The sequence below is a fragment of the Parasteatoda tepidariorum genome, chromosome X2 (assembly GCF_043381705.1).
Source record: "Parasteatoda tepidariorum isolate YZ-2023 chromosome X2, CAS_Ptep_4.0, whole genome shotgun sequence".
Classification (NCBI taxonomy): Eukaryota; Metazoa; Arthropoda; class Arachnida; order Araneae; family Theridiidae; genus Parasteatoda; species Parasteatoda tepidariorum.
Window position 1 is genome coordinate 31,748,371 of NC_092215.1, and position 72,089 is coordinate 31,820,459.

General features: G+C 28.5%; 2 protein-coding genes across 4 annotated transcripts; both read left to right on the plus strand.

Moving 5' to 3' along the window:
• The first annotated feature begins 1,828 nt into the window (after positions 1 to 1,828).
• LOC107440908 (uncharacterized) lies at positions 1,829 to 6,104 on the plus strand. Its single transcript, XM_016053992.3, has 2 exons — positions 1,829 to 2,186; positions 3,989 to 6,104. Exons 1-2 carry the CDS (start codon positions 2,072 to 2,074, stop codon positions 5,023 to 5,025), a joined length of 1,152 nt encoding a protein of 383 aa, XP_015909478.1. The 5' UTR covers positions 1,829 to 2,071; the 3' UTR covers positions 5,026 to 6,104.
• A 6,519-nt stretch (positions 6,105 to 12,623) lies between these two features.
• LOC107440907 (uncharacterized) lies at positions 12,624 to 58,428 on the plus strand. Of its 3 annotated transcripts, none has more exons than XM_016053990.4 (14): positions 12,624 to 12,802; positions 17,734 to 17,989; positions 20,623 to 20,772; positions 24,864 to 24,947; positions 26,190 to 26,321; positions 29,874 to 29,944; positions 34,902 to 34,950; positions 36,661 to 36,744; positions 38,350 to 38,850; positions 40,518 to 40,676; positions 42,462 to 42,590; positions 43,654 to 43,716; positions 49,672 to 49,839; positions 58,095 to 58,428. In XM_016053990.4, exons 2-14 carry the CDS (start codon positions 17,771 to 17,773, stop codon positions 58,260 to 58,262), a joined length of 1,977 nt encoding a protein of 658 aa, XP_015909476.1. In that variant the 5' UTR covers positions 12,624 to 12,802; positions 17,734 to 17,770; the 3' UTR covers positions 58,263 to 58,428. The 3 variants fall into 3 exon arrangements, with proteins under 3 accessions (XP_015909476.1, XP_015909477.1, XP_071044545.1); XM_016053991.3 differs by having other exon boundaries at positions 12,648 to 12,802; positions 20,636 to 20,772; XM_071188444.1 differs by lacking the exon at positions 12,624 to 12,802 and adding an exon at positions 14,403 to 14,460.
• The last annotated feature ends 13,661 nt before the right edge of the window (positions 58,429 to 72,089 follow it).

Genomic DNA, 72,089 nt, shown 5'->3' on the forward strand with positions numbered 1-72,089 from the left:
TTTTACTGTGTATAGCTTTTGAAAAACTTTTTTTTACAGTTCATTACTTGTATAATAAATTACCTTATTCAAAATTTCGATTTATCTATTGACTTGTTGAAAACAATTTCAAAAATATGCTGATTTTTTCACCGCTAGAGTCATTTTATCTAATCCCATGAAATTCTATAAAGAAAATATTATGCGCAAGCGGAATTACTAAATCACATCTTACATCAAAGATATACAAACCATTTAAAAAAATTAGAAAAAAATGGTATTAAACCTAGAGTGCCAGCGGTATATCATTCTGGTTAACATTATAATATATATGATGACTACTAGGTAAGGTATGTGACAACTGCGCCACTAATATGACTCTTTGTTAAACTGATGACACTGATTAATTTTTAAAGTCAGTTCACCGTGTCAGATGTCTATATCATAATAAAATATACGACTATAAAGTAAAATATATGCTGAGTGTGGAACTGTTTGTCCTCCAAAAGGCACACACTTCTTCATGTTTTAAAACTCTCTACACTTCTATACAAACTTTGTTTTTGTATTTAACAGCAAGACTAAATGTGCAAGACTTAATAAAGCAAATAAGGACGTAAAAAAAGACGTAAACCTTTTTAAAAAAATTAAATGAAGGATGTGTCACTAAAATCACATTACATTCTAATTATTTTTCTTAATTAGTTCTAGTTGGTCTTTTTAGAATGAAGTTATGATTATTTCTTTCATAAACTTTTCTTTTAAAATTATACGTTGCTTCTAGTAAAAAAAAAAAATTAAAAAAAAAAAACGTGCCTGAAGTAAATTTTCCTATTCAAATAGTTCTAGGAGTTCTAATAGTTCCTATTCAAATAGTTCTATTGGAATTATCACATGACTGATTTTTTTTCATTTTTTTTTTCACTGATGTCAACTCGACAAGAATATGTGCTTCTGACACTATGGAAAGTAATGATCCTGTATTGGTGAGATTTATTTTATTATTTGGTATAGCTGATGAAAATTTAGTAATACGTGATATAATTATTTCAAAGGCTCAAATTAAAAGCTCTTGTTTAATCTTATTTAATAAAAACGCTTGTTTACTAAAACCAAAACACTCGTTATAAATTTCAGTCAGCAATATTAATTTTAAAAAAAAGTTATATTGAAACTAATTCATAATTTTAAAATGCCTTTGATGTCTTTTGTCTGAACTCCAAAACACTGAAAAATTATTTTCTAAAGAAATCGATACTTTTTATATTAGATAAGCATTTTTTGTATAATTTAATTCAAAAAATAAATTATCTAAGTTATAATTTCTATGAGAAAACACTAATATTTTAAAAATCAACTGCAAAAAAAAAAAAAAAAAAAAAAAAAAAAAAAAAAAAAAAANTCTCAAAAAAAAAAAAAAAAAATATCAATTACAAATTTTCTCTTAACTAGCTTTTTCATAAACGTTTTTTTTTCTTCAAAATATAAAATTTCAAAATTATTATCATCACATTATCACACAAAATTATCTGAAAAATTAGTTCTGGGGAAAATTAAAGATAATCAAACTTTCTCAGTATATTGAAATGTTTTTTTAATAGTAATAGAAAAATTACATTACTTATTTCATATTCTAAACAGTATTTATCCCCATTAAATATTAAATGCAGTCTTATGTACTCACATATTGCATAGAAATCTAAAGTAGTGAACTCTAAACCTTTCTACCGCGTTATGAAATTTACACGAGATGACGCTTCAACAGCTATAATGATTTCTGAATTCTTATCTCTCAGCTACCTTGGTTGAAATTGGAATAATAGTTTTTTTTTAAAGAAACAAAAGTTTCTATACTTAGTTGGCAACGCTAAGTAATGTAGTCTTTTCGCGTCACTGTGGCATTGACTGTGGTAATCGATAATGGCTTAATGGGAATAACATAACCTTTATTTAGGTTACATTTGTTATTTCATTATCTATGTTAAAATTATCAATATTTTTTCTTTAAACATGTTTCATAGGTTTCTATTAATGCTAATTTTATAAATTATTTGCATGAAACCTTCGTCATCAATCCTATAAAGTTGTCAAAATGCGTTTTGTAAACAGCAAAGGCGTTGAAACGAATTGTAGTTCATCTTACACTATTTGGAGCACTGGAAGTTTGCAAGCGCCTACTATTTTGAAAACAATTCAAAATCCTAATGGTATGTTGCAAGTTATTATACTTAAAAATCTTGATGTAGTGTTATCTTTTGTTACGCAAGATTATTCATGTCACTGCGATATCTCCCAATTTTATCCCCAATATATCTGTATGTGTTTATTTTCATTTTTATTAAAAATTTAAATTTTGGTTAACATGCCCTAACATGTTAAGGTTTTTTTATCAATATTTTGGTGCATTATTATTTAAGGAAATGCCAATTTTTAATACAAGGAAGTTAGAACAAAATCTCACCATCGCTTTCGCAATCTCGTGTCTTACAGCCTTTGTTGTTTTGTTCATTTATTTGTTTCAAATATATCCCCTAGCTATAAACTATCTTTACGTTAATTTTTAGATTATATTCTACCTGTATGATATAGTATGAAATTTGCCAATGGCTATTATTAAGTTTGAATTAGGTTTTACTAATTTGCTTTTAGGTTAACTTATAGATAAGCCTGTTGGAACTAATTTAAGGCGACATGTATTGTTTTCAGCATTATTAGTTAGGGATGATGTTATATTTGTTTTTATTTGTAGTTTGAACTCCTTTTTAGTGACCTGATTGGATTTTCACTGATGTTTAGTGGCAATATTTTTGTTTATTATTTTCAATGGTTCAAAGGGTTTTTTTGGTAAAGCCTTTACTGTTTCTTGCAATTGTTATCAGGAAATAGTACCAACATTCCTTAATCATACCCTGATAGTAGATAGATGTTTGTCTAGATAAATCCTCATTATAGTTTTGCTACAAACATTGATGCTTTAAGTAGTGTTTTGTGATACTTAAAATTTTTATGCATTTTATGGTAGAATGAAATATTTTAAGGTTAGTATCAGTATTTCCCTATAGCTAGAAATGTTTCGGATAAAAATAATTAATATAAAAATAATTTATATCTCAGTTTCTCTGCATAGCAAAACATTTCTAGAGTAAAAAATAGTTGATGTCAACAGTTTTAAATTATTGACATTAGGCCTTATCCTAAGATTCATTTTTATTTTAATTTACTTTTTTGTATTTTGAGTGGCAAAGATCAGAACTGCCTTTATATATTTTGATTACATTTATTTATTCTTTTTCTATAGTCCCTTAGGGAAAGTTAGTTTCTTAGGATCCTTAAATTTCACCTATTTTACTGAAATAAATGACAAAATTAAAAAAAAAAAATTTCATTCTTTTTTTTAAAAATAGATAATTTATTTTTATAACTTTTTCAATTTGTTTCTGCATTGTTTACTTTTTTTAATATTTAAGATTTGTGGTCTTTTTCTTTTGTTCACAGCATGTTAAAATGTTGTCTGGCTGCTACACCCTTTTCCGCTCTTCATTTATGATAAAATAGAAAACAATGTTTTGGCCTTTCAGTGCTAAATAAAGGCTATTTTATTATTATTATTTTGTATATCCTGGGTTCTTTGAGTTTTAGAAATAAGTGGATTACATATAATTTAAACCAGTTTTGAATAATTTATAATATGATGTATTAAGAGTACATTAGAAAATTGATATTGTAGGTGTGTCAAGCAGAAACATTCTTATTCCTACATCTGCTTTTAATTTTTGTCTACGTGGATGCAAGTTAGTGGAAAACTCACTAATCAGTTTCTTATTTGCATCCATGTATTTTTCTTACGCGGTAAGAAGGGTGGCTTAAAGCTTCTATATTATAATAGCTAGTAATTGGTTTAACATGATTTTATTAAATGTTTATATTCCATATTTTAAATATTCTAAGTTAGGGTGTTATTTAATATTGAAATTTTTTTTTTTAATATTTCCGTTTGTTTATTTTGCAGGAGCTGAAGTGTCCTGCCTTACTGATGAATTATCTAGCCTATATTCACTTGATTCTGTATCCCCATCTCAAAAAAGAAAGATATTAGATTGTGAAAAAGGAGAGTATGATGAAAGATATTGTAAAATGCAGAGGAAGAAGTTGCTACAAAGAGTCGCAGCTAAAGCTAATTTAGTTATAGATGATGAAGCCTCAGATGATGAAGAAGATGAGATTTATGAACAAATGGATTGGATTGAGAGAGAAAGTGATGGTGGAAATATGTTTACTTGGGATAGCAGTGATGAAGAAGAGGATGATGACTCTTTTGAAGAAATAATCCCTAATTCCCCTGTTCTATTTGTACCCCGCTCGAAATGGAAAGAAGAAAGACGCAGATTACTTCGAATTTCTATGGCTAAAATTCGCAGAGTGGAAGATCCCGAATCTTACCTCCGACGTTCCGTCCTCATTAACAACACCGTGAAAAGACTCCAGAAAGATGTAGCAATGAGTGTGGCATGTCATTCTGATGCTTCTACTTCATCAGTTCATGTTAATTTTGCTTATCAGAATGAAGGCCACAACAGTTGGCAGTCTGAAAGTGCCAATTCCAATCTTTTGAAGCCCCAAATTCGAGATCCATCGTTTGGTGTAGACTATTCTGCTTCGTTGCTAAATGGTGAAACGGTGGTTCGGTACGATGATCAATCAGCTCACCCAGACTTGTCTTCTAATCCTGTCCAATTTCATCTTGCTTTTGCTTCGTCTTTCTTTTCTGACAAAGATTTTGATGTTTCCCGTCATGAAATAACGCACAGCACAACTTTTAATAGGAATCTTACTGAAGAGCAGAAGTTGTTGAATGATTCAATATCGCCATTTGTTTTAAAACAACCATCTCCTATGCATCTATTTTCATCCCAACCTTGTGGTTTGCAATATAGAAGCCATGTCCAAGATGAAGATTCTGCTGATGAATATAGTGAATCTTCTAGTACGTCCTCCATATTAGATTCTGTTGTGTATCACAGTCTTGTTGCCTCTTTGGAAACATAGCTCATTACTTTAAATATATTGAACTAATTTTAACATTTAAAGATTTTTTTTACTTCCATACAGAATTCTGTTGTATATTACAGTCTTGTTGCTTTTTTGAAAACACAACTCATTTTTTATTATATTTTACATTTAAAAGTTTTCTTATCCTATACAATATAATCATTTTTAATACTTAAGTTTTTATTATTTTACACGTTTAACTGTAACTTGTGATATATGAAGGACTGGTGTGTCGATTTGTGAACCTATCCATTTGTAGGGGAAAATGTTTTTATTTTAATTTAAAACTATGTCAAACAAGTTGTGCAATGTAAGAGCTTGTAAGTACTCATTTTCAATTTAGGGTTTAATATATTTTATATTGATACTGCCACAAAAGTATTTGCTATTGATTGTAAATATATACAGTTGGGGTTTTTTAATGAACACTAAAATAATGTAAATTTGTGAATAAAATTTTGTTATTTTAAATCCATGTATATCTGAACAAAAGTTGAATGCATATAAGAGGCATTTTCATATATGATGTAAATAAGATAACTATTTTAAGTGTATATATATTAAATTTTTTAATTAACTGTATTTTAGGGCTAGATAATTTTATTTAAGATTTTTTTTCTTCTATTAAACCAAGAACTAAATTTATATGAGTTTTAAAGGTAAATATTACTTTTCTCGTACTAGCAATCTTGAATCTTTTGGCATTAACACAATTTTACTAAATTTTAATCTTATTCATAAAGTATTTTACTTAATTTTTTTCACATTAGTTTAATGTGAGTGTTAATTAATGCAATACTGTTAGAGTATTAATTAATGCAGGCAATACTTTGAGTGTTAATTAATGCAATACTGTTTGAGTGTTAATTAATGCAATAATGTATTCTTACGCCTTGTAATATAGTTGGTCTCGTTAATTTATTTACAATTTTATTACATTTATTTGCTTTGGTTCAGAGTAACACAATTTGCTTGAGAAAAGTGCTTTTGTCAGGCTAGTGAGAATGACTGGTTAAAGCTGAGACAAGCTACGTAATTAACTGAAAATTGTGTAATACATCATATTTACCTCAGTTGTAGGGATTTAAAATTTTATTATATCTAAATATAAAAAATGAATTTTAATTATTTAAACTAATTGGTAACATGTATTTTCAATTTCTTGCACAATATTAATTTATATATATATATATATATTTTTTATATTAGATTTTACTTTGAGCAAATCAGTATGTGACTAATAATTTTTCATTAGTTATTCAAAATTATTAAATGTAAAAATGTGTACTATGCATTTAATTAGAGGTGTTTATTTTTATTAAGAGACAGATTTTACTATTTTTGTTGGCCAGAAACCTATTATTGCAGAAGCTGTTTTAACCAGTTTTTTCCACCTCTGGCAAAAACTTGCCTACTCTGCTTTATTTGCATCAATAGTTATAATTCTTAAATCTAATTTTAAAAAAATAATATTAAGTATATATTTTTTTATTAATGATGTTTGATTTAATGATTTATTAATTATGAGATTTAAAATGAATTCTTAAATAATCAAATGAATTATATATATATTTATGCTTTAAATTATTTTTCTTTAATTAAGCCTAATGCTGTTTTATGTTATAATTTTACCTTGCATTGTTATTTCAATGAATTATTATAATTACATTTATTTTTGATAGAATTATTTTCAAAGTTTTTAGTATACTATTATTAAACATTGACAGATGGTTTGGGTATTGTTTAAGTTCAATGTTGCATAAAAAGTATGCAAAATATTTTGCAGGCATTAAATGTCATGGTGCTATTATTTACTTATTGTAATATTTAAACTCTACAGTAAAAGTATGTCATTAAGTAACACATGCCATTGATTACAAGACTATTAAGTTATAAGTGTAAGAGGGAGTAAGTATGTTAAAATGAATAAAATTGTAAATTTACATATAAACAGACTTGTGTTGTTTTGTTAATCTTGTGTTGAATTTTTTTTAATAAAATATACAATGAAACCAAGTATTCAAATGCTTCCTGTAACAGAATTTCGTTTAGTATTTAATTTAGTTCATTATTTCACATTTTACTAAAAGTGTGAGTAGAAAAAAATAATCTTTATTTATCCGCAGATCATGTAAAAGCATAAAGATCTGTACTTCTGCATTGAAGGTCATGCCCTTCAAAGCTTTTGCCTAACAAGCTATAAATATTGAACAAAGCATTCAAAATTTGAATATTGTAGTACTGCAGATTGTTCTGCATAAATATTTTAACTTATTGTATACAGAGTAAATTATTACTTTCAAATATTCTAGAATTCTTAAAACTGCCTCCTTCGTGAAGAATTGTATTGTCCTTCAAGAGACTAAATTTTTAATTTAATATTTTAGTGATAAAACCTGTTTTTGTCTTGAACTTTAAACTATATGGTATTTAGTACTGTTTTTAAGAAGGCCTATTATTAACAAGAGAGGAATTATTTCTTTTTTATGGAATATTAGTTTTATTTTAAATGCACCTATGTAAAGAAAATCTTTCCTAGTAGTTTCTTATAGATTAAACAGTCTTAAAAAATGTAATTTTTGTAGTAATATGATGACAAAAATTAATCCCAGAATACAAGCTTATAAAGAACTCTACTAAAATACATGTTAGTAAAAACAGGATACATAATGCTCTTTTTCTATTTCCTGACTACTTTCCACTTACCACACTCCCTGGAGCCACTTGCACAAGTCCATCAACTCACCAAAAATTCTAACTCATGCTTAGCTAGTGGATGCAATTAAGAAAGAAAACTGAAGAGTGTCCGAAATTTAGTTTCTGGCTGTTTTTAAGAGCTTAAATTAGCAAATTAAGTTTGATTCGGATCATTTCGTTGCTAGTTTAAGAACAATGCTTTTTATTGCTTTATGTGCCAAATGCCAATCTTAATGATCTGATTTATTCTGTTTTTTGTGCTTGCTTCTACCATTTTTTATACTGAATTATAACAGATATCTACTTAAAAAACTCATGTTAAGTTAAAGGATTGATAATATGAAAAATATCCACTTTTCTGTGATATTTGCAATCATTTCCTTCGCCTATGTTAGGCAAATATTTGATATCTGTTCTACCTTAATTGAAATATTTTTAAGCAATTGGTTTTGCCTTCAATAAATAGTTAAAGCATTTATATATTGCATTACCAGTAAAATATGCTAATTTTTCCTATTGTAGTAGGTGCCATTTTCAAAGGTGTTTCTCAGTCAGTGGTGCTTAATATCTTTTTCTTTGTAATTTATGACTTGTAAAGAATAATATACTTATTTAGTTAATTTTTAATATTCTGTTTGTTCGAACTGATTTTATTGAAATACCCTATCACTCTTAGAAGTCCTTCAGTGTAATAAGGTATTTAAGTAACACTCAGTTGGTTCAACTATCGCTAATGTATATCCAAAAGATGGGCTTGAAGGGCATATTTTAATGCAGTTTTATCTATTTACTGTATGTAGGCAATTCTATGGTGCCAAATAGTGGTATTACAATACATAATCGTATTTCTATTAATATAAAGATATATATTTTGTTAGTAATGACTTAATTTATTAAATTCTTTTTGTTTTTATTCTCTTGTAGCCTTAGTTCACACAATCAGGAAGGGTGTAGGAATTATTGTTTTACAAAAATGTAGTCTCAAATTTTTGTAGAATTTTTATTGAAACGTCAAGAATGTTTTTTTTTTCTCTTCTTAAATTGAGTGTAGTGACTTAACTCAATATTTCTTGTAACAAGGCTTCCAGGGGGAACATGGAAAACCTGGAATTGTCAGGAAATTTTATTTTGACTCTGAAAAGCTGGGAAAGTTGCAATTTTTTACAAAAACCTGGAAAATTTCTACATCATCCCTGGAAAATGACCAGTCTGAATAGTCAGTAACAGAAATCAGTTATTGAGATTCAAATTAAATTTTAGTATCTATTACAATTATTTGTTAAAAAAAAGTTTGATTTTAGTGAAGCTTCCATGCTCATTCAATGATATTTTTTTGCTCCCAATTTAATATTTGACATTTAAATATAAAAATATTTAGTTTTCTGATGAAAAATTGCATGGTATAAATAAAATGTGGTCTGGATTTTAATTGAAATTTTCCTGATATACCCGGAAAAGTTAGGGAATTTCTTTCAAATTAACTTCAGAATTTTCTTTCTGAGATAGAGTGGAACCCTGTTGTAATTTAGCAGTAAATTCTGACTGTTGCTTTCAAATTTATCTTTTTTATGTGATTATTACATATTCTGAACCATCACTAGCAAGATGATATTTCAGCTCTAATCTATGTTTCAGACAAATCTGAAATAATTTCATTTTTAATGGGGTGAAATACCTGTATCAATTGCTATAGAGGGCATTTTATGAAACATTTTATTCAGTGAATTTTTGTTTCATATAAAATATTATGTTAAAAAAGTTTATTGTGTTATCTTCTTGTGTAACATAAAAAAGTTTACCGAGATTTTTTTTTGATACCTGTCTTATCTGATTTGTAGTTCTTTTTGTTTGACAACAGAAAGGAGATACAGCTGTACTAATTTTAAAATAAGAAAACAATATGCGTGAAAGCGAAGCGAACTCCTTTATTTAAAACTAAAAGCTTATGTTTTCAAATGTACTGAATTTTTAAACATGAAGAGTGGTGATTCGCGTCCCATTCTTCAATTTGGGTTGGAATAGGCATGTATGTGAATTTCAAAAGCATATTTGAATGTGTATTTATGTACAGAGTAAAAATATGTATGATGTTTATGGACTTCAAAACAATTGAATTTTAAATTTAAATCATTATGGTAAATTAATAGGAAAAATTTCTGAATCATTGGATTTATTTTTACCTTTTGCTTCATTACTTTCTAGTTCAGTGATAGAATGTTACAAAATGAGTATAAGCAGGTGAGTAATGGTTCTTTCATTCTAATTGTCAAATTATTGATAATAAGATTGTGTTTTAGCCATCCTTTAGATAGCATTATTCTTCCTGAGCGTTTTACATCATTGTAAATTTCGTTTACAAACATTATTGCCAATTTAATCTGTTTTGTTAGACTTTCTGTACTCCTTTTGTGTAGTTGAAAGGAGTTTAAAAGTCCAATGAAGACTTTCAACACTATACAGGAACTCAGAGAATGAAGAAGACTGGCACAATTGTCCCGTGGGGAATTTAAATTTAGTTACAAAAATTGTAGTATTTTTTTTAAAAGTTTTCAGAGTAAAAACGAGTGAAAGTTTAAGCAATTGAAAGTTATTTAATTTGTTTAAGAAAACACTTGTTCTTAAAATCAAAGTGAAAACATGTTTCATTTTTTTTAAAGGTTATTTGCAAAAATTAAAAATATTATTTTTGTTTTTAAGGAGGAACCCAACCCTCAATAAATTTTATCCTGTGCACGTAAAATTTGCGTCCTGCCTCATACGAAAGAAGCAATTTCTTACCTAAACCATGAAAACATCCAAATCTGGTCGCCCTGGGGCCAAAAATGACCAACTACGAAACATGAAAAGTGGTGATATTTAAGTAGCTTGCATTTGTATTTGATCCCTCTCCATCGATAGAATTACCCACAGGATGGGACTAGGATTTTATTTCGAAAGCTTTCTAAAAAATTTCCGCCATAAAGGTAGAAGTATGTATGAGAAAAAAATTATCTTGTCATAAAATTAATATTTTTTTTAAAAAAAATATGCATATTTCCCTTTACAAGTTAAAATGCAATTATAATTTCTGCACTATTTTGTACCAGTCAAAAATAGAGAATAAAAATGAAATTTATTTTGGATACATCTCCACAGTTTAGAGAGTTAGAGTGGTAACTGCACGAGAATGTGTTGCTTGTTACGCAATGCGTCCAAAAAAATAAATAAAAGGTTCATCCTGAATAATTTTTGATCGGATCTTCTTGTTCTTAATGGTTCGAGAGGGTGACCACAAATATGCTAATTAATTAGAGTAAAAGATATTTTCAGATTCATATATTCAAAGAAATCAAACAAAAAAAAAGCGTACTTTCTCTGAATAAACGAATCTTATTTCAACAGATTCGGATTTGTGATCTCCGAAATATAAGGGGTAGTCGCAATAATTTCGTCAGGAGAGCGATTCAAAGTTTGGACCCCTTAATATTAACTTTACTTTTTGCGTATTTCGCCATGTTTTGAAAATTTTTTAAGCGAATTGAAAAATGTTTGAGCGCAATATGAAAGTCGTTTATCCATGCAAAAAATAAATTTTTGTAAACATTTATTTTATTAAATAGTAGTTGAAAAATTTTGAATTGTAAAATATACAATTATTTTTTATTAATTTAGAGTATGTCAATTAACAAATTATCATTTAGGTTTAAATTTTGAAGTTGTTATATTGTTGACATATAAAATTATTTTCTTCAAATGAAGATTTTTATATTGGCGATCGAAATGGGCTGCAGGTGGCGTAGAGTAGAACTCTTTTCCTATGGCAACATTAGCGGAAATTTTTAAAAATATTAAAAAAAGGGAAAATATCGTAGTACATTCCTATATAACTGAAAAGAGGAGGAGAGGGAAGGGAGAAGGGCTAAAGGCATGAAACCGGTCTCTCCCCAGATGGCGTATTCGAGTGTTGCGATCGCGAATCTTGAAATGACAGGTCTTTAAATGATGATTCTTATTGGCTATCGAAATGGGCTACAGGTGGCGTAGACAGAACTCTCTACCTATGGCAACACTTCGCATGCTTTCACCATTAGCAAGTAGAGAGTCATAGAAAAAGGAAGTACGTTAGTTTCTGTCTTGAATCTTATATAGATCAAAATCTTTCAATTTGGGAAATTATATCGAATTTAAAACTACATTAAACATAGTTCTAAAAGAAAGCATCATGGTAATTCTAAAAAAATATTTTTAATAATTAAAAAAAAACTACTCAAGAGAGTCTCAAAACACAATGACCCCGTTGTGAGCCAAATGGCTTCAAAATATATCAAAAACGGTATCCTGAAAGTATAGGCAGTAAAAGGTTTGCAGCGCACCCTGGTGTAGATTACACCATCCACTAAAAGAGGTACAATCATGGATTCAAATGGATTAATGAGGGGACTTGAAATCCCTACCTATGCCCAATTCAAATGATTAAAGTTCACAAATAAACGTTATTTTTCTTCTATATTTCCAACAACGCAAAAGAAAGGTACAAATCACAAATTCTTTAAAAGCAGGAAATGCTGCTTTTTGAGAAGTTCTATTTATTCATTTTTAATCCAATTTTCCTTTGTAAAAAAAAGAATCTTAAAAATTGAATAATTGCGAAAGAATAATCAGATTTTTTATTTACTTTCGTACGTTCTACTCAACTAGAGCATTTGAAATTTGACAGCTAAGTCATCCGCCATTTTAATCGATTATAAAAAAAAATTCCCACTGCTACGTTTAAACCGGAGTCATGGAAGTGATTCGTAATTTAATTGGTTCAATGCATATGCTAACTCGCCATTTAGAGGAAGTAGGTTCGGCTTTCTAATGGCTTGCAGCCTAGCTCAAAAGAAATATTATACAGATTCGCTCAAACTCTCTGATTCTGTTACAAACAGATCGACACGATCAGAGATCAGTTGTTTGTTTTGATCGTGTGGACATCTCAGATTGGTTCAGTGTCCTAAGCTGAAAAGCTGTTTCATAGATGATTGTTACGTTAAAATTATGTTCTGATTTATTCAAGCAAAACAAAAAAAAATATATGATTTAGTTTCCCAGAACCGTAATTAGCCTTTTTAATATTGTGATTTTATTAATATGTTTGTTGCTATTAAAAACTTGATTAATGTTCAATAAAAGTTCCGTGACATACATAATTCTCCTACGACTATTTTTGTAACCATAATTTCTATTAGAGTTAATTAAAAACTTTTCTTTAATATCAGCATTTCTAAAACTTTTTTTTCCTTCCAAAACTCCGAGAACTATATCTTAATTTACTTTTGATATCGCTCTCATGAACTTCTTGTGTAACTAATATTCCCAAAATTTTTTAAATTTATGTCTGTATTATATAATATTAATATATGGTGCTTTGAGAAACCGTGTAGCAGCGTGTCAATGTAATTTTTAATTTTCAAAATAGCAGTGATATGAAACAGTTTCGTTTTTCTTAGGTATTAAATGGTCCATCCAAGAATTTCATTCAATTTGTCATAATTTTGCTGAATTAAATGGTTCATCCAAGAATTTCATTCAACTTGCCATAATTTTGCCCAACTTTGCTGTTAAAGAAACATCATATGAATTTTGAAAACTAAAACGAATTTAATTTTCAAAATTGCTGGCCTTTTGATATGAAACAGTTTCGTTTTTCTTAGGAATTAATAGTCGATCAAAGAATTTCATTAAATTTGCCATAAATTTGCTCACCTTTGCTGTTAAATAAATATCAATTGAATTTTCAAAATTAAAATGAATTTAGTTTTCAAAATTGAAGGGCTTTTGATATGAAACAGTTTAGTTTTTTTTAGGAATTAAATGGCCCCTCCAAGAATTTCATTCAATTTGCCATAATTTTTCTCACCTTTGCTGTTAAATAATCCAATTTGCTTAAATATATACTCATTATCAATTCTGTATAAATTAAAATATTATTTTTACTCCTAATTTTTTTTATTTTATTGCATTTTATGAGAGATGTTAACATTTATGCTCTTTTTGGTTTTATTGTAACATCATTATGTTAAGTTATTTTCTGGAAAAAGCATGTCTGTAGGGAGATAAGATAATTACTGTAAGTAAAGGTATTCTATTCTAAGAAATAAAAGAGTAAGTTGAGATTTATCAAACATATGTTCTTTAACAAAACAACTTCACCAAGAGAAAGTAAATAATTAAATTGGCATTTTCTTTAGTATAGTGGTATCTTTATTTCATTGCATTTAGTAAGAGATGTTGACATTCAATCTCTTTTTACTCTCTTTATAATATCATTGAAGTAACAAGTTATTTTTAAGGCAAAACATTTTTATTGGCTGAGAAGAAGATAGTTTTTGTGAATAAAAACATACTTTTCTGAAGAATAATAGTCTGAGTTCAGATTTTATGAAACATATGTTCTTTAACATAATAATAGCTCAAAAAATAGGTCACAGACTTTGCTTTCTTTTAAGAATCGAGAATAGTTGTTTGTTTTATAAACTGTTTAGCAAGTGTGGTTAGTTATTATTACCTTAGTTTTTAAATATGTTATTTCATTAATATATTTATATTTAGTTAAAAGAATTCAGAAATTTATTACTTTCAAGAAAAATATTTGAAGTAATGTTTCGTGCATATATTTGAGGCAATAATTTACTTTATTTTCTGTTGTAGTTGCATAACCTTAATTTTAAATATTTTACTGGAATGCAACCAAGTGGGCTTATATTTTTGAAAGTTGGTATTCTTAATTTATGGCATTTTTATCTTCTATTTTACCAATTTGTAATCTATTTTTTCCCATGTAATTACTTTTAAACTGTGTACATTTCATTACATTATAATTAATCTTACAAATTTGTCGTAGGAAAAAGGGTCAAAATTTAAGGGGACGATTTATGAGAAATTTTGGAAATTTCACATGGACACAAATACAAAAACAAAAGATTCAGTAATATATGCATTTGAGAAACTAGGGAACAAATTATGTAATTAAAACATAAAAAAGCTGAAATTAATATAATTCTATAACCAAACTTTTATTTTGAAAGAGTTTCAAATTAACTTATATTTCTCTAAAACTTTGCATATGATTTCATGTTTTGTGTTATTCTGTAATACCAATAGCACGAAATTTGTTAATTTGATTACTGTCTATTTACTGATCGTGTTGATTGAAAACTAGCATATTGATAAAAAATGTGTGTCATTATAATTTTATATACAAAAATTTTAAATTGCAGTTGTTTTTTACTAGAAATAGGGAATTCCATCATTATGCTAGTAACATTTGTAAGCTATTCAACATTTAAAACTTTAGATGAGAAAGTCAAGCAGTTTTAATATTTTTACTTTAAATAACTCAGAGTAATATTTATACTAATCTTAAATTTTTTTTTAATTTTAAATTTTTTTTTAAATAAATGTTAAATTTCTGTGTAAAAACTGCAATGAATACAAATATAACACCAACAATTACTCCAATTTTTTTTTAAATGGCTTGAATTTTATTAGACTGAGCTATATGTATTTAAAGTCTGCCAATAATATGTTTGTAATGATGAAATTGCCTGAATAAGTTTTCTTTTTGTTGTTCTTAGGTTTGAATACCTCACATAACTCTAATTTTTTTAGATTAATTTTGGCTATAAATATCTTAGTTATAATTCAGTTTTTTTTTTACTATTAATGGAACATACAGTAATTTATTTTTAAAATTTTATTACTGCTAGGAAGAAACTAATTAACTAGAGTTTAAGAAATAATAAAAATATGTAATAAAAAACAATAAATAAATTTATTTACAACAAATTTATTATACTTCATGAAGCAAAATTTATTTACAACATGTTTGATAAAGTTTGCATATGCTCACAATGATTTGCACTTTATAAAATCCTCAGTCGAAGATGGATCATGGGTTAAAGTCCCCTTACCATCAGGATAACTGTGGGAGGTTTTTGTGGTTTTCCTCTCCATGTTACTCAAATGCGGTCTAGTTCCATCAAAAAGTCCTCCACAAAGGCAAATTTCTCCCTATATTAGGAGATTCTTTGTCTTCTGGATTGGGTTCAAAATTACATTGCTACAGAGTTGAACATCGGTAGTCGTGTACTCAAATTTGGGTTGGCTGTTCAACGCTGGTTATAAAATCAAATAAATTATCTCTAAGATACATCACTCAAAGTAAAACTTATCAGACTATTAATGGAAAAATTTGGCTTACCAAACATACTTATAGCTAAATTTAAGCATAAAATAGTTTAAAAAAATTCTGCTCAGAAATGCATGCTTTATTAATCTTAATTTTACATAATAATATTTGTAAGGAAAAATAAAATTTATCTATTGTTGAAACTTCTAAATATCCAATCAGATTATTCTATCATCTCAGATTCCTGGTTGGAAGACGAGTAGCATTCTAAAAAAAAAAAAAAGCGGAAAAAAACAACTGTTAAAAGAATAATTAAATATTTTTTCTCTCCTTTTTAAAATTTTAGATATGTTTTCACCCCTTATGAATATATTTTAGTGAATAAAATTGTATTTGAGCCCAAAATAAAAACCTTTACTGCAAACCTAAGTTTCAGCAATTGTATGGCCGAAGCACTTCATGCAAGCTGCACCTTTTGATAAATTGTTTTTGGTGTCAGTTTTCAAAGAGTGAACTTATGATTCATTCCTTAATGTTAATCTTTAAGGAACTAAAAGAAAAAAAACTTTACTTTTTTGTTTCATCTCTATTTTATTTTGCAATTTTATTTATTTTAAAAAAGAAGAAGAAAATAACATCGTCTTGCCAGCAGTTTATTATTATTGAAATCTGAGATAATAAATAATCTACAGATGGTGTAATAATCTACATTGCTTGCTGTCATGCTGGAGGTTTTCTGCTACCAGGGCTACAATATTTATTGACTTTTGCAGATTCTTTTCTGAATACCATACATTTTGCATGTTATTTAAATACTAACTTTTTATTAATAAAATTGCTATGTACAAAAATTTGCCCTCAAAACATTCACACTGATTCATGCATAAAATTACCTTCTGAATCTGAATGTTACTCCTGTTCTCTAAATCACCCATCATTTTCTGAACTCCCCTCCCCCTGTTTATTACTTTTTATTAATTTTATGGCCATAAGATTAAGGGTTATCTGGATAAAAGAACAAGAGCTGAACTGGAACAAGAAAGTGGGGAAGTATGTGGTTCAGATGGGATGATTCAGTGGAATCTGATTTTCTTGCAATTAGTGAAAAGAATTTGAGATCAAAGGTAAATAGGAAGTTGTTATGGAGAAATCTTTNCAGCGGGCGCACCTAGACCGATCGACGGGCGCCATGGTGCCCGCGGGCATAGGGTTGGGGACCCCTGCTTTAGAGGAAGGCATTGGCCCATAATGGGCTGTCTGGTGAGGAGGAAAAGAAAATAGTTTTTTAACTGTTAAATTTCTTCTAAGGATCTAGAGGAGAGAAAAGTTTTAAATTAAGACCTGTTTTTGTAAGGGGAGATGTTTGATACAAGAGGAAAGTAAGCACCAGATGTAATAACTTTTTTTTTATAAATTCTATAGTAATATGTTTTTATTTTTAAATTAAATAGCTGAAATTCAAGACCATAAAATTTTTCAAAAGTGATAAACATAGAAGATGAGGTCCCTAAAAAATGGTGTTTGAGAAGAATTTGGGTATATTTGGATTCAGGAATACGTAAGGAGCAATAGGAATGGTGTTTAATTAAGCTTGAACATATCAGGAATATGACTCTTAAATGATATTCACTTATTAATTGTTAAATGAAGTAAAATTGTGACATAGTTGCAAATAACTTAGTATTTTCAAAAATCAGCGCTCTGTTTGAGAAAGTATGTCATGACTTTTCCATCTGCTCAAAGTAATGTTTTGATTCTGATTAAGCTATTTAGTGCATTATTTTTTTTATGTTTTCTCTGCTGTACTGTTTATCTTTATTGATTATCTTAAAGATTTACAATTATTTATTTTTTAGATATCAATCAAACAATGCAAGTTTAATATTTTGGAATATGGATTTTAAAAATGACAAGCATGATGAAACTACAGAAAGTGAGACAAACTTTTTAAATGGAAATGTAAAGCCCTCCACTGTAATTGAACTTAATGATCCGAATTCAGATTTTGAATCAGATGTGCCTATATTCTTAAAGTTAATTCAAGATGTTTATAATCGAAGACTTTCAGCTATTGAAACTAACAAGAATTTGAATGAAACTGAAAAAGCACAGGTACAATTTTAACATTATTTTCTTTTTTACTTTTTTCTGTATGCTATTTCATTTACTATTGTGTAGTGACTTTATTAATAATCACCTTAAAAATCAACTGAACAAACATCAGCAATCATTCTAGTTTGTTTAATGTAATATTACACAGGGTGCGTACAGACTCCTTATACTCCTTGGAAATAAAAAAGTTTCCAAGGAGTACTTGGAACTACTTAGATTTCCCAATTTGTCCCTAGAAACTCCTTAGATTATTGCGTAGCATCGCTGAACTTACTAAGTCCGCTGATGAATTTGCTGTCCAACTAAATTATATGGCTTAGCTAATCAAATATGACTTAGCTGTCAATAATCTAATAGTTTAAGAAAAACTTCAGAAGAAAAAGAAATTGATTTGCAAAAAGAAAGTTAGAAGAAAAAAATAGCAGCAAATAATTTAAATTTTACATGTTACAAGCAAACTTAATAATTTACTGTGATTTTTATTTATTTATTAATTTTTTTTGTATAAAATGCCTTAGATTTTTTTGCGTATTCAAATTTTAAAATGTAAGATTGGTAGGTTCTTATATTAATCTTTAATATCTATACTTTAACAAGAATTATTAAAATATTTGAAACTGGAAAATGTATTTATGTGTAAAAGTGATAACTTTATTTATTTTTCTTGATGAAGTTTGACAAAGTCAAAATTTATTTCAAAAGGGCTAGAAAAAAATATGCAAAATAAACATTTTTCCAAGGTTCATAAAATAACTGCTTTTTAATAAAAAAAACTAAAAAAAACTGTCTAGTTATCTTTCACACAGTTTTTAAATTTCTGATAAGTCCTTAAAATTTCAGACTCCTTGGATACTCCTTAGATTTCTTCTTCTGATCTCTGTATGAACCCTGATTATGCTTAGTTTATATGTATTTTAAAAAGGCTATAAAAATTGGTAGTATGCAATAGTTATAAATAAATTTTTCAGTTAAAAAAAGAAAGTTAATCTATAAACGAGCACATGCTCTAATCCACTATACTTACTCATAAAAAATCCATACTTGTTGATCAACTTCTAAATGTTGAACCTATAGTTTGGTAGAAAATTTTTAAGCTAGAAGACCAGCTGAAAAATTAAAGCATCTCTGCCAATTAAAAAAATTGCTTAATACTTTTTCTTTGACAATCGGAAAGAATAATTTGTAGTTTTGGATTAGTTCAGTCTAAATTGCAAAATCGATAATTACCTAAAAATGAAAAATATTTACTTTTTTGTTCTAATATTTTAATAATGGGTTTATTTTGTATTGTTTGTCGAACTTTTATTGATTGAAAAATATTCTTGAAATTAGTGGTAGATTTTTTTATTATTATTTTTTTCGGTTGCAGTTTTGAGAGTGCAAAAACAATGTGTATTTAATACTTGAGAACATTCTTTTAATGATTGCTATTTATTAATTTGATGAACAACTTCTTAAATACAATGGGTTTATCTAATTATATTATTAACACAGATAAAATTATTTCTTTATGTTTTAATGTTTTAAATGTTTAATGTTTTAGTGTCCTAAAAATAAGAAACAATATGGTTAATTTTAAGGATAATTTTTCTATCAAAAACATCATGATATGAAGTGACTTTCTACCAGAGTGGTTTTGGGTTAAAAGCTTAATATATGCAGCACAGAACTTTATTTTTTTTCATGACAGATCATTGAATAAGATAGTTTTTAATGAAAAAATATGTTCTCTAAAAGCTGGATGCTGTTCTTATGTTTTCTTAAGCTGATATTTCAAAAATCTCTGAATCATCTCCTTCTATCTATTTCCACTAAACTCTTCTGTTGTAAAAGTAATAGGCTTTTATGAAACTTCATATTTATATTGTTTCATAAAAGCCTATTACTTTTACAACAGAAGAGTTTAGTGGAAATAGATAGAAGGACATGATTTAGAGATTTTTGAAATATCAGCTTAAGAAAACATAAGAACAGCATCCAGCTTTTAGAGAAAATATTTTTTCATTAAAAACTATCTTATTCAATGATCTGTCAAGAAAAAAAAATGCCTTTTATGAAACTTCATATTTATATTGTGTCCCGCAGTAGACTGATCGTTAAGACACGGTTCCCAGCTGATCACCGAAGTCAAGCATCACTGGCTGCGGTCAGTGTGCGGGTGGGTGACCACTTGGATCAGTCTGCGTAGGGACCGAGGATGTGCGGTATTGGTCCTCATTAAACTGTGCTACCGTAAAGTGCTCGACTTCGCGCGCAGGTCGTTGGGCTACCGAAGCGGGGGTGCCATCCCCTCTGCAGAGGATCAGAATTGTGATGGCATGTCTTCGGATCATCCTCCGGGATATTTCCCAGACCGTCGCCAATAGCCCATTGTGCAGCTCTAGTGCGACGTAAATTAACAACAACAACATATTTATATTGTTAAAAATCTCAGTCATGTTATTTTTTGTTTCATTTTTAGCTGAGGACAAGTTTCATAAAATTTGAATTTAATTTGGGGCATTGTCTTAAACAGAATATGATTCTTATAAAATAAATTATATTTTGTCAGAATTTATTTGCAAGAGTTTAAATTAAGTGATTGATGTAAAAAAAACTAACCACTAACATCTCCCATTATTTTTGTACTAAAGGAGAAAATTATAGCTTTAGAATCATATGTTAAACATCTCTACGAACAAAATGATACTTTTGCATCAACCATGATTGAGTTAGAAAAGGAAGCCCAACAGAGAGTTAAACAAATGGAAAAAAGATTAAAGAATAGTGCTAAAACAACAATGGTGAGTCAAGATTTTTTGAAATATTCATCTAATGACTTAGAAAAATAACTACTGTATATCTCGGTGTATAATTCAACCCCTTATTTTCGATTATGAGATCGAAAATTACTGATACGTCAGATGAAGTCTACTGCTGCAATAACCAAATATGAAAATTTCTATTTTATTGTAAAATCTTTAAAAAAAGTGTAGAATTTCAAATTTTTTGGATGGGGATGAAGATGATTTTTTGTGGGACTCAGCAGATGAGGATGAAGTAGAGTGGGTTCCATATGATGACACTGCTACCATTATTGAATCCAACACATGATGTTTTGGAATTTTTACATTTGTAGCTTTATGTTATGTTTAAAAATTTTTCACTGTGTTATATTATTTGAAATAATCTTGAATAAATTATTTTGTCTTCTCTTATTCTTACTTATTTTCTTGATGTAATTTAAAGTATTATTTAAAAAAAAAGTATTTTCTGTAAAGAAAATATGATGAGAGAAAATGTAAAATTAATCACATATATCATATAAAAAATAATTTTTACAAGGGGGAAATTGATATAGTTATTCATATCTATCTCATTGTTAATAATGCATCACTATTTTATGACCACCAAATGTTCAATTTTATTACCAATGTATAAGTTGACCCTATAATTTTCGCAAAATTTTAGGAGTTTGCAAAGGAGTACACCAAGTTATGTGGTATATGTTTTTCCTTTTCCTGAAAACTTATATCTTTTCTTACATTATAACTCACGAAAAACATATATTAAATTTACAATTAACTGATGAATTTTAGACGTTAACAATTAACATCTGAATTTTGTTAAAGTTTTACTATGATAAAGTATAGTTTTTTATTATTAAATTTTTTTGAACCTTGATATAGTTGTTGAAACCTGAAACTTATGTAGCTTTTTCATTTTAAAACCTCATTAATTCAATGGTAGTTTCTTAATCTATTTTGATTTTTCTTTGATTGATTTTTAATTATTCTACTTTATATAATCTTACTTCTTACTATAATTTTTTATACAAATTTGTTTAGCAATGATTAGTAATTAATTCATTTTAGAAATTCTTTCAGTTATTTTCATACTTCTCAATATCAATGCAATATTTTTAGGACTGGAACATTTTTAAATTTAATTACTGTCTATAAGAGTTGTTACAATATTCTATCATGTATGTTGAATGTATCTTTTATGAACTTCTATCATATAAGTATAGTTTACAAATTCGTATTGAATTTGGAAATTGATTGAATAAAAATTATAAATTGTTTATTAAAATTTCATAGATGGTCTTTTATTTTAAAAATAAGAGCTCCTGTAAAAAATGAAACATATATCAGCAAATGCCTAACATTTCAAACATTATAATGCTCTCAAGATTTAAAATTAAATTTTTTTTAAATTTCAGTAGAGCAAAGCAGATTTTTTGTTGCATTATTTTAAATCAATACAAGATTTTTTTAGATTTATTTCAAATAAAGATTCATATGTGTTGTATGTTAGGCAACTGTTTATCAATTGCTGCAACTTTTCCATACAGTGATAAATGATTTTTCAAATTTTGAAATATTATTTTAATACCTGATTTTACATTACTTTCAAAAGTAAAAAAAGGAAGTTTTTCTTCTGCACAGAATGCTTTTGACCTTTATATAAATAAAAAGTTATTTATGCTTTTAAATTGCTATGCAAATTTTCATGCAACTATTTGAATGTGACTTTTAAAGAGTGAACATCATGATAGGATTTTATTAATGATAATTGATAATACTATATCTAACTATTTCTCTTTAATATTTTATTACCTGAAGCAAATTAAAAATTGGTAATATTATTTGTAACTAAATATATACCATCATGGAATACATATTTTTTATAGTTATACTTAAACCTAAGTGAAAGTGTTTTTTTAGCTCTATCAATGAAAAAAGTTTCAAAGAGGTAAAAATTTTTAAATAAAATATTTGATCATTACCCTTAAAAAATATTTCATGAAATTTTGCAACAGAACAAAAGCTGCATAAGATAAGTTTATATAGCTGCATCATGTGTTAATTATAGAGACTTTGTCATAACTACTTACTATCCTGAAATTTGCCAGTTTTTCTTGGTTTAATAAAAAATTCTCTTAGTTTTTGTAAATCTTAGAATATTCCCTAAAATTAGGAGAGTTCCTAAAGAAATACCTACAAGAATAGTTTTTAACATAATTTATTGCTCGCTTGAACATTTAAATAAACATTACTGCTAAGTAATAAATAATTCCTCATTTAAAGTAATCAGTTTGAAGCTTTTATTTTCTTAAATTTCATTTTTTATTATTTTGAACTTTTCTATTTTTGAATTAATTAATAAATATATTTAACTAACTAAAATAAATTTAATATCTATTAGTATTCAAAAGTATAATTATCATAATAAAACATTTTAAAGTTCATTTTATATGAACCATAAATGGAAAATATTGCTGTCAATTTAACTCTAGATTGATAAACATGCATGAAAGATTCATTATTGATAGATATATCTAAGGATCTGGGGAAGTACTTTCTCTTTCATTTTAAAAATTATTAATGTTTATGTATTTTGTTTGGTCTATATCAATTAATCTATGGTTGAATTAGTTATTATTAGCATAATCTCTCTCGATTATATATATATATATATACACCGAAGAGCCATTACATTATGACCACCCTCCATCCGCCTAGGTTTTAATGGTTTCTTGCCCAGGAACAATGTTTTCATGGGGCACGTTAGGACCCATAATCCTCATAGAACTATCCCTGACGTCTGTAAGCTACTTGAACATAGTTGCAGACCAGGTTCACCCATTCATGGCAACAGTTTTTCCTGCGGGGGATGGTGTTTACCAACAGGATAATGCACCATGTCATAAGGGTCGAATCGTCATGGATTGGTTCGAGGAACATTCCAGTGACTTTCAAGTCATGTCTTGGCCCCCAAATTCACCTGACCTTAATCCAATAGAGCATTTGTGGTCCTACTTGGAAAACCAAATTCGTGCTGCCACGCTACCCCCTCGCAATGTGAGGGAATTGCAGGACCAGTTGGTGAGCGCTTGGTACCAGATACCTCAGACTACCTATCAGCACCTTGTGGAATCAATGCCACGGCGGGTGCTAGCAGTTTTGAGGGCTAAAGGTGGTCCTACATGTTATTAGCAGGGTGGTCATAATGTAATGGCTCTTCGGTGTGTATATATATATATATATTTATTTATTTTTTTTCCTATTGACTAAAATTTCTTTTATCCCTATTTTTGATATTAGGCAAAAGTTAGCATAAAACTTTTATTTCATAGTACCTGCTGATTTTTTTTCTTTTTGCAGCCAGCTGTGTTACATATAGTATTTCAACTTTTATTAAAATTAAACAAACTAACATGACATTTTGTTTGTTATTTGAAAAATGAATACATAGAAATTTTATTTAAATTACACTGATAGTTTTTTTTAGTTTACAATTTTATTTACCATTTTTAAGTAAAGGTTTTATTATTTTTTTTGTTTCGTGGAAAAAGATCTACGTATTTGAGAAACATTGATGTTACTCTATTTCCATTTATATTTATAAGTATTCAGTCATAAATGACAGATATATAATTTTTCTGGTGTATCTATTTTGGGTGCTCGTCATACACTTTTCTTGTAGAAGGACACAATTTTGGCCTTGGCCTCCATTTTTTATATTAAAGCTGTAACATACTATCTTCTAAAGGTGTACAAAATATCAGCAGTGATAGTTAAATTTAGGCATGTGAATTTTTTGAAATTTGTTCACAAAATTTGTTATATTTAATGCAAAAGAAAGGATGCTTGTAACTCACTTAAAATTTTAAGTTGCTTTTATCCTTTTGTACATTCATCTAACTAAAAAATATTAATGCAGAACATTAGGCCTATCGCTTTAATATTTTTTAAATTCGGACTTTGTTTCTCTGCTTATTCTAGTTTCTAAAATTATATTAATTGCCTTTTATCTTGCAGCTCTACTTTTACATTCTATAACGACTATAAGTTCTGTAATAAATTTTGTTAAACTTATATTTTATATCTAGGAAGCTGTGATTAATATGCATGAATATGAAAAAGAAATAAAGAGGTTGGTTGAAGAGCGCATCTACATTGAATCCGTTTATAAGGTGCACTTCTTTCTATATTAAAAATGTTTATAAAAATTCTTTATTATTAATAAATCAAATCTTAAAATGTTATTAATGTCACAATTGTCATTGTCTGCTTAAAATAAATGTCTGATACTCACAAGAAGATTTGATCCTTTCCTTTTTTTGTAAAAAGCAGCCAATAGTAATTGTTTTATTTCGATTCTTATGAAACAAATTTTGTATTAAAAAATAATTAAAATTTTTATTTTATTTTGAAATTTATTTCTGGCAGCAAACAGGGCCTGATTTTATTTCTTAAGATCAGTAATAAAGTTTGCAAGTGCTAAACTAGATTACTTAAAGCATTTTTTAAAGTTCACAATACATTTTGCAATGTAAAATCAGACCATACGAGATTACTAGTAATTTTTGCTTCTCGTTCTGATAGCGATTTGCTACTTGCTAGTTGGTGAAATAGCACCCTGGTCAGCAGTGATGCATTATTTCTTTAAAGGGAAATTTTTTTTTCTTCATAAGAACATCTAAATTTATTTTAAATGAGGGTATGACCTTACCTTCCTTTCTATTGTACATCAATGCTTGCCAATAGAAATAAGAATAATAGAGAAAAATGCATTATCATTAACAACTAGAATACATAAATAAGTAATAGGTCTCTGAAGGTTAATCTAGTTCAGACTTTTAGGTTGAACATTTCTATGTAAAAGAAGACTAGGCTTAGAATCAAAACTTTTACAGTTAGTTTTTTTTAGAACTTTATTATTGCCTAAAATTTTCTTGTAAATCAGAAATTCTATTTTAAGATGTAATTTATGTTAATAGTTATTAGTGAATTATAATAAATTGTAGTGGCTAGTTTCTGAAATTTGTATTTCAATTTTCTTGTGAATAAATGAATAAATTGATAAAGCATTTTATTGTATTCATGGTTGAAATCTTTTATTTTTTCTTGTGAAGTAAATAAATTTAATAATTTAATAGCAATTATAAATTAATTTCATAAAACTTCATGATGCTCAGATTTTTTAAAAATAATCTTACATTTGTAACTTATCCCAGTTTTATGTAGTTATTATAAAATTAATGTTCACATTCTTGTAAAATATATTGTCACTTCTAGCAATGTGTAACAAATTAAAAAAAGTAACATTTGATCGAAGTAGCTTGTAACATTTGTGTTATTTTTTTTGATATATTGAATTTTGTTTTCTTATTATGTAATTATTTTGATATTTATTTGAATAAGTTTTTTTATAGGATTCTCAGCAGCATCTCACAGCTCTAAAAGTTGAAAATGGCTTTTTACGAGATCAAAATTCTAATCTAAATCACGATGTCCAAGCTTTATTGCATGTTATTCATCATGCTCGTTCAACTGGACATTGGGAAGTAAGATTAATCTTTGCCTCTTCTGTTTATTTCTTCATCAATAAAATGTCCTTTATTTGAACATTTGTTAGAATAATACTGAGAATTAGAGATACTTTCAAATTGTTGTTAATTATTTTTAAAGTTCATAAATGTTTCAAAACATTTTTTTGTTCTGTCAATATTTGTCTTATTTTTTAAATCTATTTCTTTTTTTGAAAAGGCAAAATTATAAACATAATATCTTTGTCTGAATGCATTATTTAATTTGTTTATATAACATCAGTTAACATTCAATTAGTTAACTTTCTCTTTATGTTGCACCTTTTATGAGACATCAAAAATGGGAAATATTTGAAAGCACAATATATTGTCAATATACAGTAACATAGAGAATAAATTTTAAGTAGATCATCTTAGAGAATAATTTTTATGTTTTCCATTATGGCAATTTTATTATTAAATGCAATTATAGAAATGAAATAGGAATATTTTTTATTTCTTGTCAAATGGAATATTTTTCGCTGTTCGCCATTTGTTAGACATTCATCATTCTTTTTACACTCATAAAAAATGGTCAATAGTGTTCAATCCTTGTTTCTATTCCTTTAAGACAGTGAACTATTCTGTAGAGATGTAATTGTTGATATTTTATTGGTTTGGCACAATAAAACTCAAGTAATTTTTAAGGATTTTGAAATATAGAAAGATTTATATGCTATCAATAGATACAGAAACCCATCATTTGTAAATTAATGTTATTATCTGAATTCATTTTGTGCATACCTATTCTAACCATTTTGTGCATACCTTATTACTACACTTGCAAATCTAACTTACTTGAAAATCTAAAAATATTTTTTTACATAGTAGAAATTTTCTTTAATTGAGTGAATCAATTTTTATATAATGTAAGAGATTCCTTTAAATTTTTATAGTGATAGTTTCAAGTTTTATTTTTTGATTTTCATATTTAAAATCATAATCAAAATATTTCTATATTTAAAATTATTTAATCAATGTATTTTCAATGATGAAAATTCCAATTTTCCGTTATCTATTCCTCAAATTTCTGATACTGTGTTTTGTAATAATATCATGTGAAGAAATAGGAATTAAAAAATCACGAAGGAATTCATAATATTAGCTGCTGAATTTCGATACAAAACCACATGGACTTATGAGAAATTGGTGCAAAATTGAACCAATGTTGTCAAAAACAGATAGTTTATTAATCATATGTGTAATTAGAGATTCATGTGTCATAATAGTTTCATGTAAAAATATTGGGATCTTAAAATTAAGTAAAATCGATTTGTGTCAGGTGGTATTGTATTAAAAACTGGTTCTAAAAACAATGTGAATTCACAGAAAAATCGGCGTGAAACGAATGTGTGCGTCAATGAGTTGTTTTAATGGGTGATTCGAAATTCATCTGCATAATCAATGCTGTAAAACTACATGAATTTACAATGAAATCTGCCCCAAACCAAGCAAATGGGATCAAAAATCAAGATGTGATTACTCTTATGCGCAATTTGAGATTCATGAGTAAGTAATAATAATATCGTTTTTTCAAAATACCAGGATTTTAAAAATTGGGTAGAAATCCATGGTATAACCACCATTAAAAAAGTGGTTAAAAAAACAATGAATTCACTGCACAATTTGAATGAGTGCATCAAAAAGTTATCATCGATTGCTTGATTTGAAATGAATTTGTTGTAATAATATTCAATTAAAAACATCCGAATTTCAGAAAACAAAAATTTCTATAAAACCACATGGATTTATGATGCAGTTTGCACAAAATTGAGCCCGTTACCATGAGCATTTAATATTATATTAAAAAGGGAAAACTTTGGGCAATTCAATTTTATTTTAAAAGAAAAATCGAAAACACATGTTTAATTCACAGAAATTGCATAACTTTTAAATGAGGTTCGTGATTTCAGAATTTTTCTTCAAAAGTTGTTTGATACCACGGACGCGAAAAATCTGACGAAGTTGCATCCCAATTTATAAAGTTACCTAACCTAAAAGACCTTATGTCAAATTTATGTAATATAAATTTATATAATAATAAATATACTATAATTGTGAAAATATAATACTTTGAATTTACGCTGAGTTTCATCATTTTGAAATTTCTTTCAAGAAAATTCATAACATTTTATTATGTTGTAATAAGTATTTCATTCATTTGTAATATTCATTTCAAATGTAAATATTTGAATTTTATGCATGAATATATTCAACAAAACTTCAAATTTAGAAGGAAAAAAACTGGAAATGTGAGAGGTGCTTTATTTTTACTTGTTATCAGAAATTTTTGCTGGTTACCAGCATATTTCAAACTTTTAGAGCCCTTTTGATGAAAATAAAAATTTGGTAAACTGCCACATTAGTCAGTTCATCATTTTTCCAGGGTGAGGAATTTGACAGGTTCCACTGTATGTAATAATTACTTGAACTGGAAGAATTTTGTTTGTAACCAGAGGTATAAATTTGATTATGTGTTGATTTCAAATTTGAAAATAGTTTTTTACAGTCAGCTTTACATTTGCAGATTTAGCTTAGTTATTCAATGAGTTGTGTAATAAAATATTAAGTAATTTAGCTATTCTGCCTTAGAAGAGCAAGAAAAATTACTCTGCATTAGAATCTCTAGTCTACGCTCAATGCAATGACTCTTCCATTATCACCGTCAATACTTACGTATTTGCTATACCATATATGCAATGTCATTTTTAGCATATTAAAATGTATGAGCTTTTCAATATACTGCAGATATATTGTTGTCTAATTTTTTCAGTTCTAAAATTATCACTTACACAAATGTTAAATATTTTGTACTTCCAAAACAATGAATGATTCTAATGAATTATTTGATTTAAAGTATGAAGGTTCAAAGAAAATTTTTACTCCTTTATTTCTTTTCATGTTATTGCACAATAAACTTGAAATATTTTTGAAGAAAAAAAAAAGAAAGATAATATAAACCTAAATTCTTATTCTAGGTGGTTTACTTTCAAGTAGGTGTGGAACTGTTAATCAACTTTCATTCATGTTTTCTTTAAATTTGCTTTTATTCAGTAATTTCAGTTCATTTAAGAATTATCAACAGCAGTTTTTTTCTCCATTAAATCTAAATACATGCAGAAGTTTTTCCCTTTATTTGGCTCATTTTACTCATTCCTTTTAATTCTTACCTCTAATACTTCAATTTTAGCTTAAATATCACATTAATTCTCTGGATGTCTTTACCAAAGATAAGTGTGTAATATTGTAGATATAAGTTAATAGAATAATTTAATCTTAAGTTAATAGAATAATTTATGAATAGGTAAATAGAATAATTAGTTTTTAATTTACACTTTTAAGTGTTTTCAAGATCTCTTTTTGAAAAAAATGGCTTAAATTGTTTCATCTTTTTAAAAAGTTCAAAATAAGAATTTTATTTTATTACATATATAAGTTGGTATTTATATGTCAGAAATTTTAACAACAAACTGCTAATTAAATTTTATTACATAAAAACAAATACATTATAAACAACACAATATATTTTAGATGGACTGTGTGACATTTTGTGAAGTTACTCCTGAACAAGTTTTTGGGCCTGTGCAATCTATTTCACATAAGTAAGTTCAACATTGATTTTACTTTAAAAATATTCCAAAAGTGTGTAAAATAACAATTTATTTAATAACTTTTTAATTTCTTATTGGTTTGCATATTATTTTTAAAACTACATAGTATTGCTAGTGCATATATGTATGTTGTTGGTTTTGGTGTTAATGTTTCCATTACAATTAATAATTTTACTCTAGTGGTGCTTCTCAGATGCTATTGCAATGACACTATTCCTGAGAAGTTGGTTTAAACAAATTTTAAAATAAAAATTTTAGGATAAAACTGTAAAATAATAAGTCAAAATGGAAAAGCGCTAAAAGCAGCTAAAACCAAATTTGTCTTACATAAACAATTTAAATAAAAAGTTAGAAACCAAAAATAAGCAAAACAAAATTTTAAAGATATTTTTGGTTTCTAACTTTTTATTTAAATTGTTTACTCATCCTGAGTATTCGTATGGGTTTATTGCCTCGGATTAATATAAACAATTGTTTGCAGATAACCGAGTGAGGAGTTCCTGATATAGAAACTTTAAAGCAGATTTTTAAAAGAATATTTAAACTTATTTATATTACTCATTAAGTTCATTTCAATCTTCTGCATTATTTTAATTTTCTGAATTATTCACCATTTAAGGATTAATTTGATTGTTATGTTTGTTTAAAAATACTTATATAAATATGTTTTTGCTTAAAAATACTTTTTAAAAAAATTCTTTTAGAGATTAATTCAAATAAAACTATTTCTTTCTGACCAATAATTCATGTTGATTGCACTACATGTTATTTCTTGTCAATTTCACTTGCATCATTTTCTACAAATGTTTTCAAAATGAGCTGATGTGCTGTACTGATGTGACATCCCATAATACACTATAATGAGGATCTTTACAGAAATTTTTAGTTTCTGGTTACTGCAGTGAAGATTTTCCAAGCTAAATGGTGGGTCCCTATTTAATTTTAGTATAAAGAATGTTCAAAAACATTTATAAAGCACAACGGTGTATTATTATGTATAAGCAAATAAACAACCCAAACGTGGGAAAGTGTATAGTGAAATCTGGGTAAATCGGACACTCTTGGAATCAAAAAAATTGGTCCACTTTCGAAAATTGTTCATTTACAGGAAGGATTCACAAAAAATGAAAGCTTATGCGATAAATTGCTTTTAGATTAAGTGCAATGATATAAACATAATGTAACTATTTACATTGCTATTTTTTCAAACTTAACAAAATTATATTATTTTGAGTCCAAAAAGATAAATGCCTTTGTTTTAAATGTAGCCAGTTGAAAACAAAAATGTGATAGAAGTTTGTTTTAGTCGGCTGTGATTTACCACATCTTTATGGCACATCTTCAAATCATTTAGCTCTTTTACACCAATTTCTTCATTTTTGGAGGAATAAAAATACCTTAGTTTCTCAATACAAGTTTGGGCATCTCATAAAGTTTTCTTGTTTGGTTCTTTTTTAGAAACCATCAGTTTCATCTTCATCACTCTCCATTTCAATGAATTGGTTTACCCCCCCCCCCTTAAAATATCCTCATCCCTTGATAGGAAAAGAGGAAATACCTTCTTGAAAGTAAACCTCCTTTGATACATAGAAAAAAAAATGTGATACGTACCTGTAAAATATGAGGTCCTATGGGGTTGTTGCATTCACAATGATCATTTGTCTAGAATGTTGGATTTTTAGGATTGCTTAGATTATGTTGGATTTTTAGGATTGCTTAGATTGCTAGATTTCTTTTCTCTTTTTTGTAACCATGCTGTGTTAAGTACAGAGGTCAAGTGATTAGAAGTCGAAAGGAATTTTCAGTGAGGAAGGAAAATTGAGAGCATTTAAACATGAGCAGTATCATTATCTCTAATTTTTTGGCATAGGTAAAGGAAGAGGAGAGGAGAATAACTGATTTTTTAGTAGTATGGTTATTTCCAGTTATAGATAAGGCAATAGAGACAGTATTTTTAGTTATAGATAAGGCAGAAAATTAACATACTTTAAAAAATGGCGGTAAGATGCGTTTTTCCTTCTTCTTTTTTTTTTACATTTAAAGTAGAAATAATTATTTTTAAAATTTAGAAAAGTGGTGTCCAGTTTGGAGAGTTAGAAAATAACGTTTCTGGGCACAAATGACTGTCCATGTCCGATTACGGGAGTGTCTGCTTTGTGGAAAAGATACATAATGGTTCATTCATTGAAGATTAATGAAAGGTATCCGTTTGGAAAGAGTGTCCCTAATTCGAGGTTTCAATGTATATATATTTCAAAAATTCTATCAAAAATATTAATTTTAGGATAGTTTTTAATTTTTAATTTATATAACAAATTTAAAGAATCCTATGCATTCATTTTTCAACTTTTATTTAAAAAAAAAGTTTCCTAAGTTTGTGAATTTTATATTAACTGTTTCTTATTCAAGGGTGAATGGTGTATGAGTCTATGCTATAATTTAAGGTGTGCATTTCAAGGTTCCTATCATTATTCATTTTTTTTTGTACAAATAATCTTTCTCAGAGTATTCAATTGTGTAATTACAATAACCAACAATTGTTAATGCATCAAATTAATTCCTAATGTGTGTATGAGTCTCAATGTCTTCTATACTTTACCATTCAACTTCACATTCAATGTAATGCAACTATCTAGGGTTAACTAACTTAAAGCTGCACCTTATTTAAGTTTAATTATATATGTTTAATTAATAAGATCTTTAATTTAGTATAGTATTAACATGTTAATTTTTCTTTTGCGAAATTTCTCTTACAAGAAAATGGAACCACTTGTGAAAAAAAAAATCTTTATATCAAATAAAACTTTTTTGTAAATATTTTAATTCCAAATTCAAATATGTTATTTAATTTGAAGCTGTTTGAATGACTGTTCAGTTATTTAGTATTAAAAAACATTTCGTGATGTATATAATAAAAAGTTTAGAGCCATTTACAGTCTTTGTGGCACAATGGTAAGGTTCACATATTCAGCTAATATATAGGTTTGATGTGTAAAAAGATCACGAATTCAAAACTAAAAATCAACATTAATTTTATAACCCTTTTTTTGTTTATTATTTTTAAATTTTTCGTCAATCTTTGCTGTTTTTTTTCTTCATTAAGTGGCCATAGTATTAAAAAAACATCAAAATTTTTTTAATGTTTTTAAATTTATACATTTTTATAACCTTTTTTTTCATTCAAGTCTATTTCTAGTTCTTCCCCTAATAATATCAGAAAACTGATAGAAATATGACAAAAGAATTTAAAAAAAAAATGAAAAACTCTTCTGCAAAAGATACATAAGTTTTCTCATTGTTTTGCCGGAACAACATGGTTGCTGCTATCTTATTGATGCATTAAGCGTTTTTTTGGGATAATTTAAGAATCATTTAAGTGGCCATGAAATAAATAACATATTGAGTCTCAAAATCTAAAATCTATTAAAAAATTTTGTTGTTCAAAATCAAAATTATATGTTACACTTGGCATAATTTTTTTTCAAAGTGGTAAAAATTTTAATGTGCTTTCAGAAACATCTTAGTACCCTTCCATTTATATTGTATTGCTTATAAATTGTGTTCAATGCATTTCTTTAGTTTTTTTTAAATATTTTTGTTTAATTCTCTCTATTTTTTTTTATTCAATAACTATTAGAAAATTTATAGAGTATATAAAAATTCCTTTCCTAAATATCCTGTAATTCTTAACAAAGGAACAAACCAAAGGAATAAATTGCAATTAAAAATATTAACTTTTAATTTTTGTCTTCTTGAACTTAAAAAAAAGCATGTTGTAATGTTATTGTTGTACTAAATTAAGGGCTTCCTTAATTATAGTAAATATTAATTTTAATAAAGTAATTTGATATTTTTTTAGAGCATAAAACTGAATGTGTTAAAAAAACTTAGGTACTACTTAGGTACTAATAATTACTTTTGCCAACTTAATAGCTTACAATCTGAATCTTGTCACATTTGATATTTGAGGTTTATGCAAAAAATGTTTTGTTGTTTTCATGAGAACTGTTAATATGATATTTTATAAATTTGGTAGTCCTGCCTTATTTGCTCTAACTCTTTTTTTTAAAAAGTTGAGTTTTGAGTTTATTGCATAGTTTTTATTCAAAAAATAGTTTCACATATATAAAAATTAGCGTGTTTCAAGCAAATGTAATTTTAATTTTCACCAACTGAAGTGATGTTAACATCCAAAATAAGTTAAAAAATTGATATCTTATTTGATCCAAAAAAAAAGCATTGAAAATATTAGATAGGACAAATAGAAAATGGGCTATCTAATAAATTTACAATATATTTATCCTTCATAAGTGAGGGTCAATAAAGATAAAACTAAACTAAACTCAGTGGCCTGACAGCCCATAGAGGGCCAAGGCAGACTGTGCCCATCTCAGTTTTCTTGACCTTGAGCTCTGGGGTGTAATAGCAGATGTTCTGGTTAGGTGGCTAACCGAACGCGGAACCCCCAGTGTTTAGTTCCCAATCATGCTTGGTACCCATTTATCGACCCACTGAAGGGATGAAAGGCTGAGTCAACCTTGCCCGGCCTGAGGATCGAACCCAGTGTGGCACGGGAGCGCAAAGCGCTACCACTCACCCACCGGGCGTCAGGTCAATAAAGATACTGTAATAAATATTTTAAGCATTTTCTACAAACTGAGTCTTAGTTGATATTGCATTTTTTTATGTTAACAAAATATTGTTGTTTGACTTTACTTGCTTGAAAAAAGTGTATTGCAGTTTGCAAAGATATTTGCATTTAAATTTTGTTTCATATTCTCCTCTGCAACACTGTTAACTAATTGGTCAGAACTTCATAAAGCAATTCAAAAGTAAAATCAAAACAAGTGTTATTGTTACTACCATGTCTATGATTTTACAATTTATCTTTGTTAATGTTCTAAGGCAGTGTTTCAAAATAGTTTCACATTGACTTTTTTTTTTATAGTGATGGGACTGATACTGACTCGCAGCTTTATAATAGAGACAGCAAAAAGGTAAATATTAGCTCTTTTATGGCATGGTAAATCACTTAAAACTCACCAGTTCCTAAATATTTTTAAAAATATTATATACTTTAGTATTTAGTAAAATTAAATGTTTTTAAAAAAATAATAATCCTGGTTATTCCTCCCAGATTCTTTTGCAGATATTTAAATGTTAACCTTTTAGTTATGGATAAATAGTTGATAGTATTTAGAAATACAACAATTGCCTATGTTTAATGTTTATTCTTCATGTTTAATGTTTATTCTTCATGTTCACTGTTGTTTAGTCTAATTTTCTTGGCTAATTTTACCCATCAATTATTTTCAAAGCTTCCCATCTTTAGTCTTTTGGTAAGAAACATCCTTCACAATAATATATTGTCAGTAATTTATTTTTATCAGAACAACAAGATTTATATCTTTTGATAAAAATATTTTCTGCCTATTTTTGTGTACTGCATTATTTTGTAGCTTTATATTATTCAAACACTTCTTTAATTTATATTTGTTTCAAGTATTTTTGAAATAAATTATCTCATATCAAAAACTGATTTCTGATACTTCTAATTCTTTTTCGTGTCTGAAGTAATATTTTTAGGTTTGGGGAATTTATTTTTTAAGTTTTCAGAGTTATTTAAATTTTTTTTATTATTGAGCCTTTGTTGGAACCTGAGAGTGATAACTGTTTCTAAGTCATTGACAAAACAATGGCTTTGAAATAGTAGATTATAAAGACTTTTCTTATTATGAGAAAAAATTTTTTTTTGTTAAAAATTAAAGTGTCAACTTAAATGTGTGCATGTTATGTTTGCTCCAATATGCTTTAGTATTTTATTATAAAATTATGCCAAAATTTCTTTTAAATATTGCCAACTATTGAGCTATTATTAATTAGCTGTGTTAGTTGATATATTAGTTGATATCAAACACTTCCCTCATAATACAAGTTATGGCTCTTCATCATATGGCTCTTTCAAAATATTCTTTTCTTTCTACACAAACCCTGGATCATACTTGGCAAGTCTGCTGTTTTTTAACGAAGACTCCTGTATTTTACAACTATCTCCTGTTTACCTGTGTCTTCTCAAATTTCTTCATATTTGTTGAAGAAATTAAAAAAAAAAAAGTTTGTTGCTAAAATATCCACTAATGGCAAAAAACTTCTCTTATTCCTTAACAGATAGTGCTATTGCCAGTACTGTAGTATATTGAGTGTTTCTAGTTTAAGTAATGACAAATAATGGTTTAAAAATCTTTTTTAGATTAAGATTTATATACATATTTTTTTACTTCGCTAAATGTATGTGCTTATATTATTTCCAAATTTGAATTTCTCTTTTTGACTTGATATATCAAGACTTTACTCTTAGCCTAAAAAATGCCACTAGTAAAATCTCCGTTATTTTATTTCTCCAATGTTGGCAGGTATGCTGGATGCAAGCTGTATGAGAAGTGCAGTGTAAATGTTATATTTTTAATGATAAAAATGATAAACAGTGACAGGAGTCAACAGAGTACATCCGTTCTCTAGTTTCCAACTTTTGTGATGCAGCATTTTAAAATTAAATTATGTACATAAAAATCATAAAAAATGTGTAAACTGGGCAGAAATAAATTTTTTTAACTATGACCTTAACTAACTATTAACTATTTGGACCTATTAGAAAGCTATTACTAATTATTATAAATCTGAAATAATTATCTTTGTATTTTTTCTAGATGTCTACCAATTCAGATATATTCTCCCAAGATACTGCTAGCATTTATACTTCCAGTCCACACCATTCCAGAGTCCGATCTAAGGTAAAATCTATACATGAATTAATATGAGTTTATAAATGCTTACAAATCATAAAATCTGATCTGTTATTAGAAAATTGTTTACATTTAATTTTCTAAGTAATTTTCTTTTAAAAGTTTGATTTATTCATTAAAAATTTCATTATTTCTTATTTTATGCATTAAAATTTTTTGATCTGCAGTGTTTCGTAATTTGTATGACTTTATAACTGTTTATTTTAAATTAATTCAAGAGGAGTACCAACATGCTCGTTATGAACATAAATTAGTTTCCGTCAATGTTACTCATAAGGGATCAAACATTGCTCAATTACATTTTACCTATATTTATTGTTTAACAATTTTAAGGTGAATATACTTACCAGCAAAGTATTCTAAAACTTTATCTATATTTTAAAATTAAACCTTCACTTAAAAACACCGCCATAAACAGGGGTCTGTTTAGAAGAAATTTGCGTTCGTTAATGGACCCTTCACAAAATATCTTTCCATAAAAACGGACCCTTCACAAAATATTTTAACTTAAAAACAGACCCTTCACAAAATAATTTATCTTTTAATCGGACCCTCCACAAACTTATTTATCTTCATTATTGTTTTGTTAATCGAATAAACCCTTCCCAGGGGGTGGGGGAGGGAAAGAAAGACAGATGTCAGCAAACTAAGTTTTGTCTTCAGTAGACGCTTCTTCCTTTATTCGTCCGAAATGAATATTCTGCGTTCAGCAGTATAGGCTAAATACCTAATATTTGTATGTTGCATCTCTAATTTAGTAGCAGCAGTTGCTGTTTATTTTTTAAAATTTAATTTTTTTAATTATAATTTTACAGTGTTGAGCATAATCTTGTATCTCTTTACAATTTAAAAACTCCTTCAAAAATTTTTTTGCAGTAGCAGGACCCTATTTGCTTAATATTCACAAAAGCAGACCCTGGTTGAAAGAATTTGTTGAATGACTTAACGTTTATTTTATATTCACAAAGTACGAGTAATTTTTTCACAATTTTGCAAAAACGGACCTTTCACGAAATGTCTGGACAGACCCTTGATAAATGTGTGAACACAAAGGAAGTTTCCATAGGTCAAAAAGCTTCCTCCTTCCTTCTCAGAAATTTTGCTGTTTAGCAATTGTTAGGTGAATAGTTTGAGATATGGTTTTTCTTCATGTTAGATATTGTTTTTCTTCATGTAAGATATTGTTTTTCTTCATGTTAGATATTGTTTTTCTTCATGTTAGATATTGTTTTTCTTCATATTGAGATATGGTTTATCTTCATATAATTCATGTTTCAATGTTGTTAGTCAACAGATTTTTATAAATTGAAAAATGGAACTGATTTCCTTGTAAAAGCTTATAAGTTTTACTTAAGACAATGTTTAATATGTGTCAAAAAGTGGTGCTTGACATAGTTTAAAAAAGTTATCTGAAATTTGCAAGAAATTTAACAAGAATTACTATAAGTTTGACTAATCTATTTTGACTCAAAGTTTCAAAAAATGTTAAAAAAAATCTTGTTAAAAAGGGTTAGTTGATGAACTTAAATTTACATTTTTATTTTATGTACAATATGGAAACCTCTCTAAAATTCAGAAATATTTTTTTTTCAGGGAAAAGCAAACTTATCTCCTGTTCACCTTCTCTCTTCATGTTTACCTAGGTGTGCTTCATTACCTGAAATTGGCAATATTTATAATTTTAACCAAGCTGTACATAAATCAAACTCTTATGATACAAATGGTAATAAGAGACTTTTAGGATTTAAATCATCTAAACATAAAAGAATTGGTGCTAGAAATGCTATACAGACTCCTGAATTGTTAAAAGATGTGTCCTGTGTTGAAAATCTGGAAGAAAGATTGTGTAATCGTAAAGGCCAAAGTGAACCTCACTTATTTATGTTTGATGGTAATATTTATAAGTACACACCCTGTGAACCCATTAAAAAAGCTTCAAGTAATGCCTTATGTGAAAACTATCAATCTAGTCTTCCACCATATCAAAGTATAGATTTAAAATTTCCTACTGAAGGATCAACATTAAAGGTCAACATATGGAATAAATTGAAATCTGGATCTTATTTAGATGATCAAGAAAACTCATATTTAAAGGTAAATTATTTATGATTCCAAGCTTGTAATTTATTTATTATTAAATTTTTAACACCCATATATTGTTCTTTTGTAAATAATTTCATTTCAATGTTAAAAAAGTGTTACGTGTGTTGAAGTTTAAACATTTAAAATGCTTGGATCAACTGATGTGATCAGATTAAACTTTTAAATTGCTAAGATTCTTTTCCAACCTGTTTAACTAATAAATGAATCAAAAATCCCTAATTACTGGTTGTTGGGTCACAAGTGTTTGATATAAAAACATTTGAATGCATCTAAAAAAAAAAAAAAAAAAAAAAAAAAAACTTGTGCTGTTCAATTATCCAAATGAGAGTTGAAGAGCATTTCTAAAAACAAATTTTTGCTTTTATTTTAGGTGTTTAAATTAAAAAGCATAGACATTGAATTTTACTTCATTAATCATTTTGAAAAATTACTAGTTTTCTTGAGCATATTGTCTCTTTATATACAATTCAGTTATATTTTCCTTTAAAAATGTTATTAAATCAACATTCAAATCATGCACAACTTATAATTGGATCTTTAATAAGTATATTTATATTAGTATGAAAATCTTAAGTAAAAGCGAACTATTTATAGCAACAGTTTCCTATTTTTTGTGGCTACAGAACCCAAAATGATTGACCTTCTTAGGAAAGGGAAGGAATAAAACATTTAATATTATGAATTTGTTCTTGTTGCATTTATATGCTGAAAATGAATAAAATAAGCTGATTGATGGTTTTTTAATAACTTTTAAACCTTGGGACTAGCTATCAAAGAAAATTTTTTTTTTATCCTTAATTTAAATTATTTTATTAAAATTGAAAGTCTCAATGAGGAATATTTATTAAATTTTTGATAATAGCTTATTCCTTTCATAATTTCTTTAATATATTATTATTGAATTTTTTTTTTAAAGTTTGCTATTTTTTTATGGGTATTTTACAAAAATATGTTCTTTAAGCACCTCAAATGTTAAATGAATTTTGAATTATTGATTGGTTATAAATATAATTATTACTGGTTTTAAAAAATCCTGACTTTTGGAACTCCAGGGTTCTGCAGAACACCTTTTGGGAACCGCTGCTTTGTGGAATTGTTTGCTCATAATTTGTTATTGCTTTTAATTATGTTGAAGTATTATTTTTCAATAAAATAGGTCCGTTACAGCAGATTTACCACTACAATTCATTATATAGTGTTAGTTTAATTGGGAAAAATTGTAAGGATAATTTTAACATCCTTCTTAAATTTTTTTTTTATCTATCTTTTCACCTTGAGACGTTTTGAGTGTAGGTAGAAAATGTGACTATCATGATGATTTTTGTTCCTAAAAAACTTTTCGTATTATTCTACATTGTAATATTTTTAAAAAGCATGGAAAATAAAGTCATAGGTTTATAAAAAGGAGTAAATAGCACAGTCCTTTTATGTTTCTTTCAGTATGATGTATGTGTTCTTTCAGTATGATTCCTTTTATATTTTTGATTATTCAATGACTGTCTCATTACCCAGTACAAAATGAAGAGTGTTAGAGTTTGTTTTTTCTGTGTCTAGCATTGCAAAGGATAAAAAGAAACCCAGTTTAAATCCAGTTGTAGTATTTAGCATCCCTCTTTATGCTATATTTTAGTATGAATAAGTAAATCTTTACTCTTTAGGATAATTCAACTGATAGTTCCTGTAGTTGTTCTGAGTCTGAAATTACAGGACTAAATCAACAGATGTGTAGATTATTTGGAGAACAGTGCAATATGTGTGTTCACAGTGAGAATAAGGTTTCAAAGTTTTCAGTAGGTTTGCAAGCAGAAGCTGATAGAGTATGTATGGCATTTTTAAATATTTTTCTCTGAAATAGTTTTTATTTGATATTTTTCTTTTGTCAGATATTTGATATTTTTCTTTTGTCAGAAAAATATAATTAATCTAATTGTATTTCAATTTTTTAGTAACTTTTTTAAAAAAGATATGAAGAAAATGATCTTAAATTTTTTGCACGAAATTCTGAGTTTTTTTTTATTGATAAATTTGGCATAACAAAAACTTATTCTTTTTTGAGTCATTTTTATTTGGGAAGTTCATGAGAGAACAAAAGTGTAATAGTTTTTAATATTTAAAGATTTTTATTTTAAATCCAATTTAGAATTAAAGAAAAAAAACACAGGTCACAAAATCTTTGCTCTCAATCAATTTTTTTGTTGTAAAAGTATAAGGTGTCATATTTTTATTGTTAAATTGTTATGTTGCTTTTTATTAATGCATAAAATTATAAGAAATTTAATTGCTGATTTGATTGCAATTCTTGATGATAGGCAGTGAGCATCAAGTGCATATAATTTTATGTATTTTATAGTAATTGGTTGCTTAAATTGAACTGTAAAAGAGCGGAACTTTTTTAATGCGTGAAAAATCTTCCTTTCTTTAAAAATAGCAATTATTATTTTTACGAAATATTGTATATTAAACAAAAAATATTTGTATAGTTTTCTTCAGGTGAACTTGTTTTGAGAAAATATTTTATTCATTTGATTTACTAAACTAGATTTCTTTGTTTGATATTCGATATAATTTAAGTTATACCTTTACGTAAAACTCTGGTTCAAAAGTTTTAAATAAGAATGGAAAAACAATATTTTCTCAGAAAACACTGTAGTGAACTGAGATGTCATATTTTTAGAAAACCAATGTTTATCTACTGCAGAATAAAAATTCAGAACTAAGTATAATTTATTATTATAGTTTAATGAAAACTACTTAAAAAAAGAAAATTATAAGATAACAAGGAAAATTACTTAAAGATCATGCTACAATACTTTTGATAGCAAACACATTGATTTTATATTTTCGGAAATTCTGATGTACTACTGTTCTGATGCAATGTTCTGATTTTCACTTATTAAGTTGCTATCTTCATATTTCAATAGGCTTACTTTATATGCCAATCAATTAGTGTTAAATTTCACTTTTAAAATTCAGTTTCAAATTCAATACACAAGTTTTCAAATTCTCTGCTTTGAGTTTAATTCTCTAACTGTTAGGATTCTGGGTTGAGTTTAATTCTCTTACGTTTAAGATTCCTAACTGTTAGGAATTTTTAAAGTGGTGTACTGTTTATCTTTTTGATTTCTTACTTAATATTAAGTGTTTGAATTGAAAAGACTACATATTAGTAAACCGAAATATATTTTTTGAGTCAAAAGTTATCCAGAGTGCTTTATCTGAGATAAATCTATGATATCTATCAGCTGTCTGATTGATTATAGTGCATTAATTTATATACTTGATTGGCCATAATTTGATTGATATCTGATTGAATGCATGTAATATTGCACATAGAAGCATTATTGCTAAAAAAATAAACTCAAAAATTTAATAAACAAAATAAGTGAAAATATCACTTCATTCTTCTTCTATGTATTATGAGCTAATAAAGTATACTTTTCATCAACAGTTTATAAATGTATATATGAAATGCACACAAGTATAATACAGAAGTATTATCATGTAGAAATTTATCCTTATTTTAATGTAAATTTATACATCAAAGCATTTTTTAAATATGAACTACTCGTTTGTATATTAAATGTATTTATATCTCTTTTTAGACTACTCAAGGAACTCAGTTCATCTTAAATGATATTCCAAATATACTGGATGAGTGTCCTGGTCGAGATGTAGTTGAAAGAAGTTTGATACAAAATTTAAAGGAAGATCTAAATAAAGCCATAATTAGGGTACTTTTTTCTTATTTATCAAGCTTAATTTATGCACATATGATTTATTGTTTTTTTCATATTTTTTTATCTGATAATTTCTCCCCCTTAAAAACATTTAAGCGATTAAATATGTAGCATTTATCCTTGCATTACTAGTTATTGGCATTAAATATAGCATAATAGAAGATCCGAAATAATTTGTTTCTTTTTGTAATTTCTAATTTTTACTCTTAACAACATTATTTAGTTAAGTTTTTTTTAATTTAATAGTTTTTAGTGTTAGTGCTTAGACTTGAGATTTATTAGTGAATTAGTTTCATTGTTAATGAGTTTTTATTTTGGAGATTTACTAGTTTTGTGTGGTGGATTCCCACAATTTTTTTCCATGCTCAGTTATGATTGTGATTTATATATATTTTTTATTTGTTTTCATAGAAAGCATCATAGTTAAGTCTCAGACATGATTATAAAATAGGTTTTTAGTGTACATTTTGAATAACACTTAAAATAGCAGCAAGCCACTCAGAGCAACAAAGTAAAAAATTTGTGAGCAAGCAATTTTCTTCTCCTGTTTTGACTTAATTTGGTTTTTTCATACCTCACTATATTAATGTCTTATGCATTTTGAATTTTCTAACATAATTCTGGAATAGTCCCATTGGAAGAAAACTTAGGTTTGATTTGTTGTCATTTCAAATTGATGCCAAACAGAGGCTCTGAGTTCAATGATAAATAAATGAGGTTTGAACAAAATTAAATTTTTTCAGGTAGTAATGAAAATGTATAGAATAATTCCAGGAAAATGTTCAGATTTTATTTGATTTATTAAATTGTTAATTTATTTTATAAAGTAAATTGAACAAAGATCTGAAAATAAAAAGCACCTTTTATAAAAAATGTTAAATGAAATTTCGCTAATTCATATTAATTTTCAGTTTGTAACAAAAATTTAGTAATTGATTTGAGGTAAATTTTTATTTCAAAACATTAAAAACTTTTTGAAAATTATAAAAATAAAAAAATTTAATTTTCTAAGATTTCCTTTAAATTTTTTCAATTTTAATGTTTCTTTATTTTTCAGATTGAAGAAAAGTCTGTTCTTCTTGATCAGTTGCAAAATCACGTTGATTCAGTTATGAAACAAGTAACTATTTTTGCTTATCAGTTAAGTTAGTGATGAATTGATAACATATTGTTCATGTTTAAAATTAGTTATATGGTTAAATTTGTTGTTGCATTATTATTTAATATAACTTTAAAGTTTTAATTATATTTGATAATCGATCTGTTTTGATTTTGAAAACATTTGATTGCTATGTGGGAAAGCAATCAGATAATATATCAGACACATTTAGATTGGGGACATTAGTTTCAGAAAATAGTTAAATTTGCTAACAATTTGAACATTATATCAATAATACTTTTTTGTAGCTACAGCAGCTAAAGGGGTTCCAGAAAAAACTTCGAAACGGGGCATAGAATAAATATGAATAAAAAAATTATTAGTTAGGTATGTAAATTTAAAATCTTGTGCCTGCAGATAGTAATTTGTATTAATAATTGAAACAGGAATGTTTTTTTTTACACATTTAGTGTATGAATGAATGTTTATTCTGTTTCAGTGTTCATCCACTTTTTGAAATACTCAGAGATCTACAGCTAGCCAAGGATGAACATATTATGGAACAACTTTTTCAAAATATAGTTATAGTAAAAAAGTTGCCTAAATGTTTATATCAGTCATAATCAGTGTACTTATTTAGTGGCGTTAAGGCATTTTACTTTTAGATCTGTAAGTGCATGTTAATGGGTTCTCCATACTTACACAGAGAACCTAAAAAGTGGTACATATTAATATTTGGAAAGGAATCCTAGATAAATTTATGATGGGGGCACCACTTAATTTTTATACTAATAAATGCGACTCCAACAATACCATTTTTTGTTGTTTCAGCATGTGCTTGTAGACAGAACTACAGTATTATTTCTTTTTACTGCTGTGAATTTTTATTTGCCAACTGGTTACCTTGACATCGGGTTCCCGAGTTAGCACTTTTTACTCTTTCCCTCTTTAGGGTGAGCCACATTAAAATTCTTAGTCTGCCAGTCACATTGCACCTGTTTGTCAGCCTCTTTGATTGACACATGTGATTTTGTCAGTGTTTCAGTTTGAGTTGTTGTTTACTTCTGTAAACCATTTGTGTAAAATAATAAATTTTTCCTCAATGCAGATGCCAGTAAATTAAAAGTTTCAGCTGTGTTACTGCAAGAGCAAGAGGATCTCTTTGCCTTGTTTCATTTTTATTAAAGCGTTATTCAAATCAGATAAAAATTATCTGGCTATAAAATGAGAATTTTTTGCAATATTTAAAGGTGTTACTGCATTTAAATAATAGACTTGTATAATAGACAGTTTACTATTTTAAGTGATAACAAAGCATTGAAACACTATCGTAAAATAATTTTACCTGCTGATGTAGTAGCTCCTTGATTTAAGTAAATATTCATTCGATTTTGTATTTTTACCTGGTCGTGACAATGTTTTAGCTGATTGGTTTAGTCAATCTCCTGGTGTGGTTTTGCCACTACAGGAGGTCCATGCAGTATTATGTTTGATAGGTTTATTTTGATTGGATAATTTAGTTATAGATGTGAATTATTTTAGAAGATCAAAATATTTATTATCTTTAGAAATGGTTTAACTGTAATCCGTCATGTTAAAATGACCAGGAGTTTTTAACTTAGTTTTTTAGTTTCTAATACATTCATTTCTGATACATGCATAAATTCAAAATTATGGAGAAAATCAGCTTCGAGAATTGGTATATATACATTGGCAACTTAAAATGTCCCATTCATTAAAGGGGGGATAGAAGAAATGACCTCTCCCAAGCTAACCCCACATCCCTATTCAAAACTACTATCTATCGTAACCCTGGTAACAGATTCAATTCTCAAAATAAAACAATAAAAGCTTAGTTTATCTTAATAAGATAAGATAAGTGACTTTTTTTTATTCAGTTCAAAACCATAACTTACCCTTAAATGTTTTTTTTCTGTTATTCACCACTAATATGTTTTAGTTAAGAAACTACAGTGGAAAGTCGCGTATCCGGAATCGGCGGGACTTTCCGAAGTCCGGATAATCGATTTTTCCGTATAATAGACCCCCAAGGTAAACAGAGATTAAAATGATCTGAATCTAAGAAGCAGAAATTAAATAACATTATTTTTCGGGCAATAATGTTTTAGTATTAGAATGATATCTAATCAATCAAAAACAAAATATTTAAAAAAAAATAATTATTGCTATTATAAAAATAAATATAGGAAACTAAAAAAATTTACAGTTATGAAAATATTAATTGCTCTCTCCGCCATTTTGAACTAGAACGTTTCAAGCAAGAAGGGGAAATTCCCGTCATTCATTCATTAAGGTGGGTAGGTGAAGAAGCAAAATTCATTTCCTTCTTACTTGTCATTCAAGTTGAAGGGGGGGAAGTGACAAGTTCTTATTTTCTCTCCTGTCATTGGCTATCAATCAAGCATAAAGGCGTGGCATGCTGATTGGGTTCTCTTTATTTTTTCTTGTGTGACTAAAGGGGATTCCCCCTCCACTTTAACGTTTGCTGTGTTTACCCTTTTTCACAGTACTTCTTTCCCTAACACTTTATCAAAAAGGTTCCAGGAAATGCCTCTTTTACTAGCCAGCTGCACAGGAAAGAAGGGGGGAGGGGACTCAATTGTGCTCTTTTGAAAACAAATCTCCCCCCCCCTTTCCTGCATTCCAGAGGAGGAGCGTTACTAACGGTACGGTCTTGGTAGATCTTCTGTTCTCTTTTCTGTTGATTTATGGGTTTAATGCATAGATCACTAGAAGCTAAGAAAGGAAAAAACCTGTCAAAATACTTTTTTTTTTTTTAAGAGAGTGGGGAAGATGAAGAGATGTTTGTTTATTTTGATTGTTAAAAAGTGTCTGGGAAATTGACCCCTCCGGAAAAGGGACGTCCGGATATGGGACGTTACACTGTATATACAAATGAATGATTATGTTGCACAAAATTTATCACTATTACTATTAATCCATAAAGTTATTGCATTACTGAATCATAATTATCACTTAATTTTTGATCAACAATATTCCATATGTTTCCTAGAAAAATTGTTAAAATTCAGTCATGCAGAAGTTACAATAATTTGCAAATTTCAGCTAACTTGAATTTGGTACTTTAATTCTAAGGATGTCAAACGATACAAATTGCTTGAATTTACATTTGGTGTATCCAATTAGTAAAATGTGTTTTAAAAAATCATAAGGATGTATTTCATTAGGAGAATTAAAATTTTTTTCGATAAGGGAAGAAAAGGGGTTAAGAGTAGGCAAATATTTGTCCCTTATGTGGTCAACACATAATTCGGTTGATTGAATGCAGTGTAAAATAAATCAAGAAGTAGATTAACTAAGCTAAAAATAGACCTTGTCTACTCAATCTAACAAAATCGATACATATTTTAATCTAAGCTTGGTACAAAAATAACAAGAAAGTTGTAGTACCAACTTGTAGGGCTCCCAAATTGTCTTCTTTTTCCCTCCCAATTTTGTTTCTTAGAGTGAAATAGTCCTCTTTTTAATGTTTTGTTCCTCTTTGGCTTTTTTAAATAATTTGAATTTAGTTTTTAAGAATTGTTTCAATTATGCTAAAATTTTGATGCATTCTAACTTTTGTGTCATCATCACATTGTCATTATTCACTCTTCATCATCCACATTTGAAAGCTAATGATGTAGATGCTTGTGCTCTGTTGTATTTATAGATTAGTACCGCAGTCCTTGTACAACACTCCAATCAATTACTAATTAAGATTTTCCATGTAAGTTTAGGAAAGTCAATAATGGCTGTGCTTTATCTCTTCGAAATCTTCCTTTTTATTCATTTGATTTAATAAATATAAGACCAAACTGGCCACTTTTCTGCAGATCCACGGAATTTTGTTTTTTTAGACCCAATTTCCATCGTGAGATTCAATTAACAATTCTAAAAATTGTAAATATTTTAAAGGTTGAACTTGTGAACTCTTGAAGGTGTGAACTCTTTGTTCTATGATTTTTGCTTTTGTCTTTTCTACTTTTTGAGCCCTTTGGAAAACCTTGCTGTATTCTTAGTTGAAGATAGTGGAGCAAGAAATACAGAAATATCATCAAATATCTGAGATTTTTACTGGAGATTATCCCCTGCCGTTATATTCTAAAAAAGTACCCCACTGCAAGACAAATTGCCATCTTGTCTACATTTTTCTTGTTCATAAGACGCAAAGCATCACTTTTACATACATAACTTTCCAATATAAATATACAATAATATTTTAAAGGTTGAACTTTATCTTATTCCTTTTTTCAACATTTTGAGGATTCGTTAATTAAATATTTAAAATACTTAATTCTGCTATAAAATTTTATAAAGGGGAATTAGGGGTCATATAACAGTTAGAAATTTTGAAAAGAAAAACAAATCTTGTATGAATAATTAAGATTAGCTGTTTCAAAATTTTGAATTAATTCATTTTTATTGTTAATTTAAAATGATTTCAATCATATTAAAAATTCATTAATAAGCAAAAATTTTAAATGGTAACTAATAGGGCTGCTCACAAATTGATCTGTTTACTTCAATTGAAAACTTTTTAATTGAAAATATTAGATTCTGATTAAAAAATATTAAACAAATTACATAAATGAAAAATGTTTCATAATTTAATTTATATTTTATTTACTATAAATTCTTTTGAATAGTAATTTTTATTAACGTAAAATTCGTAATTTCAAAATAATATTTCTGAAGTTTCATGTTATCATGTATTCTGCTTTTTTTTTCTTTCAAAACTGTTGTGTCATTTTTATTGTTCTAAAATCACTAAGTTTGCAACTTGGGACTTACCACTATTTGTACAAAAACAAGTGAAGTTAGTAACAATTCAATCTGCACAAATTTTAAAAGTGGGAATTAAGGGGCCATGCTAATTTACCTTCAACAATTATTTTACCACTCTATATTTTCTTATAAGTTTTTGAAATTTTTTTTTAATTATTTGATTAAAGAGATATTGACATAACTAATGTTAAACATTATCTTAAAATTGAGGAAACATTTTTGAATTTTTTAAAATAAATTTTTCAGATTTTTATTTTAAAATTTTCTTTATTCCTTATGATTATTACATTTGTATCCTATTAACAATTCAATAATGAAACTTAAGCAAGGATCATTCTCTAATTTTCGTAAGCAATATGATTTTATTAAGGTATTTATTATGTGCTTAGTTCGCACCACATCTTTATAAGATCAGTTTAGTCAATAATATTATTCTAATGAGAAAGAGCCTGTGGAAAGCTCTTAATAATGGGTACTTTGTAGATTCAAAAATTGTAGAGATGTGATGAAGTCAATAAAAGATAGGAATTGTATATGTTACATAGTGGATACTTTTCAAAAAGAGCTTTAAAAATTTTTCAAATTACGAATTCTTTTAAAATAATTATTACATAATTTCTGTAAAAGTTTATCTGTATTCTTAAATATGTGCAATATTAAATAAGTTTTGAGAACTTGTATAAATATCGAATTCATTTAATCTTTATTCAGTAAATCTTTTAAGTTTTCTTAAATTTCTTACTTTACAAACTTTTAAAAACCAAAAACGAGAGCTGTTCCAAAGTTAAGAAAATTATTCTTGAATTTCTATCTTGTTAATTGGAGCCTATATCTAAATTAATTCCGTTTGACTGATTTGTTTATGCTTATGTAACTAAATCGTTTATTGTGGTACCTGATATCATAAATGGTCCTCCAAAGTTCTCTTTAACTACAATTGACTACTATTTTCCCCTTTCCTTTGACTGAAAAATGTGAGGAGCCTTAAAGCTGCCTCATGGAACCTATATTTTATCTGGAAAAGGAAAAAAAACCCTCAGTGGTGGATAGTTTTAAGTCTGATAATTTTGATGAACTTGTTATTTTGCATCAACATTATTTTTCAAAGTTTTTGTTTTAAAGTTTGCTTTCTAAGTTGTTTACCAAAACTTATTGATGCATTTTGTTAAGGTCGAGTTAAAAGACACAGCCTTGGAGAACCTGGAAAGAAAACTTCAAAATTCTCGGCAAGAATGTTCAGTTTTTGAAAAAAAACTAGATGACTTAAGTTCAACGATGCAAGTTACCATTAAAAATTATGAAGAATCTTGTATAGAAATAGAAAAACTTAAGTTACAGGTAACATTCTCTGCTATTAAATTATCTCTGCTTAAATTCTTTATAATTGGTTTTAGATTTTACTTTCTTCTTAAATATTTGCATATTAAAATTTAAATTGATAGGGGATTCTCTTGGTTTATTTAACTGTGCACTTTTTCACTGATACAAAAATCAATTTTAAATCTCCGTTTATGAAAACTTGGCTTTGTAGGATTTTTAAATTGCTTGATTTGATGAGATGCAAAAAAAAAAAAAAATTTGTCCAAAAACTGGATTCTAAAAGATCTATGCACGTTCAAGATCTATGCATGTTAATGCATAGATCTATGCATGTTCAAGGGATAGGTAACATGCAAGTTTATTGACATTTCTTTTTTTTTAATTTATGGAAATAATCCTTGTAAAACATTTCAATTGAATTTCAAATACTCTTTTATCCTTCTTTTAAATTATATTATGCAAAAGTAAATGTTGGTTTAAAATTATATAGTCATAAATTTAGTAATTGCATATATTATTTGTAGAAAAACTTGTACTAACTTAGTATGAAGATAACTTTAGGAGTAAAGAAAGTTTTGATCTGGTTTGTTTCACAATTCCGCCACTAACTGTGCTAGTGTGTCTCCAACTCTATACTTTTCCACTCATTAGTGCTCTTCTGATACAAACATTTAATTAGTGCAGTATAATACAGTAATATGTAACAAAATTAAAAATTTTTAGGTAAAAAAATAAATTTTTCTAAGTGATCTTATTTGTGGTATTTAGTGAAAAAAGTCAGTGTAGTTACCATTCTTTCTTTCTTTATTTATTAAAATTGTGAAACCTATTTGCCTTATCTTTTCTATTGCTTGAATCTCTACTAACAATTCAATAATAATTTTATTTTTGAAATATCAGGAGAGAACATGTTCAGTCCTGCATTGTTGTAATGTCAATCCTGTTCGATTTATTAGACAATAATTGATTAAAGTTTGTTAAAATTCAAGAAAAAACAATTACGAGGAAATTCATTTGATTGTTCTTCATAATAAATTTGGTTCGTCCACCATTAATAAGCTACTTAGTTTTCAAACTATAGCTTCACACATCACAGTTCCATAAGCTTAAGTTATCTGCCTATCAATTTGAAAAATAGGGACTTTATTTTTGTCTCCAGAAAATATATTTCAAACCTTACATTTGTCTGGTTTGGTTTCACATTGTAAAATAGTTAACATCAATTCTTGTGTAATAAATTGAACAGGACTGACATTACAACATTTACGTAACATTTTAAAATAGCTAACACAAGTTGCGAAATTTTTCAATATTGAAAATTTTAAATAAAATTGGGCATTGAATTCTTTGAAAATTGATAAAAAAAAATCTGGTCAAAAATAGAAAATATATTTAAATTAATGTAACAAAGATTTATGATCAGTGCTTAAGAAATAAAATTATTACAAACATTATGATTATAAACTTTCATCATTAGATAATAAACAGTAATTTGCTTTTTAATATAGGATTGAACCTGTATTTTTTACGGATTCAATATGTATCTCAACATGTATTCTTTACATCATTTACGAATATAACCTTTCATCATTTGATAAAAAACAGTAATTTGCTTTTTTAATGTAAATAATGATTAACAAAATAATTTATTTGCGTGTCTCCTTGATTTATAGTTTTTTTCCCTCACTCAATTTTTTAAATAAAATTATGATTTAATAATTTAACATTGTAAAAAATACTTCAGTGGAAGCTTGAGAATTTTTTTATTATAGATCATTGTTACTTTTTAAATTTTATCATCTACTTTACTCAATTATCACATTTTTTACGAGGATATACTAAACATTTTCACGCCTGAAGGCAAATAATCACAGATGTTTTGGCCCTTGAAGTGATGAGAGAATTGTGCACATCTTGAAATCAGAAAATTCTTTACTTTACAATTACTCTCATATTTATTTCAAGAAATAAAAATGAATTATTTAGGTTGAAATGAAGTAAAGATTATTGAAACTTTTTTTTTTATCTGGAAAGTAAATTTCCCACTGCTGTTAAAAAGAAGCGAAGCACAATTACCAAGAAAGATTTATCGCAAAAGATAGATTGCTGTTTCTTTTGCAATTGGCATATCAATGTATCTGTAGACTGCATAGTCACACTCCGGCCGGAAAGACATATATTGGTAATGACACCTTTTGATGGAAAACGAAAGCGCTAATAACTACTTCTACTTTCACTGCTAGCTGGGGATTTTGCCGTGGTATATTAACAAATAGTTGCGTTCTCAGAGTAAAAATCAGCTCTAAGAAAAAATAACGATTCTATAATACGAAAATTGATGTATCATTTAAATTTTATGCACTGCTCAAAACAATTAAAGAATATTGTAAGTCTTGCATAAAATAACGGTATAGGCAAATGTCTTTTTTTTTGTTGCATAAAATGGAAGAGGATAGTCGCAAATGCAAATTTTTCTTATTTTGAAACTTCTCAGTATGCAAATTTTGAGTTCAACGTCGAAGACGTCGCTTTAGCAGCAACAAATTTGATTTGGCTTTCAACTTAATGTAAGACCAAGTGGAAAAGAATGTCGATTATCAGTAAGCGTGCTGTTGAGATGAGTGCGATGTCTCAACGAAGTCATTTGACTGAATACGAAGCTTGGGGAGTTGTTGGCCAGGTAGAGAGGGGACAAGCACATGCCGAAGTAGCAGAAACCATCGGAGTTTCACAAAGTGTGATTTCCAGGATCTGGAAGAGTTTTTTAGAGACTGGAAATACTAGCCGAATATTAGAGCAAGGGCGTTGACGTGCAACAATGCCCAATGAAGACCGTTATTTAACGCTAACTGCTTGGAGACACCAAAATATGAAAGCCACTGTTCTTCAACAACACCTTTGCTTGGCTACTGGCACCACAGTTTTGACACAAACTGTCTGAAACTGCTTTCACGCTGTAGGTCTATGCTTGTCGACCAATTGCATGCATCACGTTAACAGCCAAGGCGCAGTCGCAACTGAGTGGGCAACTGAGCATGTGAACTGGAGGAGAAATGAATGGTGCAATATTCTTTTCTCTGACGAGTCTAATTTTTCTGTTCATCATGATAATAGGCGTAATTTCATTTGGAAGGAAGAAAACTAGAAACAATTCTGCGCTCATGCACGAAAGTGAAAGATTTTATTTTATTTTATATCTGTGGTTGAACAGCCAACCCAAATTTTGGTTTACATCTACCAATGTTCAACTCTGTAGCCTTGTAACTTTCAATCAATCCAGAAGACAAGGAATCTCCTGGATCAGTACCCCCAGAGGTATGAGATGTTATGGGAACTTGGTGGACTTAATGACTCGACAGATTTAACGTGCATCAGTCACTATTTACTACGCGGGGAGTCTTTGACCGGCGAGGATCGAACCCACAACCTTTCAGAGGTGGACCAGTGCTCTACCAACCAGGCTAACCCGGCCCCAAAATGTAAGATTTGGCAGTGGGGGAGTGATGGTCTATACTGACATCTCCATTGATGGGCGCACCGATCTCCATATCATTCGAAATGGAGCTCTGACCAGCCACCGACATAGGGACAAGATCCTGAGACCTAGTGTAGTTCCTTATTCTTTAGCAATTGGAGATGGCTTCATGTTAATGGACGATGATTGCAGGCCACATCATGCTAACTTGGTGAATGATTTCATCACCAAGTGGTGACTTGGTGATCAAACACTCCAAGTGCAAGATCAACCCACAACCTCAATATCCTTTAATTGTTTTGAGCAGTGTATTATAAAAAAACATTGCAAGCGGCAACATATCTTTTGCAACTTCTACTTCTCAACACCAAGACTCAGAACCGTAACTCTTTCATATTTTAAGACGTGTTTTTGTCGTTCAGTATTATATAAATCTGTTGTCCAGGAATGGATCCAGCATGTCATAGCTGTTAGCCCATCTTCTGTTGGAGAGGACAGACATTTCTTCGAGTGCAAGAACAGGTGAAAATCACCAAGAATAAAATAAAGTCTATAGGGTGGATCGTCAAACATCTCCCAGAAAAATATTTGCAACATATTTTTTTTTTGGGGGGGGGGGATTGAATGTATGCATGTGAGTGCTGTTGTGGAGTATTATAACAACAGTACTCAGCCTCCTGAACTTAGGACGAGCATCAGATGGCTAATCGCTAGTTCTTTAATGTTTCTTTATAATGTTCATTATTCACCGAAATATTTCATGGCAAGAAGAGTGGCTTTCCTATCTCAGAAGACAGTGCACATAAATTTTTGTGTGGATACAGTCTGCTGAAATTATGTCAAACACAGAAATCCCTATGATGCCAATGCATTGGTTTTTAGGGTGAAATGAGTTATCCACGTCTCAGTCACTTTAAAAATCGGTTTAGGCATTTGTTATAGATTTCAAGGAGCTTGGTAGCTGAAATTAGGGCGACAATCTGCAGCAAATCTTCATAGACTCAAATTTGTCCGGATCCCAACAGAATTAGACAGTGATTATAAGAATATGATGTGTAGAAATTCAATTTAAACTAATACATATGTAGCAAAATATACAAATATAAGGTATTCAATAATTATACACAAAAACTTTAAGTGGTTTGAATTTTATACAATACTTTAAGAAAGGGGAATGTAACTCAATACAGTAAAAGCTTGTAATTGAGTTATAGAGAAAAAAAACCCCATTTTCTTTTTGTTCTATCAATTCAGCTTTATAATTTTGATTAGAAACAAGTTTAGAAATGTTTTAAAAATAGTGGTAATGCTTAAAATATAAATAGCTATATGAAAAAAGAAAAGGAAGGTATGCTTACACTAAGCTCAACAAAGAAACCAAAAAAAGCACAACACATGCAGATAATATTGAAAAAATCTTTTCAGTTCAAAAAGAATAATAACTGTATTTTATGGTGTTTTTAATTGCTCCTACTTAAAGTTCCTTCAAATTCTATTCAATATCGTATCATTGCTGTTGCTTTGCAAGAATATTGCAAAACAATATCCGGTATAATGAATAATAAGGGATTAAATATAGGGTGTTTGGTATAAGAGCAGAAATTGACCATAATTCTGTTGGTAATTGAGTAAGGTTTAGAAATTCACAATTTTCTTTTCTATCTCCTCTAGAGCAAATGATGTTAAACAAGAAGCTAGATTTTAAAAAAAAAAGTATCTGCGGGATGGATATGTCTGTCTGCTTTGATATTAGATTTAAAAAGGGGGAAATTATTCTTTATTTTTCTTAAATAAGAGTAGAAAAATCTTTGTTTTTCATCTGATCTTTATTTGTTCCTTACTTTCGCTCTGCAACTTTTTCTCCATTTTTTTTAAAATCAATTCTGAGATGAAAATTAATCAGCAGTGCCTGCTGTTATGCTAAATAGTTTCTGCCACCAAGCACATTACCTTCATTGTAGTATCGCTACAAAAATGGTCGATGCTGCTCCCATGAATTTTGTTTGTTATTCAGGTCTAAAGCTTTTTTTTAGCCCCTATCTGGCAATTTTCAGAAAAACTGGTGTTTCATGAAGATTTCATGCACCACATTTTGGAATATTTGTGGAAAATGGCTTCTGACTTCCATTGCATACATTCTGCACAATTTGCTGCCACACTTGTTCCACAACAATGATGTTATCATCAATGAGGGATGGCTATCCAGAAAGATGTTCATCATAGACATTTTGATTACTTTTGGAAAAATCTTTACACCAACTACAAACAGTCTTCCTCCTTATAACATTCCCACAATGCATTACAGATTTAGATTTCGGCTACTTTTTGCGCATTGCAAATTCTTTATTCACTTCTCAGTCCAAAGGAAAATAAATGAAAGCAGACATCCTTGCACATCAATGTAATCGAGAATTTGCAACCGTTGCTTCCAACATCCACAATCTACCTGGCTTGTGTGTTTGCATTTCATATTGATTATTTTTCAAAACCATCTTTTGATGATGCGGCTAACTTATTTTCCAGATGATCTTTGTATATTGTATAATTTATTAATCAGTATCAGCTATAAGTATTTTGATGCTTCATTTTCTTATCCACTTTAAATATAAAAACCTTGTTGTACTATAGATGTATAAGTACATATTTTTTAATTACAACCTTGTTTTATAGACACTTTCGATTTTCAGTTTTTTCTTTTTTTACATTTCTCAAGAATTGCGTAAAGCCGTTTTTCGAAGCTCTGTTTTCGAGGAAAATAAAAAAGCGTTTTAGTTTAAGTGCCTTACACTTGAAGTAATGCAATGATTTTAAACTATGTATAATCTTCCAGTAAATGCAAAAGAAGACTTTAGAACAGACAAGTAACGTAAATATTTTAAAAGTTTTTTTTTTTTTTTAAATTTGACAACATTTTCCCACCTAGATGAAAATAATCAAAATCACTGCCTTGATCTCAATTTTTTGCAAATTTTCATGAGCCCAAGTAATGCAGCATTAGAGTAAGTTTTTAATATTTAAAAATAGACCTCAAATGCTTCTGATTTCAAAACTGGATTTTCTCCATATTGACATTTTGCACCATTTTCGAAATAAGCGTAGACAGTGCTGGCTTTAGGTAGGTTCAACTTGACCTAGCAATCATGAATAACAGTTGCAAACTCATAGCACTTATAAAAATAGCATATTATTCTAAACAAAGCATAATTTTATATAACGACGGATCCTTTGAAAAAAAAAACGTAAAGGATTATTTTGTGACTTTAGAGGTGTTTAGTTCATGCAATTTTTCATACATAGCAATAAGATTAAGAGCTTTAAGTGGTTTGGGACACCTACAATAAATTACTTAAGAAAACAAGTATTTTTGCCACAAAATCAAGCAATAAGCTTGTAGCTAGTACCGATTACTGAAGTTGTTATTTTTAATAACTACATAAAATTTTGTAAATCTAGCGTAAATATTTATGAAAATATTGACATTTTTATAAAAAAAAAAAAACTTTTTTTGTCTTACACTTTTTGTTATAAGTTTAAAAATATTCAATGGGATTAAGAAAAATTTTTTGGAGCAATTATTGATTTGGAAAATTATTAATTAAAAAATTTAAAAGAAATTAGTTAAAAACTGAGTAAGATATGTGTATTTAAAGTAGTTTTTTTTATACTGCGCATGTGCAGAAAAAGTTTTAATTTTTTTTTCTTCAAAATTTTGTAGTGAATCTTATTTGGCAATTAATGAAAAAGTTTGATTTGAATATCCTAAAAATTTGAAAAATTTCAATAAAGTTTCTAAAGAAAGCTAAAAACAATAAGGGGTTTTCCACTAATTTCATTTTGTACTATTATTTAACAAGATTTATTAAAATGAGACTGGTGGCTTTGTGAGAAATCATCCCCAATAAAAGTATGTTTTCTTTCGCACATTTCCTTTACTTTTACAATTACATTTTGGTTTTAGGACGATCATTGTAAAGTTTTATCATTTTTATTAAATTGTCTAAACCCCTGAAGGCTTTGAGCTTTTTTTTAAGAAGTACAAAAACTACATTGAAAATTGCTTAAAACTTTTTAAGATATTCGAATAAAAATTTAATGCGTTGCCAAATACCATTCACTACAAAATTATGAAAAAGCTTATTTTAAATTTTTTCTGCCCATGCGCTGAATCAAAGAACTTCTCTTAAAAACTTATATCCTGCACAGTTTTTAAATTTTTTGTTTTAAAATTTTTGATTGATAATTTTGTAATTAAGTTTAAATTTTTTCAAAAATTTTTTTAACTTCATTAAATATTTATAGTAAAAAAAACCTGAATCAAAAATTAATTTTTTATAAAAAAAAAAGTCTATATTTCCATTAATATTTACTGTAGGTTTACAAAATTTTATTCGATTATTAAAAATAACAATTAAAGTCATCAATACAAGCTTATTGCTTGAATTTCTGGCATAGGGTGAGCAAAAATACTTGTTTTCTTTCGTTATTTATCGTCGGTCTCTCAAACCTCTGGACGCTTTAAATCTTATTGCTAAATATTAAAAATTGCATGAACTAAACACCTCTAAGTGTCTCTTCCATTATTGTAGGGTAGTGAAAAAATATAAATTTCAGTATATTTTTTACTGAATAAGCTTATTATTACTGATGATTATAATATATTATATAATTATCACTGATGATTATTACTCATGATTATTACTCATGATTATAACATAGCTATACTATCTAGATTTTGAGTGAATTAATGTGTTCCTTTTGTTACAAATTATTGTCTGATGGTTTTTCTTTTTATTGTAAGGTGGAGCAGCAGTCTTATATAATCAGAAATCTTCAAGATGCACTAGTTCAATCTAAACGTGCCTTTGATGCAGCACATTTAAAAGTAACTTCTCCTCAAGGATTGAATTCTGAAACAGTGAAGACAAAAAATCACCAAACCTCAAAGAGTGCTATTGTTGATATATGAAAAATTATTTGCATATTTTGCTAATATTCACTGGCAGCTTACTTCTTGTAAAGGGCAAATAAGCTTATAGAGCTTATGTGCCAATGAATAATTTGACGTTCTCGGTGACAAAATGTCAATATATGTTTTATTACTAGAAATAAAAAGTTTTTGTTGATATTTAAAATCATGTCAGGTTTTTGTTATTCCATTTAATTGTGTTGAGTATATTTATGTGCTATAGCTTTATAAGTCTAAGGACTATAATTTTATGTTTCTGCTATTTAGCTGTCTTAAAGAGGCCGGGATAGTCTGGTAGGTAGGGCGCTGGACTCACGTTCGTGAGAACGGGAGTTCGAATCCAGGCGGCTGAAGACTCCCCATCTAGTAAATGATGACTATGGGTGATGACGTATGGGCGTGGCAGAAGTCGAATTTTTGGCCATAGATGGCGCCAGTGGAAAACAAGAACAAACGCACCCTTTGCCTTAATGGCCTATGTCAACATCTGTATTAAAAAGAACCCAGAATTCAACTTTTGCAAGTGAAGTCTCAAACTCTGTACAGCAAGGTTTCTCTTTAGACTAGGCGATTTATTAATAATCCTGTAAAATATTTAATTGATGGCATAAATTAAGTTTGAAAGATTTATTAATCTGCTTATTTCCCTAGGCAACCCTTCATCATTGTTAGAAAACATCTTGACAATTTTTCCTATGATAATCTTAAGTTTTATTGAAACAAGTATTTTAAAAATATTTTTTGAACGAATCAAGCTATAGCTGCATTTAAATTCTAAAAAATTTTTCAAATAAAATTAAAATTCTTGGTGGTTTTAAAATTAGTTTAGATGTTTCAACCCTTATTACTTTATAGATATTTTTTTAGAACATGGAAACTAAAAGATTCTGTTATAAAAACTTTAGAGAAATTTGATATGTAAAATATTTTTCCCAGTAATTTATAAACAAATTTTGCAGAAAAGTTGCTAAATTTTTTGTTTCAAAAAATGTTAAGAAATAGTGGAGAAAATCTGTTAAATAGCATCACACATTAGAGTAAATATTTCTGTATCAAATCTGTTTCTTAAAAACATCAAAAATTCAAATATATATGCATGTATATATATTTAAATATATATATATGATGTTGATTCAACAAATTCATTTGTCAAAATAAATTAGACAAAAACGTCCCTAATCTGAATAAATATGCCTTATTTTTGATGGCTTTGGATTGTTGAACCTCAAAATGTAGGGAGGACCCATAATTTGGTCACTATACTTCCAAATATATTGCCTAGAGAACAGTTTACAGTTAATACCTTAAATACTTATTTTTTACGTATTTCGTCACATCAATGAACTATTTAAGCGAATAAATTTTTAAAAAATATAATTACAACATTTGTTTATCGATAGGTATTATTTTAATAAGAAATGTCAAACTTCGAATTGCAAAGTATTCCAATTTTCGCATAATTTCAAATTGTGTTATTTTTAGTGACAAAATCTAAAATTTGAGCAGAATTTTTCGAATAGTTTTTGAGTCATGCAAATTTGAAAATACGATTTTTTAAAAAAAAGAAAAAATTAAATAACGCGGAAACTTTTTGATCGATTCTCGAGAAAGTTTTGATTTTGTCTTCTTAGATAACATAAATATCAATTATGTAAAAATTTATATTCTTTAAAATTCAATATTTTCGGTCAAAATTTAAAAATAAATTAGAAAAAATTACGAAAATTTAGAAATTTTTTTTTTTAGATATTTATAGTGAATAAAAGACTTTTAGAATTCTGTGCTAAAAAATGTTCGCCGTTATAGTTCCATAGACATAGTGAAATACACAAAAAGTAAATAGACACGAAGGAGACCCAATTTTTGATCGCTCTCCGAGAAAACTATTGGGACCTTATTTTCCAGGTTACGACCCCCCCCTATTTTTAAGGTTTATAATCCGAATTTGTCGAAAAAAAGGTAAATATCTTTATTCAGGAAATTACGTTTTTGTGTCTGATTTCGTTACTTAAAATGTCGTCTGCTCTTAGTAATTAGCATATTAAGAGGACGCCATACCATGGGAGAAACTTTCCGTCACTAATTCTTTTTCACTTCCATTACTAATTTAAAATTCAAAAGAAAGAAAAAAAATGAGTTGATGCTAACCTAGAGTAAGCTATGACGTTTCGATTGCTGAAAAAAAGTTTCAAAATGTTAAAATGCAAGCAAATTATTGGAAGAGAACTGCGTAATCCTAAGTTATCTTCTCATAATTTATTTTCATTTTGCTGCTTTAAAATTTTCTGTTCAGTATTTGAAACTTCATGGCTTACTCTAGGCTTGTCTGAACTCACTTTTTCTATGCTTTAAAATTTAAATTAGTCATTAGTAAAATGTAAATTAATTAATATTTAATTTATTAGGCCATGAAGTTTCAATTGCTGAAAAAAAGTTTCAAAATAAAGTGCAAACAAATTATTGGAAGAGAACTGCGTAACCCTAAGTTATCTTCTCATAATTTATTTTCATTTTGATGCTTTAAAATTTTCTGTTCAGTATTTGAAACTTCATGGCTTACTCTGGGCTTGTCTGAACTCACTTTTTCTATGCTTTAAAATTTAAATTAGTCATTAGTAAAATGTAAATTAAAATTAAATTAATTAATATTTAATTTATTAGCCCATGAAGTTTCAATTGCTGAAAAAAAGTTTCAAAATATTAAAGTGCAAACAAATTATTGGAAGAGAACTGCGTAATCCTAAGTTATCTTCTCATAATTTATTTTCATTTTGATGCTTAAAATTTTCTGTTCAGTATTTGAAACCTCGTGGCTTACTCTAGGTTTGTCTGAAGTCACTTTTTCTATGCATTAAAATTTAAATTAGTTATGAAAGTGAAAGAAAATTTGCAATGAAAAGTTTCTCCAGTGATATGGCGTCCCCTTAAGGTGATCCCTTCGAATGATTAAGATTGCATGCATTGCATAATTGATTAGCACAAAAGTTATAAGGGTCTCCTGATTTTTATTTTGCGCACTGTACAAATTGATTTATACATTACGAATTTATTTAAATCTCTAACTAATTCTTTTAAAATACAATGGCCATGAATGTAGTTTGAAAGACAGAATAAAATGTGTTGTCCACTTGTTTTTTCCCTTAAACGTGCATTTTAAGCTACATATTTTTATTTAATACGGATATATTTAATTACATTTTGAGCTATGCCCATTTTCTTAAAAAGCTGTGTCCATTATTTTAAACTGTGCCCATTTCTTAAAAAGCAATGCCCATTATCTTAAATGCGCATTTTGAGCTATTCTATTTTCTTAAAAAAAACTATGTCCATTATTTTAAACTCGCATTTTGAGCTATGTATATTTTCTTAGAAAAGCTACGTACATTATTTTTAACACGCATTTTGAGCTATGTACATTTTCTTAAAAAAGCTTTGTCCATTATTTTTAACGCGCATTTTGAGCAGTTTCCATTCTTAAAAAGATATGTCCATTTAACGCATATTTTGAGCTGTTTCGGTTTTTTTAAACAAGCCTTTTGATCTGTGTCCATTTTCTTAAACACGCATTTTGAGCTATGTACATTTTCTTAAAAAAGCTACGTCCATTATTTTTAACGTACATTTTGAGCAGTTTCCATTTCCTTAAAAAGATATGTCCGCATATTTTTATTAACGCATATTAACGTCCGTATTAACGCATATTTTGAGCTGTTTCTGTTTTTATAAACACGCCTTTTGATTTGTGTCCATTTTCTTAAACACGCATTTTGAGTTATGACCAACATTAAAAGCACACCGACGTCATTTTGAAGAATCATATTTCGTGTTCGCAAAATCCAATGTTTTTGGTAAAAAATTCCTTCTATATCTTATATTCGAAAGCTCTCTCGGAATTGCCAATGACTCTTGTTGGTTCAAGGTCTTTAATTTTCTTCTCTTTCACATGATAAAATGCAAATAGGACCTTGCAATGCGTGTCAAAGTAATAAATAAAACTAATTTAGGTGACACTGGCACTCTTCATTTTACCCCAACTGCAGCGTGCTCACTTTACCACGAACGGTATTTTTGATTGTATTGCACCATACATAGTAAACAATTAACATTTAGTTGATAACAAGCGTGAAACATCAGACCTTGAACTCCACCTGATTTAATCCCTGAGTAACACTTTGGACATCCAATTACACGATCTGTCATCGATGCTTTATCTAATTTCTTTAGAATTTGTTGAATTGAATGGCACTTACTTTTTTTTCGCAATTTAGGGTAGCCCGAAACAATCCTTTGTTTTTTCTTACATGCTAGAAGTTAGGGGTCACAATTCGCAAAAATTGCCATCAGACTTTTCTTTTTTTCGACTACTTTGGTATTGTTTCAAAATGAGTTAGATTTTTCCCCCCTCCGGTGAGGTAAGCATCAGCTCCTAGGTCAAAAATTTGACCTGAAGTAAGGTGTGTTTGTGGTTTTTTCCAAGATATATCAGCAACAACGCTCTGTATTAAAAAAGCGTATAAAAGTTGTAGATCGGTAAATTTCGCATTAAATGAGTAGGGGAGAGTGGGGTCAATTGTAACATTTTTTACTTAACTATTTTTAACTAACNAGTAAGTTAGTATCCTTAGTAAGTTGTTGATCGGTAAATTTCGCATAAAATGAGTACTGATATGATACGCTTTGTCTCAAATACGCTTACTGAAAGTCACCTGAATTGTCAATTTTTTAAGCAAATTCCATTTTTTAAAAATTAATACTGAAATGAAGTCAAAATCAATTTAGAAACGCTATTGTTTTAATAAAGCCTAATTCCTTATTGTTTTGAGAATCCTTTATTTCGCCAATAAGCTACGCCCCAATTTAATTATCCTTAGTAAGTTAGTATCCTTAGTAAGTTGTTGATCGGTAAATTTCGCATAAAATGAGTACTGATATGATACGCTTTGTCTCAAATACGCTTACTGAAAGTCACCTGAATTGTCAATTTTTTAAGCAAATTCCATTTTTTAAAAATTAATACTGAAATGAAGTCAAAATCAATTTAGAAACGCTATTGTTTTAATAAAGCCTAATTCCTTATTGTTTTGAGAATCCTTTATTTCGCCAATAAGCTACGCCCCAATTTAATTATCCTTAGTAAGTTAGTATCCTTAGTAAGTTGTTGATCGGTAAATTTCGCATAAAATGAGTACTGATATGATACGCTTTGTCTCAAATACGCTTACTGAAAGTCACCTGAATTGTCAATTATTTAAGCAAATTCCATTTTTTAAAAATTAATACTGAAATGAAGTCAAAAGCATTTTGGAAATACTATTGTTTTAATAAAGCCTAATTCCTTATTGTTTTGAGAATCCTTTATTTCGCCAATAAGCTATGCCCCAATTTAATTATCCTTAGTAAGTTGTAGATCGATAAATTTCGCATGAAAGGAGTACTGATATGATACGCTTTGTTTCAAATACGCTTAGTGAAAGTCACCTGAATCGTCAATTTTTAAGCCAATTCCATTTTTTTAAAATTAATACTGAAATGAAGTCAGAAACATTTTGGAAACGCTATTGTTTCAATAAAGCCTAATGTTTTGAGAATCCTTTATTTCGCCAATAAGCTATGCTTCAATTTAATTATCCTTAGTTTCCTTGCCCTCCACCTATACCAAGGTAAATATAGATAAAAAAAACTTGACCAGAAAATGTTTTTGATTAATAATGTGATTGATAAAAATTTCTAGGAAACAACGGATTACAATATAACAGATTATATATAAATGTTTGAAATTGGGAAATTCTGTGGCATTAGAATGTCCTAATTGGATTTCTGCCAACCAGAAAATTTTAACTCAGTACAATGTTTAAATTGAGAGTGAAGCGATACAGGAATGCCAACTACTCCGCTTTCGGCAGAAGATTTTATAGGGTGGTAGAGAATTAAAATAGAAATCTTACATAATTGCGTTTAATTTTGGCAATAATTTAAAGGATAGCCGTAACGGTACAGGGGATAGAGCTCTTGTCTCCCAATGAGGTGAACCGGGTTCGAATTCCGAACCCGGCTAGCACCAACCACAGTGCCGACGTAAAATATCCTCAGTGGTAGACGGATCATGGGTCCCCTTGCCGTCAGGCTAACGGTGGGAGGTTTTTGTGGTTTTCCTCTCCATGTAATGCAAATGCGGGTTAGTTCCATTAAAAAATCCTCAGCGAAAGCAAATTTCACCCAATGCGATCCAGGAGTTCCCCTGTCTTCTAGATCGGATTCAAATTTACAAGGTTGCGGAGGTGAGCATTAGTAGTCGTAAACCCAAAAAATTGGGTCAGCTGTTCAACGACAGTTATAGGATATAAAATAAAGGTTACTCTAGTAAATACTAAGTGTTCAACGACGGTTATAAAATGAAATAAAATATTTTAAAAAAGGGGCCGATATAGCCTGGTTAGTAGGGCGTTGGACTCGTAATCGTGCGAAGTTAATGGTAGTTCGAATCCAGCTGGCCAAAGAATTCCCGTGTACTAAATGGTGACTGGTGCACGGTGCACGTTAAATCTGTTGGAGTCACAAAGTCCTCCAAGTTCCCATAACAAATCAATACACCTGGGGGTACTGATCCAGAAGTTGATTTGTCTACTAGATTGTTTTCAAAATTACAAGGCTACGGAGTTGAACATTGATAGTCGTAAACTCAAATTTGGGTCGGCTGTTCAACGACGGATGTAAAATATAAATATATGAGGCATCTACGGAGCATGTAGTTTTCAAAAACATTTCTGAATATTTCGGAAACCTTTTTCTGCAATATTCATAAGCATTTCGTTGCATTTTAGATATATTTTAAGCCATTTCTTGCAGTTAATTTCACAGATTTCTTTAAAAAATGAAAAAAACAAAAAAACAATATCTGTTTTTGGAAAATTTACATGGTCACTCTTAGCAAAATAAATCAAGAAACATTCATAAAGTCAAAAACTTCAAGCTGAATATTTTATCAAGTTGAATGAAAAAAAAAAAGAAAAAAAAAAAGGAAGAAAGAAAGAAAGATACCTTTTATCTGTAAATTACAACACCCAATTTGTAAATGCAATTCATTTCTTAAAATTAATTTTAACGAAAGATTGAATATCGCCAAAGAAAAAAAGTTATGTTTAAAATGTCTTATTGGAAATTATTTGTTAGTTAAGGGAATGCAAATCGAAATATTAATGTTCTACGTGTCATTAAAAAAATCATTCTTTGTTACATAAACCCGACACTTTTGAGTTAACCGAAGTCACTAATATCAATAACGTTATGTAATCCACCACAAAGTGAAACTGAATCTATATTTTCCAGAAATAATGACTCATATGCACAAGAGAAGGAAATGATTTCGCTTAGTTGGGGGCGGGAACTGTGGTTTTATCTACGGCTAATTTATGGATTCGAAATGCAGATGTTTTTTTAAGCACGTGCTTTGATTGATGGTGGCTCTATGGCAAATTTTAAATCGCCTGACTTCGCAAAGCAATTAGGTCTTAAAAAAACAAACATTGACTCTTGTTTCCGATTATTAATGGGACATAAATTACATTAAATCATAAGATTTCATTTATAATTTCGAATAAGAAAGGGGATTTCTTTTCGGAATTGGGACTTATATATTGTTCCGAAAAATTACAGATATGACGCTAACAAAGCATGTAAATGTTGAGGGACTAAAAATACCTTCCCATAATTCCTTGGTAGATATTAAATCGCCTGAGTTCACAAAGCAATTAGGTATTAAAAAAACAAACACTGACTCTTGTTTCCGATTATTAATGGGACATTAATTACTTTAAATCATAAGATTTCATTTATAATTTCGAATAAGAAAGGGGATTTCTTTTCGGAATTGGGACTTTTTTATTGTTCTGAAAAATTACAGATATGAAGCTAACAAAGTATATAAATGTTAAGGGACCAAAAATACCTTCCCATATTTCTTTGGTGGATATTAATTTCATGAAACTTGGAAAAATTGACTTGTTATTAGGTTCTGAATATTTTTATGATTTATTAAAACCAGGTCAAGTTCGTTGAAGACGCAAAAACTTTGCAAGATTCAAAAACAACACCCAATTTATTAATGTAATTCCTTTCTTAAAAAGAACTTTAATGATATCTTCAAAGAAAAAAATGTTTATGCTTAAATTTTCTTATTGGAAATCATTGTTAAGCGAATGCAGATCGAAATATTTATATTCCACGTGTCATAAAAACACCATTCTTTGTTACGTAAACTAGATACTTTTTAGTTAACCGACGCCACTAATCCCAATAACATTTGTAATCGTTCTAGAAGTGAAACTGAATAGAACTTCTGGAGAAAGAATGAGTCATCGGCACGAGTGAAAGAAATGATTTCGTTTAATTGCTTTGCATCTGAAAATAAAACCGTGGTTTTATCTACGGCTAACTTATGCATTCAAAGAATAACTTTATTGAAGCACGTGCTTTAAATGGCAAATTTTACATCGCCTGAGTTTGCAAAACAATTAGGTCTCAAAAAGTGAAAAACATTAACTTCAGGTTCTCATTAAATCATAAGATTTATTCAACTATTTCGAACAAGAAAGGGAATTTGTCTTTCGAGTAAGAATTTTTGAGTGTTCCGAAAATTACAGATATGACACCAACAACTCATATAAATGTTAAGGAACTAAAAATACCTTTCCATATTTCTTTGGTAGACATTAGCTTTATGAAACCTGGAAAATTGGACTTACTGTCAGAGCCTGACAAAGGCAGGGGCATACGTGGTAGTTGCCCTGGGTCCTCGCATCAGAGGGGGCCCCAAATCGAATAGAAAGTTTATTTTACGTTTCCTTCCTTAATGAACTTTTCTTTAAACAAAATGTCAGCTCAGTGTCAAATCCATGAGCTTTAACCCTTTGACGGTTATGAACGAGTTCGGCTCGCAATCGAATCGTGCTTCATAATGCGCGCAAGCGAGTTCCGCTCGGGAGCAAGATTTCGACCGTAATGGTTAGTAACGAGCACTACTCGCGGAGTGAAATTTTTCCCCAATACGCGCTGACGAGCTGAGCTCGTTCGCCATTATTATTCTGCATTGATTATGTTAAAAACGAATCCTACTCGCGAAACGTAGTTAGTTTTACTACCTACAGATGGCAGTACGGGTTACATGAATTTCTTTTCATAATGAAGGGGGAATTTATTTTTTTTACCTTGTTCTTTTCATGCGTATTTTGGCGCGTTTTTCAGGGTGTTTGTAAAGTAAAAAGGCTGAAAAGCGAAAGTTAGATAATTATGATTAAGATACGAAAGCTTATCAAGTTTTGAGTCTGATGAAGACTTTGCTCACAGTATTTAAGTAATTACTGTATTTAAATGCTTCATAAAGTTTTACACTAGTTGTTTTTATTTAGTACTTTCAATTTAATATTTGTCTTATATTTATAATTAACTATTATTTATATAATTGATTATAATCATTTATAATTTACTATTAATAATTATCATTTATTAATTATTTTAAATTACGTAAAAACTGTTATTTATGTACTACAAATACTTTAAGAAATTTTTAAAACGCGTGAGGCGAGCTATCTACGGCATCGCCAAAGAAGGGTGACATTTTCGGAAGAACGGCTTGGGTAAACAGCTGCCACTTTCGACTACTGTTTGCTTGTAATACTGTGCCAATTAAGTAAACGAAAACTGCTCATTTCCCTAACCGTCAAAGGGTTAAGTTAGCTTCTTCATTATTCTATCGTATGAACATGATCTATGTTTTGTAAATCCATGGCTTCTAGGGCGGAATTCAGTTAAATTTTTGCAATTACGATGGGCAAATTTGCCCAATCAAAAGCCTGCATATTAATAAATCGCAAAATGCGATATGTTTACAAAAATACAGGCTTTTGATTGGCTTAATTGAGCCATCGTCATTGCGAAAATTTAGCTGAATTCCGACCTAATGTCGAAAGGATATGATTTTTTCGCAGCTAGATGACAAAGGTAACAATCAGAGAACTGCATCCGGCATGATGGAACTGCATTCGGCACGCCAGAAAAGAACTGCATTCTGCACGTCAGAAAATCAATAAAATGGACAACGATATTTCATCTGACCATCGCACAGTGGGTCAGAAGACCATGAGCTTTGGTCAAAAGTTAAAAATTAAATTTACTTTTTGGACCGACAAGAGTACAATGTAGTGAAAAATATATAAATTTCTTTTTTTAAATGTAACTTTTAAATTTTTATTTCAGAAATATATATAGGAATTTCACCTTTCTGTTACATTTTTTTCAGAGTAATTAGTCTGAAATTGTAGTACAATTTTCCTATTTGTTGGATTAGTTAATACTCTTGACAAACTTATAGTTTATATCTTATCATTTGACATTTTACAATGTTTGTATGACTTTCGAAACTTATCTCCAAAAAGTTCCACGAGGTAATTAGCTAAACTTTTTTTTTGTTGTCTTCTTTGATGCTTCTTCTTTCGAAAAAACCTGTCCCATTTTGCCCATATTGCTAAGGTGGACTAAATATTCCGAAAAACAAAAATTATGAATTTTTTTCATGTTTTCGCGTTATTTTATAATTAATTCACGTTATTTTGTAATATTTCTTCGGAAGTATAATTTGCTTTTCATTTTTAATATAAAATTACGAAAATTATTATATTTCCACTGCTATATTTAATTATTTAAAGGTTCAATATTATTTTTTTATTTTTNCGTATTTTCGTGATCTAAAAATTACGCATCATGATTTGTATTTTCGCATTTTTTAAATTCGATATACAGTTTCATATTCACGTGATTTAAAAGCCTCATTTCGGAATTCACATTCTCTTAATTTAAAATCATGCATGTGATTCATATTCTCTTAATTTAAAATCATGCGTGTGATTCATATTTATGTATTCATGAAATTTTAAAATTAATCATCGGGATTTATAATCACATGGTTTACAAGTTTAAAAATCGCACTTTTTTGTCAAATTTTTGTATATATATATATATATATATAATATTTTTTTTTGTTGCTCGCCACATTTCAGCCGCCATCTTGTTTTTTTTTTGTTGGTACTTTTAGTGTACTTCAAATTTTCAACAATGAATTCAATTTACCTGCACATGAAAACTCTAAATAAAACCCCCCAAATTTTGAAACAAATTTTATCGAAATACTAATTTTGGCCACGAAACCTTGGATGCTGACCCACTGTGCATCGGAGAGGGCGGTACTTTATAACTATTTTACGTTCTAATCAATTTTCTTGTTATCTATAATGAGGTAAAACATTTAAATACCTCCATAAAGTTCCGTTCTTACTGAAATTGTGAAGCAGAGGGGGCCCCCAAAGAAGTTTATGCCCCGAGCCCCAATTAGGCTAAGTCGATCCCTGCTTATTGTTGGGTTCCGAATGCTTTTATGATTTATTAAAACCAGGTCAAGTTCGTAGCAACACTCAAAAACTTTAACTCCAAGAGACGGCTCTAGGATACATTGTAAATGGAGTAGTAGATATGCCCCACGCTATACAACATTGCGGTTTAATTACTAACTGCGAAAACATTGAGAAAATTTTGGAAAAATTTAGGGAAAATTAAGAATATTGATAACTTTATTTCCCTCAGTAGTGAGGAAGAATTTTGTGAGGAATATTTCAAAAATACTTATTATCAGAAACGAAATTTACAGAACTTCATGAACAAATTATTTCAGGCATTGACTATGAAAAAGAACTTAAATCCTTACTGGACACTAGTTCAGCTATTTTTAATAGGAATACTTTTACTTCTGATTTTTTAAATATTAGCAATAAGTACATATATGAAATTAATTCGAATTCTTAGTTAACTCTTCAGGGTTATTAGAAACTGCAAAAAATCCCAGGTGAAAAAAATTGGACCTCTTTCTAAGGAGGAATTAAAATTTGCAGAAAGCTTTCTAATTCGAGAAGTTCAAAGGGATGAATTTTCGGCTGATTTATCAGCAATTAAAAAAGGTAATATTTCGACAAATAGTCGTCTGAATCCCTTGAATGCATTTTTGCATTACGATGAAACATTACAGGTAAGTGGTCGATTAGCCGATTCCCAGGTAAGTTTTGATAATAAATTTTCTATTATTCTACCATTTGAGCACAGATTTACACACATCATAGTGTTAAATTTTTATATAAAATATTTACATCTGAATTCGGTTCGACAAAAATTCTGGCCAGTACATGGCCGGAACCTTGCTAAAAATATAATTCATGAATGTATTGCTTATTTTAAATTCCATCGTGTAGTTAGCGATCAACTAATAGGTAACTTTCCTTCGCACAGTGGGCCAGAATCCAAGGTTTCGTGGCCAAAATTAGCATTTCGATAAAATTTGTTTCAAAATTTGGGGCTTTTTATTTAGGGGTTTTTATGTGCAGATAAATTGAATTCATAGTTAAAATTTTGAAATACACTAAAAATACTCAAAAAAACAAAATGGCGGCTGAAATATGGCGAGCAAAAATACGAAAAATAATATAGTACGTTTAAATAATTAAATATAGCAATGGAAATATAATAATTTTGGTAATTTCATTTTAAAAATGAAAAGCAAATTATATTTCCGAAGTAATATTACAAAATAACGCGCATTAATTACAAAACAACGCGAAAACATGAAAAAAACATAATTTTTGTTTTTCGGTTTATTTAGTCTACCTTTGCAATATGAACAAAATGGGGCAGGTTTTTTCGAAAGAAGAAACATCAAAGAAGACAACAAAAAAAACTTTAGCTAATTACCTCGTGGAACTTTTTGGAACTAAGTTTCGAAAGTCCTTCAAACATTGTAAAATGTCAAATGATAAGATATTAACTATAAGTTTGTCAAGAGTATTAACTAATCCAACAAATTGCAAAATTGTACTATAATTTCAGACTAATTACTCCAATAAAAATGTAACAGTAAGGTGAAATTTCTATTTATATTTCTGAAATAAAAATTCAAAAGTTACACTTAAAACAATTTTTTTAAACATATTTTTCATTACATTGTACTCTCGTCGGTCCAAAAAGTAAATTATAATGCTTGGAATGATTATGAATACTTAATTTGGTCTATATTAAAATTGCATACACATATTTTAGTTGAAAATTTAATTTTTGACTTTTGGCCAAAGATCATGGTCTTTTGGCCCACAGTGCCTGGGTGCAATTCATGAAATTATTACTCATCATTCTTTCAAGTTTCCAATTTCTTTTTTAAGTAATGCACAGTTTGTCAAAATAATTAATATAAAATATTTACCATATTTTCGTACACACTTCTCTTGATCCGTCTGGATGATTAGATTCACTATATTAATGTAGTACAATATGTCAGGTAGTTTTATTATTTAAAATTGAAACTAATTTTCTTTTAATAGTAATCTCTCTCACATTACTTTCATATAAAATAACGCAATTTAGCGAAGTACACATAATAACACATTTAGCGAAGTACACACACACGCAATAATACATTGGTAATAAAGTCAGCAAAAAAAAAGTTGCCATTTATTTTATTTCATAACCAGCATTGAATAGCCGATATAATCTGAGTTTACGACTACCAATTTTCGACTCCGTAGTCTTGTAATTTTAAACCAAACCCAGTAGACAAGGTAATTCCTGGATCAAGCATTGGGACAAAATAGCCTTCGTGGAGGGCCTTTAGATGGAAACGCGCATCTGCGTTACATGAGGAGGGAAACCACGAAAAATTCCCATGGTTAGTCCGACGGCAGAGGGATTCTAATCCGTGATCCATCTTACACTGAGGATATTTTATATCAGTACCATGGT

What these genes read in the sequence shown, in the direction of transcription:
- LOC107440908 (XM_016053992.3), top strand. Translation starts at nt 2,072, where the DNA reads ATGCGTTTTGTAAACAGCAAAGGCGTTGAAACGAATTGTAGTTCATCT. An exon ending in AACAATTCAAAATCCTAATG is followed by an intron (nt 2,187 to 3,988) that starts GTATGTTGCAAG and finishes TTTATTTTGCAG; the next exon opens with GAGCTGAAGTGTCCTGCCTT.
- LOC107440907 (XM_016053990.4), top strand. Translation starts at nt 17,771, where the DNA reads ATGGATTTTAAAAATGACAAGCATGATGAAACTACAGAAAGTGAGACA. An exon ending in AAGAAAACTCATATTTAAAG is followed by an intron (nt 38,851 to 40,517) that starts GTAAATTATTTA and finishes TTTACTCTTTAG; the next exon opens with GATAATTCAACTGATAGTTC. An exon ending in TAAATAAAGCCATAATTAGG is followed by an intron (nt 42,591 to 43,653) that starts GTACTTTTTTCT and finishes TTTATTTTTCAG; the next exon opens with ATTGAAGAAAAGTCTGTTCT.